The sequence below is a fragment of the Podarcis pityusensis genome, assembly GCF_964106645.2.
Source record: "Podarcis pityusensis genome assembly, chromosome: 2".
NCBI lineage: Eukaryota > Metazoa > Chordata > Lepidosauria > Squamata > Lacertidae > Podarcis > Podarcis pityusensis.
The window spans coordinates 17,834,167-17,906,255 of NC_138029.1; the positions used below are offsets into that span (position 1 = coordinate 17,834,167).

The following is a 72,089-nucleotide window of genomic DNA, read 5'->3' on the forward strand; positions in this document are numbered from 1 at the left end:
TTTGAATGAGAGAATTGGGCACATGTTGAAATGTCTCCCACTGAAACCAAGCCAACGAGACCTGGAGGACTTCATTTAGTGCAGGATTATGTCTATCCCATGCTGCTGCTTTGGGATGAGGGAGAACATGTTCCAGTGGCACTGGCAGATTTGCAGGGCACCAATTTTATGTGCTTGGAGCTTTTGTGAGCACAGAGACCTCACCGTATGCAGAATGTGGAATCCATATGACTTTGGTTTGGAATTTGACACCATTGCCAACAGGTGCCAACTTGAATAAAATATTGGGGGGGGGGCAGGTAAACCCTGCCTGCATAATCAATCACATTGTGTGATGCACACAATTTGAATGGCAATGCCCATCAACTTGGGGGGGGGGGCGACTCCCTCAAATATTTCATTGGGGGCCAATGGTATCTCAGCCCCTAGGAGTTGGCTCCTTTGATTGGTGAAAGCGCTGCTTCCACTTTGTAATAAAAGCTCTGGGTTTTCCCCCTTCTATATATTAAACTTAAACAATGTCAATAATTCCACATATTAATAATATATTTGCTATTCAATTCAGCGAGTCCTTTCCGGGAGAAGAGCCTCCGGCAAGTTGCTGTCTCCAAAGCTCTGTGAAGAAGGTAATTATATTTCCCCCCTACCCCAACTCCTCTTGTTCATAATGTTCTGAGATTTATGAATGAAAAATTATATGGGACAAATGCAAATGACAGGTTGCATCCTTTTCAGAACTGGCATCATGTTCTTCATGTCTGGGAATATTAGCTTAATGAGGAGACAAAAACGACACCGAGACAATTATCTCTCTTTGTTTTTTAAAAAAATAGGAAAGAGAAAGAGCTACTGAAAGCCTGTAATTGTGTGGGATAATCCAGAGTTGATACCAAACCTTATATTGAGCTTTTATAAACCTATAACAGTCCAATTGATTTGACTGAAGCAACAGGGATTGTCATTTTAGAGGCTGAAACTTAATTTTTGCTAATTTCTTCGGGGGGGGGGTCTTAAAAATAAGTTTTTGGATGTGATGAATTCAAATCTGCTATTATTATTGTGATTGGACAACATTTAGCTTGGTAGGTCTACATTTGATGAAGAAGCACATAAACTGCTTTCGGAAAACCAAATAATTTCAGTTTTACCTTATGAAAATGTCAGGTACTTCTAAATAAAAATAAATAATATTAATATATGATACATAATGTAACTGCAAGTACTTGGCAATCATTTTTAATGATTCCTATGCAATTTTACACACATTTTACTTACAAAGCAAAACTAAATCATATTAACTGAGCCAAAATATATTTTGCATTCCCAACTCATGTTCCAACTTTTTAGCATCCCTCATTTTTTTGGAATTTGAAAGCTCAGAAATTCACCATTCCACAATGAGGTAACAAATCTGCAAGGTATGCCTAAGCCTTGCTGATAGTTGCAGACTGAATAAGATCCTGCTTTGGGAAATTTGGATGCAGATGAGATAGATAAGATATACCGTATTTTTCGCTCTATAAGACGCACCAGACCACAAGACACACCTAGTTTATGGAGGAGGAAAACAGGAAAAAAAATATTCTGAATCTCAGAAGCCAGAACAGCAAGAGGGATCGCTGCGCAGTGAAAGCAGCAATCCCTCTTGCTGTTCTGGCTTCTGGGATAGCTGCACAGCCTGCATTCGCTCCATAACACACACACACATTTCCCCTTACTTTTTAGGAGGGAAAAAGTGAGTCTTATAGAGCAAAAAATATGGTATTTCTCTTTGGTTTGTTTCCTGGCTGTACGTTAGTATTAGGACTGTACTGAATAATAGCCACTTTTCATTTTGTAGTAGAAACGACCTCTTTTGGTAGGATGTAATTTCAAAATACACTTAGATTGAAAATAATAATAATATCTTGATCCTTTAGTGCCACTCCCCCCCCCCCCCAGCTTCTGTGCAATTCCTAATCCCAACTGCTGCTGCTGTCTCCTTCCTGGATAAAGCACTTAGGATTAGTTTTTCCCCATCAGAGATAATGCCATGAACACAAGATGGTGTCATAATATGGGAAAGCCAATGAGATTTGGCTGGGAGATATAAGGATGGTACTATACTTTGGTGTGCAGAAGATGGTGGACTACCTAGAACTACTATGGAAAAAGCCCTTAATTGGTTTCTATATTCGATTGTTTGGTTTTATTAAGTGTGCCTGTTAGGCCATGAGAAAGTGAGATGTCGCTGTGTTTTGAAAAGGCGGAGTAACTGACCGATAGCTTTCCTTTTGGGAATTATAGGGACAGAACTACCTAAATTGTATAGAAATTTATTTATGTATGCTACTACAGCAGCAAGAATGTTACTTGCCCCAAAGTGGAAAGAAGCAGAAGTCCCAGCAAAGGAAGAATGGATACAAAAACTTATGGAATATGCAGAAATGGTAAAACTTACTAGAAGAATCAGAAATCAAGGTAAATATAAATAAATTCTTTATATAAAAGAATGGAAATGGTTTATTGAATATATACAGATAAATTGCAAACAGATAAAACAATTAGCAGGATTATTGTAATAACCTACAGTTTCATAAGAGTATATATTTAAAGGAGATAATTAAATGAGCAAATTAAATGAATTTGGATATGCAGAATATATTAAAAAATAAATTTAAGGAACCGCAGGGAGAGAGGGAAGGAAGTCAAACTTTGAAATGTTAAATTGATTGTATAACTAATGAAATGTATAAACTTGAAAAGTATAAATGAAAACTTTAAAAAAAAGAAAACTGAAAAGGCGGAGTAATTCTGAATAAAAATAAATGAAACACATAAAACTATGTTTTAGTGATAGGCCACGAATGCACCTTTGAGGTGAGGTCTTAAAGGTGTGTTGAAAACTCAAAAGCTAGATACACATTTCAGGAAGAAATAACGAAATGAAGGCATTTTTCCTGGCTCCTGATTGGCTGTGTTCTATTTCACCATAGTAACGCTATATCGACGCAAGAAACTTTATGCCCAAAGCTGTTATCAATGCTGCAACCTGATTCTTTTTTAAAATGGAAATGTTTATTTAATTAGCATGACATAATTTCTCTTCTAAAAGGCATTTCATTTCTTTTTTCAATAATTTCAGCTAAGCAATTTCCAGAGTCTAAGAGAAGCTGGTCTATATTTATGATTCCATGTCGCTGTCTAGAAAAACCGTGACAGCTATAATTACTGGTGCAGGTCAGAGCTTGTAAGAGATCTCTGGGTAGGGGCTTGAAACTCATAATATCACATCACATTTCATGGCATGAACAGTTTTTTTGATGTAATAGCTCTGTCTGAACGTTTGGTCCCTGAGGGTACTGAACACATAAAGGGGCTTGCAGGAATGTGGGAGACTAGCTCTGTCCCCAGCTGTTAGTCTAAAGTGGATAGTTTGTATAGGCACTGGGATTTCTGATTGATCATGGCTCCCTTCCTCATATTGGAAACCCTACAGCAAGGGTGACCAATGCAGTGCCTTCCCGATCTTTTTGAACTACAACTCCTATCATCCGTAGCTATTGACTATGGTAGATGGGATTGTTGGGAGTTGTAGTCCACAATATTCAGAGGGTTCTACATCTTCAGGAGAAGAAAAGGCTAAGGAGTAAACCAGGCATAGGCAAACTCCGGCTCACCAGAATTCCCATCATCCCTGACCACTGGTCCTGTTAGCTAGGGATGATCGGAATTGTAGTCCCAAACATCTGGAGGGCTGGAGTTTGCCTATGCCTGGAGTAAACACCACACAAATCCTTGGTGGAGTCCCTAAGATAGTTGGATGACATCTTGTATGCCTCCTCCTGGCAAATTCTGCAGCCAAGCTGGTTCCAAATGTATTGCTCTGCTTTCCTTTGAACCACTCCAATGGGGCTTGTTGTCTGGACAGCTCAGGGCCTCCTGCCCAGGCTTGCACCTTGGAGAGGTAACTTCAGTGCTGCTAACACAGGAAAAACAATGCAGGAGGAAGCAGTTATGAGTTGTTGGTCTCTGCAGCCACAGCAGACACTGTGATTCTCCAGCAGTTTGACTTGGCCCTTGGAGGTGTACTCCACTGTCTCTTGAGACAGACACATGCCAACAACTACATTGGTTATGCTGCCCTTAAGTTCATAAACTAGCATTAATAGACCCTGGAACCTCATCAAAATGCTGGAGAGGGTGCACCTCCACAGGCACATACCTCCACATGTGGTGGGAATGTCCTAAAATCCAACTCTTCTGGACACCAATTATACAAGAAATATACAAACTAACTAAGCAAGTATTAGATGTCACCCCAGAACTGGCCGTACTAAACATATTGCAAGGTAATAATGCCCACTCACATCATAAAGAGCTCATAAACCACCTACTCTTAGCAGCCAGAAACGGGAGAGACCTGTCAGGAGTAAGCATGGAACAATATAATTAAATAGTATGGGAAACAGCCTTATTAGAAAAACCAACCAATAAATTGAAACTGACACAGGGACAAATAGAAGAAGGTGCCTTCACCCTGGTATGGTTCTCCTTTATCACAGACACAGCCCAACAAGACAACAACAAGAATCCGCCAACAACATACAAATCAATATGGCTAACCTGATCCAAAAACACACATACACCCCACTCTCACATAAAAACAAATCTCACGACAGCCAGCCAAAGATAACCAACCACACCCTAGGCCACCCCCAACCTCTCTCACCACCAAAAAAATACAACATGCCAATAGTAAGAGAACCCACACCGGTGATGCTCACACAAAACTCCACACATACACTAAGTAGAAGAATAGAAGCATTTCCACCCCACCCCACTCACATTCCCCCTCCCCCTCTTTTCTTCCTAACCTAATACTAATGTCTCAAAGCAAATGAAACTGATCTTTAGAAAACGCAACTTGAAAAAAGAGACAATGCACTTATTTTGTGTGTGTGTGTGTGTGTGTGTGAATCTCATAAAAGTAGCACCCTTGAGACTAGGTTTGCTCACACATTGGCTGGGGGTGAAGGTATCAGTTGGGTGTGACTAGGTCTACAGGTCCTTGATACATTCAATACCCAAGACACCGAGTGCCTGAATATGATTAGAGTGTGAGACCACCTTGTGGTTCTCAATCAGTAAGAATGGATTGCCTCAAGGAATGGTGGCTTCCAAATTCACCACAGCCACACCATGAAGGACCCCTGGAGGGTTAAGTCCAGTCAACGGTGATAGGGTTGCAACACTCATCACAATTTCAGGCCGAGGGAGTCGGTGTTTGTCCACAGACAGCTTTCCGGGTCATTTGGCAGCATGACTAAACCGCTTCTGAAGCAACGGAACACCATGATGGAAACCAGAGCGCACAGAAATGCTGTTTACCTTCTCGTCGCAGCAGTACCTAATTATCTACTTGCACTGGCGTGCTTTCGAATTGCTAGGTTGGCAGGAGCTGGGACAGAGCAACAAGAACTCACTCTATCGCAGGGATTTGAACCACTGACCTTCTGATCAGCAAGCCCAAGAGGCTCAGTGGTTCAGACCACAGTGCCACCCGAGTCCCCTACGCCATATGTATAAAGGACTATTTTAAACAATCACAGTTTCCCCCAAAAATAGTAATTCTGGGACCTGTAGTTTGTTAAGGGTGCTGATAGTTAGGCGGCCCCTGTTCCTCTCACAGAGCTACAACTTGCCTGCTAAACCACTCTTGTATTGGCTATTAAATCACTCTGGAAAGTGTATCTATGGGAGGGGAGCTGGCTCTCCTCAATCTTTTCATGGGAGATAATATTAACTTGCAGCTTAAATCTTTAATAGCCTTTAATAAGTTCTCTTCTACTAGCAGCCAGGCTCATAATAATGAGAGACCGGAAGGGCTTGGTGCTTCTCTAACAATCTGATACAACAAAGTATTGCAAATAGCACTTGTGGGAGAATAAAATAATAAAATAAAATTGATAGACTTGAATCAGACTTGAATCAGAAAGGATCTTTTGTTATGGAATGGCACAGCTTTATTATGTACAAGGCTGAAAATGGAAATAGAGGAAAACCCTCACATTAGAAAACTTCTTACCTAAACATTAGCTTCTTAGTTAGGGTAGGATATTTCATTATTTAGCTGCATGATATTGCTGTATGTTGAAAGAAAATATAATAGTAATAATAATAATAATAATAATAATAATAATAATAATAATAGCACTTTTAGTGTTAAGATGGAAGGTGGTATTCAATGAAATATTTGTGCTAATGCAAGGATTAGTGCTAGCACAATGGGTTTTCCCCTCCTAGCTCCCCCCCCCCCCCACTGCAAAATCTCCTCTGAAGGGATGGGGTAAAACTCATAAATATGTTTTAGGGTGCAGTTGGTAGAAAGGGAGAGAATACTCCATTCCACATGGGGGCACTCTTACACTTGTTAGCGCTATTTTGAATACAATTCTGAAATGCTAGAGAGACCAACTAGGATTGAATCCTCATATAATGAACCCCTCTCAAATCTCTCCAATATGGTCCTGCAAAGTATTTTGGGCTGCAAAGTACCATAGCTAAATCAACGTTTCCTGTTCCTTCTTTTCAATTTCACACCAATAAGCCGCACAAAACTGAAAGGCAAAGACATGGACAGCTTAAAGATAAAGGTAAAGGGACCCCTGACCATTAGGTCCAGTCGTGACCGACTCTGGGGTTGCGCCGCTCATCTCGCTTTATTGGCCGAGGGAGCCGGCGTACAGCTTCCGGGTCATGTGGCCAGCATGACTAAGCCGCTTCTGGCGAACCAGAGCAGCGCATGGAAACGCCGTTTACCTTCCCGCTGGAGCGGTACCTATTTATCTACTTGCACTTTGATGTACTTTCGAACTGCTAGGTTGGCAGGAGTAGGGATCGAGCAACGGGAGCTCTCCCCATCGTGTGGATTCGAACCGCCGATCTTCTGATCGGCATCATCATCATTTTTAATTTGTATACCGTCTTTCGATCTTACTCAAGACAGTTTACAAGCTGAAGAAACAAAAAATGTACATCTTATAACAATCTAATGCAATACAAAAATGTGATAATGAAATAAAATTTTAAAATAAGGAAAATAAGGCAAGAGTCTCAGTGGTTTAGACCACAGTGCCACCCACTCCTGTTTTCCTCTCCAGTATGCATAGAATGCCAGCCTAAATAAGCAAGCAGTTTTTTTGTGTTTTTTGTTTTAACAGAGATGCCACAAAGTTTCCACTTATTCCCCCTCCAGCAGAACCTAGCACTGCAAAATCTGCTTTGAATATCCTATCAGGAATATTGCATTATACAAATGGGCAAGAAATACTGACCAGTATCATGCTGTGATGGAGAAAGGCGAGAGGACTGACTACAAGTAGCCTGTCATGAAAATGTTTAAGGGTGGCTTCATATATTTATTACAGGAGACTTGTTATAAATCTCTCCAGACCAGACTATTGTTCCAAAAGCACCATTTGCATGCTCATGGGAATGTGAACTTTAAGACTATGAAGGGCAAAAACATACAGCACTCTGTGTGAGGCAATTAACAGTCTGTTTTTGTCCTGCTTAATTTAATGCTTTAGCTAAGCTTAGCATGCAAATATCCACTGGAACAAGGGGTTGCATCTATGACAAAATAATCAATCTTTTGGCAGTTAGCTCATGTAACAGAGTCATTTAGAATTATGACTCGAAGGAGGAAAAAACATTCGGATATACTCTTGTAATTACTGTGAACAATGTAGCGCTTTGAAGGCACTCTGTATGCTCTGTAAGAATTAGAGCTATTTTTTAAAAGCCCTTGCATAGCTTCTGATCACCTCTGAGTCACTGTTAACTTCAAGCTGTCTACTGATACTGACGCTGGTACTATGACAATATAATTCTTTACAGATAATGTCTGTCAAAGATGGTGTTAAGAATTAACAGGATTTACAGTTGCATTGGGGAGAGAACCTTGCAATTTAGAAGAGTTGCCAAGGGAATTGAACTCAGGAGCTGTCTTCCCCGATTGCAGACATACTCGGGATAATTCTGCTAATGAGTTTTGCTCATACTTAGGGTCTGTAAAGTTGTCTATACTACAGGCAGCATGACTGTGATAATACCCTGCTCTCCATACCTAAAATAGAAACTGGGTAAGGGTGCCAAGAACCATATCCAAGCTCAGACGTGGAGAAGAACTTTAGGAGCTCATAAAAACTCAAAGGAGAAACAAGAATTGCAAGTTACTGAATTTTTATCGGGCTCAGTCTAAAATCTGAGCCAGAGAAGAATTCCTGATGTCCCTCCTCACATCACCAGGATTCTCTTTCTGTCGTCACCAGCATCCCTGCTAGCCCCCATCCCTAAAACACACTGCTTCTTCCCGGGCAAGTGGCAGTAAAAGTGGGAGCAGCAGTGATGGGCGCACAGAACCGAGAGGGTGATTTCTCCCTTCATTCTTCATACCTTGCATACTGGGATAACATGTTGGAGTAACAGTGAATCAGGGAGCAAGTCTATCAAGCACCGCCTCTTTCCATATGAACCTACCCGGATCCTGAGATCATCTTCTGAGGTCCTTCCTCGTGTGCCCCCTCTTCAAGAGGTTCGGAGGGTGGCAACATGAGAACGGGCCTTCTGGTCTGTGGAATGCTCTCCGCAGGGAAGTTTGCCTGGCGCCTTCATTATACACCTTTAGGCGCCAGGCAAAAACATTCCTTTTTAACCAGGCCTTTGGTTGATCCGATTTACATCCTATGCCCTTTTAAAATGTGTTGTTTTTTTAATGGGGGGGGTATTTTTATTAGGTATTTTGTGGTTTTATATCTTGATTTTATTCTGTGAACTGCCCTGAGACCGCCGGGTATAGACCGGTATATAAATTCTAATAATAATAGTAATAATATCCATGCATCCATCCATCATCTCTGATATTGCTACACCACTCTTCACCCTGTAGGATCCGAGGGTGACATACAAAGATGGTCCAAACCTACCCAATGGCTACTGCAGTTTCCTATGGGATTCCCAGAAGTACCTGGCTGGTGACTGTGGAAAACAGAAGGCAAGGCAAAGGTAAAGGGACCCCTGACCATTAGGTCCAGTCGCGGACGACTCTGGGGTTACGGTGCTCATCTCACTTTACTGGCTGAGAGAGCCAGCATACAGATTCCGGTTCATGTAGCCAGCATGACTAAGCTGCTTCTGGCGAACCAGAGCAGCACACGGAAATGCCGTTTAACTTCCCACTGGTGTGGTACCTATTTATCTACTTGCACTTTGACATGCTTTTGAACTGCTAGGTTGGCAGGAGCTGGGAAAGAGCAATGGGAGCTCACCCTGTTGCGGGGATTTGAACTGCCGACCCTCCGATTGGCAAGCCCAAGAGGCTCACTGGTTTAGACCACAGCGCCACCCACATCCCTTAGAAGGCAAGGTAGATGAACCTTTACTTTGATACAGCAAAGCTGGTCTAACAGTGCAATCCTAACCATGTCAACTCAGAAGTAACTCCTTGTGCACTCAGTGGGGCTCACTCCCAGGTCAGTGGGTTTAGGATTACAGCACTTTGTTTTTATGTCTCTTGAGCCTATTGCCAAAATGTGGGATTGTGCAGTGGCAGATTTTGAAATCTCGAATTCCAGTGGCATCCTGTACGACGCCAAAATCTGGCATCCTCACCTCTCTCCTGTTGGACTCCATAGTTGAGGCACCTGCTGCGGCAACCCCAGAAGCTCTGCTCTGGGTGCGACCAAACCAGCTACACTCCCCAGATCCACCTTTGGATTATGACTTGGGACATAGGGTGGGTTTGGATTATCTGACAGTACCCCTTTTTGCTGTGTGATTCCATGAGCAGCAAGCCAGTGTTAACTGTGAAGTCCTATCTTGATCACTTGAAGGTCAAAGAAGTGTTCTTCAGTTTTCAGTTAGGGTTCACAGCCCAAATATACTGCCTTTCCCCCCTCCCCTCACAAAATCAACAATAGCAAAATCCTCCATCCCAGTCTCTTGGATGAAAGAGGTTAGGTCAGGAGAGTTTACAGCATCTCTTTTGCTTTCCTGTGTCTTGCATCTTCCTTGTATCTCTGCCATGTGCCTGGTGGAAAAACAGGGGTTGACACTGTCAGCAAATTGACGCATGTTCTTGTATTTATATCTCCTTGCTTTCCTGCATCTGTTGTCTGTTATCTCGGGTGGAAGGGTCTGAATGAAATAATAAATGGCATTGCACACATCCATGCTTTTGACAAAAGCATCTGATGTTCTTTTCTTCCCTTCCTTTTTTTAAAGATGACTTTCTTGCAGAAGCTGGAAAAGTGAAACAGAAATATTACCAAATTAAAAATGCTAAATAACATAGAAATAGATGCATGGTAAATATTTGAAACCAAATCAATACTGAAATGCATAAATGTATTGGATAGAATGCTATCTATTGGTCCTTTTGATTTTGCAAAAGGGTACAGGTATGGAAGAAATAGACAACTTTTAAACTGGACAGTTTTCTGAACCTGTTCTATGGCAGTGAGGGTCTATAGCAGGGGGGAGGAACATTTATCCTGCCTGACCACATTCCGTTCTGAGCAACCTTCCAGGGTCCATGTGCCATGGGTGGGGTGGAGGCAAAAGAGGGCAGAGTAATGAAAGCAAATAGGAACTTTGTGATAAAACTTTGTGATAAAGAGGGTTACAGATTCCTCTTTATCCTCCATCCAGGTAAGCTAGAAGTATTATCAGAAATCAAGGACACATTCCATGGAGGCAAAAATACTCAAGGAAGGTGTACTGGAAATACATGGAAAAGGACTGTTATCATGGGGAAATAGCTTAGGTTTCCAGGACACCCCAAAAGTTGTTGAGCTTTTTTTGCTTTTTTAAAAAAAGGAAAATTCCCCCCAAAACCCACCACAATTTTATTTTTCAATTTACTTGCCTAAGATCCAGGAGAAAAACTCCATACCCTCCAACATTTCTCTGATGGAAATAGGATGTCCTAAGGAAAGTGGGATATTCTGAGATCAAAACAGACACTGGGATTGCTTCTGTAAATCCGGGACTGTCCATGGAAAATAGGGATACTTGGAGGGTCTGTTAGCTGACTCCTGAGCCATTTGAAGACAACTGTGTATTTTTTATGTTTAATGTTTTATTATGTTTTTATTTATGTTGGAAGCTGCCCAGAGTGGCTGGGGCAACCCAATAAGATGTGTGGGATATAATTAATAAAGTTATCATTATGGAATGGAACATCCCTATTTTCATCAGAGAAATGAGCTGGCTGGGCTCTTGTGGGTTGGAGTTCACTGGCATATGGAAGGCCACCTTATTATTATTATTATTATTATTATTATTATTATTATTATTGAATAGGATGTCCTTAATTTGATCAGAGAAATGTTGAAGGGTATGAGATACGCGGAATTCAACAATTATCTCATAGAAGCCTTATTTAGGTCCAGTGTAGGGGCTTGAATATGCTTAATAGTAACGGCAACTTTCTTTGCCGCAACATTTAAGGGGTTAATTTTATATGAGAATATATTATGTCATACAATGGCTAGAGAAATGAAGCTGGGTTTTCTTTTGTGCTAGTCACCCTTAAAACTGATGCCGGGGGGGGGGGGAGGGGAGGACTTTGCTTTGCCTTCTGTGATTTTGCAGGAAATAATTTGTTTTTGTATGACCATGGCATTATGTACATGCCCCTAGGTAGTACTGTAAACACAGCGGCATGGAAAGTGCTTTGAAGAGATGTAGGGGTGGGCAAGGAATCTGTAGTATTTTATTCCAACAGAAACAGAAGTGCCAGGCTGGCATCTGATTGGCCATGGGGAAAACAGGATGCTGGACTTGATTGGCCATTGGCCTGACACAGCAAGCCTCTTGTGATTATCCTATGACCAACCCAGAGCAAATGAAAAGCATTTGCGTTCATGTTAAACAAAACATCCCTTTCGTTTTGCACAGTTACCAGGGCTCTGGATGAAATTGTAATCGCAGAAGAGAAGCAAGGGATTAAATTCCATTTTAGCTTTGCTGGCACTCAGTCATAGATCCTTTCTGTCCCACTTTTGGTGGATTGTCTGAAAGAATATACAGCAATTCTGCATTTAGATGGCAAGCATAAAATCTGTAATTTTCCATGCTTTACAATGTATTTCCCATAAATTACATAGTCATATTGATGTAAAGCATATATATTTGGTGTGCACTTCTTATGCACCAAAACCACATCACAAAATGAGAAGAAGTGTGTGAGTTGTCTTGGAGTTTGCATTTTGATCCACAAACAAGTTCAGGAGTGTCAGATTAAGTAAGACTGCTGTAAAAAGCAGACTGATCAAACCTCTTCACCATACTTAGTCTTCACTGAACAGCCCAGCCAGCATTGGCACTTAGTGATGCGACCACTGAACTGTGCATGTATGAACTAACAACACAACACAGAGATGCAGCCTTAATAAAGGCAAAGGAAAAGGCAAAAGATCCCTGGAAGGTTAAGTAAAGGACCCCATGATGGTTAAGTCCAGTCAAAGGTGACTATGGGGTTGTGGCGCTCATCACGCTTTTCAGGCTGAGGGAGCCGGCATTTGTCCACAGACAGCTTTCCGGGTCATGTGGTCAGCATGACTTAACCACTTTTGGTGCAACAGGACACCGTGACAGAAAGCAGAGCACACAGAAATGCTGTTTACCTTCTCGCTGTAGCAGTACCTATTTATCTACTTGCACTGGTGTTCTTTCAAACTGCTAGGTTGGCAGGAGCTGGGACAGAGCAATGGGAGCTCACTCCATCACAGGGATTCGAATTGCCAACCTTCTGATCGGCAAACCCAAGAGGGTCAGTGGTTTAGACCACAGCACCACCCAGGGTTATCACAGACCCCCTTATTACAGGGTTGGGCACCATGAAGTAACAGCAGAGAGACTTGAAGGTAGAGCTACAGCTGTGAAAGAGGAGCAGAGGTGGAAGCACACAGAGTGAGGAAGAGGCACCATGAAAATGAAGTTCTCCTCTTGGAGTATTGCTGCTCCCTTCAGTATTCAACAGAGTCCTTAACACATCTTATTTGCAGTGTTATGCACCCCCACCACAAACCCTTGGAGACTTCCTACTTGCCAAAACTCTTTCATTTCAGGGACATCATTTAAAGAGAAAAGAAGTGAAGAGAAAAGCTTTCTTCTGAAGACGAACCAGAGACTACAGTGGTACCTAGGGTTATATATGCTTCAGGTTACATACACTTCAGGTTACAGACTCCGCTAACCCAGAAATAGTACCTTGGGTTAAGAACTTTGCTTCAGGATGAGAACAGAAATTGTGCTCTGGCAGCAGGAGGCCCCATTAGCTAAGTGGTGCTTCAGGTTAAGAACAGTTTCAGGTTAAGAACAGACCTCCAGAATGAATTAAGTACTTAACCCGAGGTACCACTGTATTTAAAAGGGCTTTTTGCTATGTGCCCCAACAGTCCCTTTGATAGGACTGATTCCATCAGAACTTTTCCCCATGTTTGTGTATGTGTTTATGTGACTTTTTAGAAGTCTCTGCCGAGCACATGGCTTTTCCATGCCGATATGTGTCATAGGAGAGATAGAAAATGGCATTATTTTCTCCTTTAGAAGCAATCATGGTGTAATTTCTTACTATGACAAGCTATACCTTTCAGTGGTGGTTTAGAGATAGTTATTCCATATATCATATTTTCTTCTCCCAATACTGTTCATCTGCCATCTGGCGAAATATGGGAGGACAGAGATGTCTGAGACTCAAAGGGGCTGCATGAGTAGAAATCACTTGTTGTGAAAGGCAGGGCCCCCAATTTTGGGTAGCCCTCTACCCCCTGCAGTCTCCTCTGCCTCCCCGCTACTCCTGAAGGTTGCAATATCCTCAAAACAACCTGAGGTGTAGTGTTGTGTGAGCCTCCGGAGGGGGGAGAAATTCAGTGCCCTGCCTTAAAGAAGTGAAAGGGCTTTTATACAGTGGTACCCCGCAAGACGAACGCCTCGCGAGACGAAAAACTCACAAAACGAAAGGTTTTTTCGTTTTGGAGTTGCCTCGCAAGACGAATTTCCCTATGGGCTTGCTTCGCAAAACGAAGCTTGCCCCGGGGACAGCGGGTCTTCTCTTTTGAAGCAAGGGGCGGCGGGGAGAAGCGATCTTCTCCCCGCAGCCCCAGGTCCGGGGACAGCGGGAAGCGCTTCCCGCTGCCCCCGGACCTCTTTTGAAGCAAGGGGCTGCGGGGAGATCGCTTCTCCCGGTGCTCCGAAGCGGGGCGGGGGGCGGGAACACCTTCTGAAGGCGGGCGGGGGGCGAAAGTCTTTGTCCCCCCTGCCTGCCTTCCCAGGGGCTTTTAAATCGCCCCGGACAGCGGAGAAGTCCTCCGCTGTCCCGGGGCGATTTTAAAATGCCGCCCGGGAACACCTGCCCCAACCGCCCCACTTCGGAACGCTGTTCCGAAGCGGGGCGGGGGGCGGGAACACCTGCCCCAGCTGTTCCGAAGCGGGGCGGGGGGCGGGAACACCTTCTGAAGGCGGGCGGGGGGCGAAAGTCTTTGTCCCCCCTGCCTGCCTTCCCAGGGGCTTTTAAATCGCCCCAGACAGCGGAGAAGTCCTCCGCTGTCCCGGGGCGATTTTAAAATGCCGCCCGCCAGCATTTTAAGATCGCCCGGACAGCGGAGAAGTCCTCCGCTGTCCCGGGGTTTTTTAAAATGCTGGGGGTGGGAAGAAAAGCCCTTGTCCCCCCCCCCAGCCTTCAGAAGAGGTCCGGGGACAGACTGTCCCCGGACCTGGTCTGAAGGCGGTTTCCCTAGGAACGCATTAATTGATTTTCAATGCATTCCTATGGGAAACCGTGCATCGCAAGACGAAAAACTCGCAAGACGAAGAGACTTGCGGAACGAATTAATTTCGTCTTGCGAGGCACCACTGTATATCCAGTGCTATCATTGGATCCAAGAGACTGGCAGTATAATACAGTAGACCTGCAACTGATGTGTGATTTATTACGCAATTGCAGCTTTGCAAAGGCAATAGGAAAATCAGCAAGCAAGTGAACAAACAAGCAAATGGAGAGCAAGCAGTTGGAAGGAGCTGTCTGAGATCTTGTGATCTCACCCCACAAGATCTTGCATGACTTTTCCCGAGAATCAGGTTAGCAAAGCAGCACACTTTAAAAGCTCATGCTGTGATAGGCTTTTGCTGCAGTGGAAAGATTTTTTAAGCCCCACCCTCACCCACCTAGCTTTCCAGACTTTCAGAGGCGTGGTAAGGTAGGGATATTGGGGTGTGGGCGCTGTGGTCTAAACCATCCCATTGTTCTGCCTGGACACTGAGGTCCAGTGCTGAGGGCCTTCTGGTGGTTCCCTCACTGCGAGAATTGAAGTTACAGGGAACCAGGCAGAGGGCCTTCTTGGTAGTGGCGCCCACCCCGTGGAATGTCCTTCCACCATATGTCACAGAAATAAACAACTATCTGAAGTTTAGAAGACATCTGAAGGCAGCCCTGTTTAGGGAATCTTTTAATATTTGATGAATTACTGTATTTTAATATTTTGTTGAAAGCCACCCAGAATAGCTGGGGAAACCCAGACAGATGGGCGGGGTATAAAAAAATTACTACTACTACTACTACTACTATTATTATTATTATTATTATTATTAACCACTGAGCCTCTTGCTCTTGCCGATCAGAAGGTTGGCGGTTCAAATCCCTGTGACGGGGTGAGCTCCCATTGCTCTGTTCCAGCTTTTGCCAACTTAGCAGTTCAAAAGCATGCCAGTGCAAGTAGATAAATGGGTACCACTGTGGTGGGAAGGTAAACAGCATTTCTGTGCACCCTGGTTTCTGTGTTCCTTGCACCAGAAGTGGTTTAGCCATGCTGGCCACATGACCTAGAAAGCTGTCTGTGGACAAATTCTGGCTCCCTTGGCCTGAAAGCGAGATGAGCGCTGCAACCCCATAGTCGCCTTTGACTGGACTTAACCATCCAGGGGTCCTTTACCTTTTTTTTTTTTAAGGTAGGGATAGTATTGTGGGACGGTTTCAGTGTCCTAGAATCATAGAATCATAGAATCATAGAGTTGGAAGAGACCACAAGGGCCATCGAGTCCAACCCCCTGCCAAGCAGGAAACACCATCAGAGCACTCCTGACATATGGTTGTCAAGCCTCTGCTTAAAGACCTCCAAAGAAGGAGACTCCACCACACTCCTTGGCAGCAAATTCCACTGTCGAACAGCTCTTACTGTCAGGAAGTTCTTCCTAATGTTTAGGTGGAATCTTCTTTCTTGTAGTTTGGATCCATTGCTCCGTGTCCGCTTCTCTGGAGCAGCAGAAAACAACCTTTCTCCCTCCTCTATGTGACATCCTTTTATATATTTGAACATGGCTATCATATCACCCCTTAACCTCCTCTTCTCCAGGCTAAACATGCCCAGCTCCCTTAGCCGTTCCTCATAAGGCATCGTTTCCTGGCCTTTGACCTTTTTGGTTGCCCTCCTCTGGACATGTTCCAGTTTGTCGGTGTCCTTCTTGAACTGTGGTGCCCAGAACTGGACACAGTACTCCAGGTGAGGTCTGACCAGAGCAGAATACAGTGGCACTATTACTTCTCTTGATCTAGATGCTATACTCCTATTGATGCAGCCCAGAATTGCATTGGCTTTTTTAGCTGCCGCGTCACACTGTTGGCTCATGTCAAGTTTGTGGTCAACCAAGACTCCTAGATCCTTTTCACATGTACTGCTCTCTTTTTTAAAAAATAATAATAATAATAATATTTATTAATAATTTCAGAATTACAGAAAAAAAAAAAAATAAAAGACAACACTACAATACATAAAAAGAAGAAAAAACGCAAAACATAAAAACCAATACAACAATACAATAAAAAATATAAAAAAGGAAAAAAAGACACAAATCCCATATTGCATATCTTTAACTTCCATTTGCTTGTTTCGTTGACCTCCTCACACCTCCCTTTTTGTATTCTAGTTTAGTTAGTTATTTCAGCAAATTCTTTCCATCTTTCTCAATTTTTATTAAATAATTTATCTTAACAATTTAACCTATTAATTAACTCGACAGATCCTTTCCATCTTTCCCCATATTCTGTTATTCAAATTACCTTAATTTATTTAACCTTGTCTTACCATAAAATACCTTAAAGCTTGAAACTTAATACTCAGTTATACATAACCCCTGATATCATTTCTGCTAGAGTCATATAGTTTCATTCCAACATTTTCCCTAATCTTCATTAATTTTAGGCTAATTCCCTAAATAAAAAGTTTTCTTTATAAATTTTCTTCCAATCTTCATCCAACGTCTCTTCTTCCTGGTCTCGGGTCGTGTCAGTCCATTCCATCTAGTCCATCAACCTGGAAGCTTTATGTCCGAGGCCCTTAAGTCTCTTCCATGTCCCTTCTGCAGATCTTCTTCTTCTTGTTTATACTTGCACTTTTCCTTGTCTTTTGTTGGTCTCTTTCTTAATTTCTTTCCTTTCTCATTGAGGAGTAGGTCTCTGGGGGGTTCCAACCCAAAGTTATCTCCGTCTCCCTTCATCAAATCAGCCCATTCCCCACAGTCCCACTCCCCACAGTCATCAATATAATCCAAAAAATATTTACGAGCATATTTCGAAGTCTCTCCAAAGTTAAAAGCCTCCTTAGCTCCAGACTCCCCCTGGCCCACTCCAACTTCAATCTTCAAAAACAGCGGCTTATGCTCCTGTAGGGCCTTGGGCCTCTCCATTTGTATCATTTGAGGTGCAACCGCAGCCTCCTTCATTATCTTCTGCACTTGCCCAATCAGTACAGGTTCCTGAGTTGGACCCTGGATGGTTTCTGTATCACTATTCACTAATTGTCCACAGTTATTGGCCGCAACAGTCATCAAATCCATTTTCTCATTCATCAAATCCATCTTCTCATGCATCTGTTCCAACAAAGCACTTGTCTTGCATAAAGCAAGCACCAAACCTTCCTTCCAGCTCATATTTAGTCAAGGTCAAAAGGACTAATCCCACGATCTTAATCTCACAGCTGTGGAGTCCTCAAGTAGACTACAGCAACAATTTAGCAAGCTCCCTCTAGAGGAGACAATTTCTATTTGTATCCATCTTTTTAAGGCAAGTCCAACAAAGGAAAATTACTTTAATTTTTTCAGATATTTTGTTTCTTTAGAATGCAAAAGGCAACATTGGAATCAGTTTATTTCTCTTCTTTAGCTATCTGTCAAAGTATTTCATTCACAGTCAATGAACCTCTCCAACAATTTCTGTCTCTGACACCCCGTTCCCAGGTTAGAGACGGTGGAAACTTATCTTTCTTCACTCCCTCTCCTGCAGGCGTTGTCCCCCCCCCTTTTCTCCTGCTTCCAAGGGGGTTTCAGTAGTTATAAATGAAGGAAATTTAGACTTTTTTAACGATTTTCCAGGCTTTAGCTTACAAGGTTTTTGCTTCAGTCTATATACAAAAAGCGGAAGGCGGACTTCCTGTTTTGAACCTTCCCGCTTCGATGTCAAATTAATATATTTCTTGATCCAATTTTCCGTTTCTACTCACGGGTACTTGTTTTAGATCCAATTGTCCACAGGAAAAAGTCAGCGCTCTCCGGCGATGGCTGTGCGGCTTCACTCCGTGAAAGTAGCAGTCAGTTCGCAGCACCGCGCCGCTCACCCCACTTCACTCCGGAATCCCAAAAAGGGGTTCCCCGTGAGTAGGGGGGGTGCTCCTGGTGCCCTGCCGAACCCCACGTTCCCAGGCTTCCTCTGCCTGGGATTTCTAGCGGGTCCCCACCTTCGCCACGGCGGGAAGACCCAGTTTCCACGGAGCCAGTTCCTCCGGTCGGAGGAACTCCGCCATTCGCCGATAGCGCTAACCCGGAAGTCCCACATGTACTGCTCTCAAGCCAGGTGTCATCCCTCTCATTTTTTTTTGCCCAAGTGCAATACTTTACATTTCTCCCTGTTAAAATTCATCTTGTTTTGGCCCAGTTCTCTAATCTGTCAAGGTCGTTTTGAAGTGTGATCCTGTCCTCTGGGGTGTTAGCCACCCCTCCCAGTTTGGTGTCATCTGCAAATTTGATCAGGATGCCCTTGAGTCCATCATCCAAGTCGTTGATAAAGATGTTGAATAAGACCGGGCCCAAGACAGAACCCTGTGGCACCCCACTAGTCACTCTTCTCCAGGATGAAGAGGAACCATTGATGAGCACCCTTTGGGGACTTTGTGAGATTTTGAGGACTTTGTGAGATTTTGCCTTTGCATGTGAAGCCATGGAACATTACCCCCATGTAAGTTGTGCGTCTGCTGTATATGAAATGGCTGTTATAAAGGTAAGATAGATTTATTATTGAATCCTCACAACAACCCCGTGAGGAAGGTTTAGCTGAGACAGTGAGTTGTGACTGACAAGCGAGTTATTTGGACACCAGGAGACAGAAATTTCTACAGTCCTAACAAGCTGCTGTTTTCCCCATCCCTGCATTTTTCTTTCTCGTTTTCTTTTCTGTGGAATCTCTGCAATTTGAGGTCAGGTACTCTCTGTAATTTATTCTCTGCAAATTCTACTACACAGTAAGTGGTTGTTAAATAATAGCCTCCCACAAAAAAACCTGGCAAAGGTAAAATGTGGAAATTTTGCCAAGAAGCAGCCTAAGGTGCAGAAGGTACACATGAAGAACTCACATATAGTTAACTTACAGTACAATGATATCACCACTTCCGACATCAGGAGAAGGTTGGATTGCGGGCTCACACCCCCTACACACGCGCAGAGGCTGGTTTCCAGCCCCGCACAATCAGGGGAATCCTCGGGCCGCGTCATCCCCTGAGCCAGCCAATCAGCTGGCTCGGGGTGTGTGGCTTGCCTCATTTAAGGCAAGCGCAGCCCAGGGATCTCCCTCTTTGGATCACGCAGCTGTTGTGGTTTCCCGCACACCCACCCCTTAAAGGTTTCCCTTCTTCCTTTCTGACCTTGCTATGGACTTCGGTTGGTCGCCGTTAGGGGGCCTGGTAGGAATTTTTTCCACTGGCGAATTGGCACTGGCCATTGGGTTTTTCGCCTACCTCATAGCAAATCGTCACAACTCCTTGGTTTTGGCGGTTAGGCATTGGTAGGGGTATTGTTATGTAGATGTGTTGAGGGGGAGGAGCGCCATCAACTCCCCCAAATGTTGAAGGGTAGTCCGGTAAAGGATTCTGGGGGGCATTGTCTCGTCCGAAGCCTATGGAGGCCAGGGTCACCAATCGGTGACCCCGGGGGAGTACCTAGTTGATGTGCATCAGCAGGGCTCCCCTGCTGGTGTTAACCCTTCCCGGTTTTCATGCCAACAGGCTGAAGCCGGATAGTTTCATAGGACCAAGGCCTAAGCCAATACCACTCTTACCTGTAACCAATAAAGTTGTGGCCAATTTTAGCCCATTAACCTAAACAATGGTGTCCTGTGTCTTAATTCCTACTGGGGGGAGACGGGAACTCACCACGCAAACATGTCCGCTCAGAAGTAAGGATGGCTGTTATATGTCAAAGTTAATTTCTCAATTTTTGTTTTGTTTTTACAATCTTAAGTCCAGTTCTTCATGTTTTCAATTAAGTTTGTTATTTTGTTAATGAAAAAAGTCTTCATGAAAATTCATCAGCATTTTCGTGTGGATTGTTCCTCATGCACACATCTTTTATGAAACTTTGTCTAATATACCATTTTTGCAAATCAAAATGTAATGCATTTTGTTTTCACTAATATGCATTTATATGCACACTCTACTCTGGCCTGTACATTTTTCTACGCATTACTTGACTGGAGAACTGCACTGCAAAATTCAGATATGCAATTTGCAAAGGAATTGCAAATTTCAGTTCACTTATTGTTTTGGAAGGTGTGAATTAGGTAGGGTCAAGTTTAAAGGCTAACTGAATTGAATTTCCCCCCTATCCCCACTCTTTGTGTTCTGTGGGGCTTACTCCCAGGTAAGTGAAGACAGGATTGTAGTACTCTTGAAATAAATATTGCTATGGACTTTGAACTGAGAACTGCATTGAGACATTTGGGAAATATAAATATTAGTGACTAACAAAAATGTGACTCATAGATTTATAATCAAGGTGCAAATCAGGCTTAACTTTATAACAGGCTTTACAAAGACTGAACTCTTCAAGCAACTTAAACGATAACAGATGTGGACCACTCCTTTCAATGCGAAAAAACAGCCTGGTGACCCAGTCTTGAGACCTTTAGGACTCATAATAGAAGCCGCATCAACATATCAGATGGAGGTCACTAAATCTTTCCTCTGAAATATATTCTCTGCTGAAACCAGTTCATGAATGACACAAGACATCATGATAAAAACAAACTGAGAAATTATTTAAGACTCCTGACCAGAACTTAGTTTTCTTTGTCACTTTCTGCCCAGAAATCTATTTCTCCTACCCAAGAAAAATGAGCAATACAACGCTTTTCCTTCAGTGAGTGAATATTATGGTGATATATAATGACACTGGGCTGTATTGATAGAAGGGGAGTTATAATGGAGGAAAATGGTACTCTTTCAGCCTGGAGCAAGTTTAATATCACCATTATTATTAAATAATGTTGGATATTTTCTTTTATGCAGTGCCTCCATTTCTTCTGTCCCAAGTCTCTCAGCTCAGAAATGGCTGGGCTATTAAACTGTGCCTGTCATCTCAATACTTCCAGGAACCTCACAAGCAGGACATGAATGCAGTGCTCCTCTGCTGTTTGTCCCAACATATGATATTCAAAGATAGGCTGTTTCTAAACATGGATGCTCTAGTTACTCATCAAAGTGATATTTTTTACCTCCATTCTCTATGAACTTGTCTAGTTCCTTTTTCATCCAAGTCAGTGGCCATCCCTGTATCTGAAGGGATGAAGCCTGTCAAATTTCAGAACGATAGTTGCAATGGTTCTCCCACAAGGAAAGACTTTACTATTTTGGGATAAGCACAAGAGGAATTGTAGGGGCAGGGTGGTAGAAAAAAGAGAGAGTGGATTCTCAGGAAATGCCTACCCCCAGCAAAGACCAAGTTATGCCCAATGATCATTGGTAATAGTGAGGCTCCTGCCCTTCTCAGCTTTTTTAAAAAAAATATTATTCAATGTTTGGAATTGTTAGCATAAAGATTGGAAAGAAAACTGCCAATTTCATAATGCTATTATACAAATCTATGGTGAAACCACACTTGGAATACTGTGCACAGTTCTGGACAAATCATAAGAACATGAGATCAGGGTCAGGCCAATGGCTCATCTCGTCCAGGATCCTGTTCTCACAGTGGCCAACCAGATGAGGGAAGTTTTTTAGTGTGTGATGTTGTTTTACTATTTTTTTGTTGTTGTTGTTGGGAGCTGCCCAGAGTGTCTGGGGCAACCAGATGGGTATTATTATTATTATTATTAAATTTAATTTAATATTAAAAGTAGGAGATTCTAGCACAAGAGCCCTCTCCCCTCCTGTGGTTTCCAGCAATTAGTTTTCAGAAGCATTGCTGTGTCTCAATCTTCACCCTCAAAATGAATATACGCTTGATCAAAGAACAATGCTCCTTCAAGCTGGGATCTCCATCCTCAAGAGGGAAACAAGATGGAGCCATGTGGGCATGGGGAGATGAGGATCTGGCTGGCAGGGCTGCTAGGAAGTCACAAGGATATAGCCGATGAGGTCTCAAGGGTGTGACAAGTTCTGGTTTCCTCCCTTGCAAAGATGCTGTGAGCACTTTACAGCTCAGAAGAAGATGAAGGGGAAAGTTGGGAAATAATGGGAGAGGAAGGGAGGCAGAGCCAGAGCATTCCAGACCCACCATCTCCCAGAACCCGGAAAGCCTTAAAAGTAGAAGAGCAAAGAGCTCGGCAGTGGCGGAGGAAGGGTGTGTGTTGTCCTCCCTGGGTGTCATCAATGAGGAGGGGTGACAACATGACAAAAAATATGAGTTTAAAAAAATAATTTTAAAAAATTGGAGTCACAAAACTTTTTAGTTCAGTCAACAAATGTAACGAAACACGGCTGGCACTGGGCACCACACCATGGGGGACGGCACTCCCGCGGGGCCTGCAGCGTGCCTGAGCCACACATCTCTCCTGGGAGTGGTGGCTTGGTCACCTGAAGGCTCCGTGCTGCCTGAAACGGCAGCGTGGGACTTGTGTCTCCCACCAGCTCTCCCTCAGCTGCCCTATAGCTGAGGGGGAGGCGGAGAAGAGGCTCCACACAGCTTGCCCTGCCCCCGGCTGCAGGATGTGTGTGCCGTACCAGGCACCCGAAAGCTAGTTACACCGCTAGAGCTCAGAGACAGATGGCCTTAAGTGGCAACTGTAAGGGGGGGGGGTGTGCTGTTGATGAATAAGGAAGTGGGGGAAAAGGGAGGGTGAAGATTTACTCAGGACGATGCGATTACAGTGGTACCTCAGGTTACAGATGCTTCAGGTTACAGACACTTCAGGGTACAGACTCCGTTAACCCAGAAATATTACCTCAGGTTAAGAACTTTGCTTCAGGATGAGAACAGAAATCGTGCAGCGGCGGGAGGTCCCATTAGCTAAAGTGGTGCTTCAGGTTAAGAACAGTTTCAGGTTAAGAACGGACCTCCGGAACGAATTAAGTTCTTAACCCGAGGTACCACTGTATTCCAAGAAGCTGCATTCTCAAGCCTCTCTCTGTCAACATTGAATAAAAAGCAGATGGTAAGGACTTTTCCTTATCTGTACCTGGCAACCTGCCGTCTGATACCATGCCCTAAAAGGTAACATCAAAAGGCTGCCAAGCCTCCTTCACGCTACCCAAGAATACCCCTTTCATCATGGCTGGTCAATCCTGCTACTTTTTTTTTTTTTTAAGCTATTAATATATTTATGTGCCTTCTCACAATAAGAAACCAAGAAACCGATTTCCAGCTTTCTGAATAAAAATGACTTCCTAGCAACAATGGGACTCCTGGGAAATACAGTGCCCTCCTTCTGATTATGCTTGCGCTGAAAGAGCTCCAAACATATCCAGATTGTTATGATGATAAGATGATACGAAATGTACCAAAAATGCAAATATTTAAGTGGAATCGAGATCTTACCATGTCTGCTTAAATGCATCAGGCAGGGGATGAGGCAGTGACAGAGTGAATCAAAATATGCTGCAGCTTATGTTAGCACAAGACGTTAAATAGAACATGAAGTGCAGTTACATTTTTATTCCAAGAATTAGGAAGTCTTTATCACCACTTCTCTTATTTTATTGCTCTGATGCCTGATAGCAGAGGGGTGGAGGAACTGGGAACGGGTGGCGGTGCATAGCTAAATATAACTGTCTGTCTGTGGATTGCATCAATGGGATGTGTCAATTCATATGTAAATGGAGATAATAGAAGGCACAGGTGAGCGAGTGTGTGAAACAGGCTAACAACCAGCTTGTCACAAGTTCCTGAAACCTCTAGAAGCTGCTGTTTTCCCGCCCCATGGAATGAGAGTCATTTTGGCAACATACCTAGAGGAAAAGACTGTATCACAAAATTTATTTTCAAACATACAAAAGGAGGGGGGGGGAGACAATAGCACCAAGTGTCAACCACAGACATCTATTTAGTATTCTTACATTTTAGGAGTGCATCAATCCAGGTCAAATTGTTGGCGTTGTTGGCATGCTTGGTTCTCTGCGGTGGTTGAAGGCAAGGAGGGGGTCTCTGTACTACTTGCCCAATCTTAAATGAATGCACTTATTATAATGTACGCATAGACACATAGCTAGTCAACATGATCTCAAGTCTCTCTGCACTTTTCTGGAGGAGAGTCTTCCTGGGCCCGCCAGCAGCTGCTTGTTCTGATCTAATGATGTTGCTTCTGCAAATATTACAAGATTTGGAAACCCCCCAAATGCAGTGATAATATAATGAATGGGATTGTGGTGCCTTTTTGTGATCAGGTGAAAATCATGGAGGTGCTGCTGGGTCCAGCCTTGATATTTGAGGAGTGGGCTAGGATAGAAACCAGAAGTAACCCAGCCAACTAGAAACCCAAAGTGGTGAGAAGGTTCTCCAGAACCAAGACTGCAGTGGCTTTCGAATCTGTGCTCTGGGGGAACCATAGACTTCCCCAAAAACTACAAGGGTTTTGTCAGAAGCTTTATTGAGAGGTAGTTTGCTTCCTCTGGCATAAACAACTGTCCACAGGGCAGTTGTTCTAGGGTTCATTTTCAATTTACATGAAGCTATGGTGAGGCCAAATCAAGAGTTTACCTCAGAATGCTTCCATGAATGATAGAACATTGGAAGGAGTCTTGTGTTGAGTCAGCTGTTTGGTACAACTAGCTTGGCATTGTGACTTGCAGTGGCTTATCAGGGTTTCTGAGAGGGTTCTCTCTCAGACCTACCTAGAGATTCCAGGACCTCCTGTATGCAAAACCAGATGCTCTAACACTGAGCTATTGTAAAGGTAAAAAGTAAAGGACCCCATAATGGTTAAGTCCAGTCAAAGGCGACTGTGGGGTTGCGGCACTCATCTCACTTTCAGGCCGAGGGAGCCGGTGTTTGTTCACAGACAGCTTTCCTGGTCATGTGGCCAACATGACTAAACTGCTTCTGGTGCAATGGGACACCATGACAGAAACCAAAGCACACAGAAATGCCATTTACCTTCTCGCTGCAGCAGTACCTATTTATCTACTTGCACTAGCATGCTTTTGAACTGCTAGGTTGGCAGGAGCTGGGACAGAGCAACAGGATCTCACCCCATCACGGGGATTCGAACCACTGACCTTTTGATTGGCAAGAGCAAGAGGCTCAGTGGTTTAGACCACAGCGCCACCTGTGTCCCTCGTGGGGATTCCAACCTCCGACCCTTCATCTATAATGCACAGGACTGAATGCTCACTGCATTTTCAATTACAGCAGAAACCCAGGGTGAAATGGTATGAAAAGGGTCTCCTGGAGGCCAGAAGTCCTGGAGGCCAGTGGTTTAGCAAACCACTGCTAAAAAGACAAGCACCCTCTGCCTGGGGCCACAGAACTCCCTTATTCCAACTATCAGTAGACACAGGAACTGTGAGTCAGGCTAGGTGGCTGGGGCTTCAAGATCAGTGAGTGTCAGAACATATTTACCTTTTGCCAGTCACTGTAGTTTAAGGGAAAATGTTATGAAAGCCCTGTCAAAGGCTGGTGGGCCTGGGACTTAGTAATGCTTGTCATTCAGTCCTTTTAGTGTTTCTAACATGACAATCAGAGGAAGAAATGCCTGAAAGATTTTGGGATAGAACACAAATTGAAGGTGTTTCTTTCTTTACCTTTTAATCTGAGGGCAGGAGAGACACAAAAGGACTTCAATTCCAGTTGGGGTGCATTCAATCCAGGAATATTTTCATGAAATCTAATAGTGTTAAATGCAAAATGTGACAGCTCAATTAATTTATATTTGAATATAGTTGTGCCTTCACATTTACCTCGGGAAAGGGATACATGAATCAACTTAGGTTCTTCTCAGTTTCTCATTTTTTTCCAATCTTAAATTCAGTTCTCCACATTTCTGCATTTTATAAAAAAATCCCTCATGAAGACTTGTCAGCCATTTAGCAAATTTCTCCTAATAAACAAATGTTAGCATGCAATTTTGACTGATATATACATTTTTGCAAACAATTTCCCCCAGTATAATGCAATCTTTGTATGCCTTGCTCACTTAGATATATGTATTTATGCACACTTCCTCTTAATAAGTGCGTGTAGTTGGAAAACTACATTGCAAAAAAAAAAAAAAAAAAATGCCAAAGGATAGCTGTCTTTAGGCTTCACGTATTCTGTGATAATCTTTACAGCTTTTGTCCGATTTTGGAGCCTTGATGTTTCTTGAAGTCTTAGTCATGCCTTTGGTGATCTGTCCCTTTAGTCTGACCTGAATTGTGGTAAGCTATGAATAAAGCTTTCTTTCTTATGTATACCTAAGAGTCTGTCATTGCATTGGGAGGCAAGACAAGACTCTTTAAGTCCTACTGGACTTTCATTGGCAGTGAGGAAGTAAAGACAGAAGACACTTTTGAGCTCCAATTTGCATTTTAAAAGCCCCCACCATTTCCCTGCCATTGTTTCCAATGAGATGGAAATATTTTCATCAGCTTCTCCCTGATTCTGAGAATCTCGTTGCCTTTCTGCATCATTTATTGCATTTTATCCAAGATGTCTACTGGTTTTTGATGCCTTTTTTCTTTATATTTTGCCCCCAAGTCCTCTTCACTCCCCCTCTGAGTTCCATTTCCATTTTTTACATTTTTCTTACTTCCATCTCCACTTTGTTTCTCTTGTCTGCTTGCCATAATTGCTTCTGTTGATTAAGCTCTGGTTAATCACTGGACACTTCAATCTGATAGGTGCTCCCCTTCCCTTACCCAATTTATTTTGGTTTGGTTTGCCTCATGGGACTTGTCTATTGGCATCTAGCCAACTCAATTGTGACACTGAATCGCTATGTCCTGTGCCTTAAAGTCGCACTAATTCCCTTACAGTTTAATGCAAATATCTCTTGGCTTGACCACTCCTGTTTGCTTTGTAGTATTTATTGTTGTTTTTTGCTTTCAAGTTCTTTTGCTTCAATTAAATCTAGTCTCCTATCTGGTATCAGGTTTCAGGTCCGGAGACCAGAAGTACAGTAAGAGCAATTAATTATATTCAGTTATTTACTCCATGATTTCCAAATATTTTACTGTCCTGGATATTGATCCATTCATTTTCCTTCTACTGTTTGAATGAAAGATGTCCAATCATTTCTAGTTGTCCATTTTTGTCTTCACAAGTCCTTTGCTTTGAGTTCTTTTCCAGCCGATAAGTTTGGTGTCTGGCCCAGGGCTGGCGTCTAGCCCAGAAATTAAGTAGTAGTGTTGATTATTTCACTACTCCAGATTACATTCCTGCTTGAAAAGTTCTTAAGGACTGATCTGTATTCTTTGCTTCATAATACTTGTTCTTCAGAGTGAGAAATCTGTCTTTTAAAATATTTTCTCTGGGAGCTCTGAGTTTCTGCTGTTTACTGCATGGCCAGCAGGACCTGCCCCCTCCCCCTTGTTAGTAGCTGTGTGTGATGCCTGATTATCATCTTCCAAAGCAACTCCTCTATTCCAAACTTAAAAATGGACAGCATAATGCTGGTGGTCAACAAAAGAGGTTTAAAGGCTCTCAAGGCAAATCTTAAAAAAAGTAGTATAAACACTAACAATTGGGAAATACTTGCCTGTGAGCGCTCCAATTGGAGAACAGCCTTTACGAAAGGTGTCATGGGCTTTGAAGACACTTGAACTCAGGACACAAGGGAGAAACATGCTAAGAGGAAGGCATGCTTGGCAAACCCTCATCGTGATCAACTCCCGCCTAGAAACCTATGTCCCCACTGTGGAAGGATGTGTAGATCCAGAATTGGCCTCTACAGTCACTTACAGACTCACTGTTAAAACCGTGTTTATGGAAGACCATCTTACTTGGCTATGAGTGATTGCCAAAGGAGGAGGAGGAGGAGGAGGAGGAGGAGGAGGAGGAGGAGGAGGAGGAGAAGAAGAAGAAGAAGAAGAAGAAGAAGAAGAAGAAGAAGAAGAAGAAGAAGAAGAAATGCCTAATAAAGGTTTGGCCTAATAAAGTAAGTTCCTAGATGTGGTGTTCTGGGAGAGGGGCGTGCATTGAATAGTACAAATCTGAATGGCATTATACCAAGTTAATACGCACACATGCTCATCATCAGCACATACAAACCAACATTATGAACCAGAAGACCACTCTCAGAAAAGCAAAGTTGTTTTCTGAGAGATCTCTGGGAAAGCTCATGAGCATCAAGAAAATTCTTAACTGAGTCAAGGAGAGATCACACAGCTATATCCTGGAGCAGTGCCAGCAAATCCCCATTCCCTGTGTGGGGATGGAGCAGAGATTTGATTGGCCCACTATTCACAGCAGACCAATCTGACCTGACACTCTCAAACTTTCTTGTGGATTGGAACCCAACACCTAGTTGGATTATCCACTTCTCAGTATTATGCACTTTTGGTGTGCAAAAAGTGTGCAAAGAATATACATTTTTACAGATAAGATGCATACTTTACTAGTGATTGCATCGAAAAGGCTGTATTTTACATAAAGGTCCGGGGGGGGGGGGAGAAGCACACAAAATTTGTATATACAATGGGATGCAATGGACTCATGACTGAGTGCCAGTCGTACCAAAGCAGTGCAAAATTTGCTGGTCAGCCTATTCCTATGTCCATGTCATTCCTGATTTAGCCATTTCCTCCTTTCTCTTTCTTTCTTGACTATTTTTTCATGATAGTCCAAACAGTGTTTTCGAACGTAGGATCTATTGATAGAGGTCAGACATCTCATTTTCTGGTTGGAAAACAAGGTCAGCTCCTTTGTCAAACTTGGCTCAAATGTATATACAAATCTAAGGCAGAGCAAGAGAAGATTTGCCTTTATTTATGGCAATACCCATGTCCTATAATGTTCTTCAGGTCTGATTTAATGCAAGTGCCATTTCCAACTTTGACTTCCCAGTTATTGGCCATCAATCAAGAAAATGGATGTGTACTGATCTGTTGTTTTCTCTGGTGAGGCCAGAGATTATATCGCTTTGCTTTGCAATAAATGAATAAATAGCTTGAGGCCTACAGAGAAAATGTTGTTCCAATTTTTTTCTAGAACTTTTCTGCAACTCCATGGATCCATTGGTTATCATATTGGCCCACATACTGGTCCTTATTTCTTCCTGTATACATAAAAATGTAAGCTGTCACCATACAGCCCCCACTGGTGGATTTGTCATGCCATTTCACAATCCAGGATTTGCATGTTGTCAGAGCACAGCTCCCACTGGAGGACTGATAACACATCAGAATCATGGATTTGCATGAAGCCATGACAGGAGAGGGGAACAAAAGAGAAGGCAGGTTGTAAAATGGTGGTTTTAAATGACAGGGGAGTTTTGAATAAAGCAGTAATGGAGGAACGCAGAGGAGCTGTGAGTACGTGGGCAATGTTGGAGGGTGGTGAAGGAGATGTTAGATGGTTGGGGATCAACCCAAGCAAGGGCAGGAGACCCTGCTAATTATTATAGATATGGAAAAAATAATTTTTTGCTTTATGATTCTGGGGTCTGTACAGTGAAGAGTGAGTGTTAGAGCAAATAGCTATATAATAGGAAGGGTGTTGCAAGCTGAAACAGAATGGTTACAAGTTGTCATTCTGTCCCTTTATCATGGGAATTTTTTTTCACCAGAACTGCACCAGTTTAGCGTTTACTCACTCTGAAACTCACCTACAGGTGGTATCTAACACCAAGAAAACTAGCGCTAATATGCCCAGGAACCTCACCAAAATGCTGGAGAGGGTGCACCTCCACAGGAACATACCTTCACATGTGGTGGGAGTGCCCCAAATCCAACTATTCTGGACAACAGCTATACGAGAAATATGTAAAATAACTAAGAAAGTATTAGGAATCACCCCAGAAATGGCCCCACTAAACATCTTCCAAAACAACAATGCCCACTTACACCACAAAGAACTCATAACCCACCTACTCTCAGTAGCCAGAAGCATCATAGCCAGACACTGGAGAGACTTGTCAGGTGTAAGCAGGGACCAATGGTACCAAACAGTATGGGAAACAGCCTTACTAGAAAAATTAACCAATAAACTGAAACTGACATGGGGATAAATAGAAGAAGACGCCTTTACTCCGGTATGGCTCCCCTTCATCACATACACAGCCCAACACGACAATAACAAAAATCCACCAACAGCATACAAATCAATATGACTAACCTGACCCAAAACACCCACCCACCCCACTCACACATGAAAACTATGATCACCACAGCCAATCACAAATGAACAACCACACCCTAGGCCAACCCCAACCTCTCTCACCACCAAAGGAACACAAGTGAATAGCAAAGAACCTGTACAAGTGATGCTGACACAAAACCCCACATATATTAAGTAAAATAGAAACATCGCCTCCCGACCCCACCTCCTCTCACCTCTCTCCCCTCCACCTCTCTCCCCCTTTTCTTCCTAATGTCTCAACAAACAAAACTGATCTGTAAAAAATGTTACTTGAAAAAAGAGAGAGAGACATTGCACATACTTTTGTAGACCAAGAAAATCTTTAATAAAAAAATACCACAAATATTTTCATTGCTCAAAAAATTCCTCCCCACTTTTCATCTCTCCGTTCTCTCCTGCATATATTGTTTGCAGCACTGTTCCCATTCTGCCGCTGCTCATCTTCCACCAAAATCTACATTATTCATCTCACTGCCTGCTGTGACAAAATGACACGACGTACAAAGTTTGTCTATTTAATTACATGTAATGATATAAATTAGATTTGGTGGTTCTCATTCATTCTGCCTGCACAAGCATTCCTGCTTGCCAGATGCTCCCCCCCTGCCCGCCATGTGCTGTTGAAGGAGGGGAGGGGAGTCAATTCTGGGGAGCATGGGGCATGCAGTGGAGGAGAAGGGAGAACCCCATTTTGTGCAAGCAAAAGTCCTTGCACAGGGTTTCTTCTGACAGGGCTGGTTAGATGAATCTGGCCTATTGTAATTCCATTATTCCGCTATGTTCATGTCAGTGCAAAGGAAATGCAATGCATATAGGCGGTGGGAGGTGGGAGGAGCATAATCAATTACATATCATTTGTGGACTGAAATCAACAGCAGCAATGAATACCAGTCATATTCACTGGATTGATTTCTGTTTCAGACACCAGACGAATAAACAAATACTGGCAATTCCTGCTCCCATTTCCATTTCCATCCCCCCCCCCTTTTTTTTGCTGAATTAACTTGCATCCCTATGATCAACTCGATTCTTAAGACAGCTTTCTCTGCAGAATTGTCTGATGATCCCAGCCATATTTGGACCAGGTTTTGATTAACCCATTTTCTCAAGTTGTCTAGGAAACAAGCAAATGAAAGGAAATTTGGGAGGGGAGGCATCAATATCTGCTTGGTGGACTCAGTCTGGCTTTGTAGGTCAAAGAGAAGCTGTGCAGAGTGGTGTTATGAAGATAAGATACCATGTCTCAATTATTGATGAAATACAGGTATGAAACCTCAAGGTTGCTTCTTCTGAGCTGCAATGCATTTTTAGCATCAGCACCCTTTAAAATATACATACTGAATGCATATAGGAAACCTCTTTTTTCTTCCCATGGCAGATGCCTGCTGAGATTCTGCAATTTAAAAGTTCCCAAGAAGCAAGTTGGATTCGGGAGGCAGATTTATAGCTCTCATCTCCCCCTGCCAATCCCTTGCCATATCTTCTTTATTATTCAATTAAAGCACTTTATACAAGGGCATTTGTGTGGTGAAAGGGGGAAGATGCAATCAGAGACATTTAACCACCACCTGATCTGCTTATGAATAAAGGATGACAAACTTTTGTTTACAAGCCTCATTAATTAAAGCGTACAACAAGCTGATATTTAAAAAAAGCTGCAATATTAAAAGAGATAGATACATAATACATATACAAATCCTTATGATTAAAAATGCAATAATGCCAAGACACTTTAGGGTTTGGGGTTTTTTTGTCTTGAAGTGACAAACGTATGCAAATATTGGAATAGATGTCCTCGCGTGCGTCTGTGTGCACGCACACACATACAATGATGGCAATTGTGGGTCAAAGTTATATTTTAGGAGGAACTGCCTGCTTCCATCAGAGCCTGAAAGAAGGTCCTTCTGCCTGGAACATTTAGACCTTTGTCTGAATTCCAGGCCAAAATGCTGAATTTGCTGATTCGCTAATGACCAATGAAGGTAAGTGAACTGCATGACAGCACACCGGGATTTTCAATGCCCTTCACGACACAGCACTCTCTAGGGGCTTCCAGCACATGCAAAGATCAGGATGTGATCTGAGGTTGCACAGCCACCTTTCTCTTGTGATGCCCTCCAGAAAATCCAGTGCTGATCACATACCCAAACACTACTCATCACAAAGGACATATCGGTTTGGATGTGTCTTCTTTTCTCCTCAACCTGGATGTTTCAGTGTGATGCAAATCTATTAAAATGTGCAAAAACTCAAGAGGGAGACAGTGCATTTTGCTTTGTTCTAGGTTTGCAAAACATCTGACGCCAGTTTTAATCTCTTGTTTTCCTTGGCATCAGGTGAAATCTTTTGCTTTGTCTCTCATGCTGTAAGGGACTGTGCTGAGGAGGGCTACAATGGGAAGGCATGGAGGGAGCTGCCTCCTCCCCCTGACCCTGAATCTCCCCAGGAGCAGGAGGACAGTATAGATTTAGAACAGTGGTTTGCAGAGGGGCATAGTTCAGAAGGGAAAAGCTGGGAAAGACTGGATGAAGAGCAGCTAGGGGAAGAAACACTGGAAGAGAGAGGGTTAACAGATTCACAGTTGTTGAATAGCATCCCCCTTCCCCCCTCCCCACAATGTAGGAGAGGTGGGGGGGGTAGCCTTAATTGGAAGCATTTTTAGAGGGAGACATTTGTTATCCCTCACTGTGATAAAGAATTCTAACTGGTAAGAAGACTCTGTTCACTTTGTTCTGCTTATCTATTGCCCAGGGGCGGAGGAAGCCAATTCCCTAAAGCCTGACACATGCTAACTTTCCCACTGGAAGGGGGGCAAGTAGGTATTGTGTGTGTATGCTCAAGGTAAATGACCCCTGGATGGTTAGGTCCAGTCAAAGGCGACTATGGGGTGCGGTGCTCATCTCCGCTTTCAGGCCGAGGGAACCAGTGTTTGTCCAGAAACAGCATTTCCGGGTCATGTGGCCAGCATGACTAAACTGCTAATCAAGAATCTGAAAACAAAGCCAGATGAGGAATGGTTAAAGGAGCTGGGTATGTTTAGCCTGGAGAAGAGACTGAGAGAAGTTGTGTGGTGAGTTCCCGCCCCCTCCCAGGAAGAAATAAAGACACAGGACACCATTATTTAAGGTTAATGGGCAAAATAGGCCACAACTTTATTGATTACAGGAATGAAGGGTATTGGCTTAGGCATTGGCCCTATTGACTAGCCGGCTTCAGCCCGATTGCATGAAGGCCGGCAAGGGTTAACCACCAGAAGAGGGAGTCCTGCTGAGGCACGTCAACTAGGAACTCCCCCGGAGTCACCACTTGGGGGCATGCCTTGGGCCCACACCTCCATAGGCTTCGGACAGGGCCACGCCCCCCGGAGTCCTTTATTGGACTACCCTTTTCTGTGGGGGAGGCGATGGCGCTTTCCTCCCCCCACTCATCCACTTAACCCTCCCTTGCCAATGCCTAACCGCCAATGCCGTGGAGTTGTGACGAGTTGCTACGAGGTAGGCAAAAAACCAATTGGCTGTATATGCCAATTACCAATTGGAAAAAATTCCTACCAGGCCCCGAGGTGGCCAACCGAAGTCCATATCAAGTCAGGGAGCCTACCTAAAGGGAGGGTGGGTGGGAAACCGGATCAGCTGGCTGGCGCGGCTGCCAAGAGGGGGAGCCTCGGCCACGCCAGCCCTAAATAGTGCAAGCAACACCACCTCTCCCAGCCAGCCTATTGGCTGGCTGAGAGTGTGACACGGCCGAGGATTCCCTGGCTTTCACGGGGGCTGGAGCAGCCCCCACGCACGTGGGGTGGGCGTGAAGCCCGCAACCCCACCTCCTCCCAAGCTCGGAAGTGGCTATATGGTAAAGGTAAAGGTACCGCTGACCGTTGGGTCCAGTCACAAATGACTCTGGGGTTTCACGCTCATCTTGCTCTATAGGCCGAAGGAGCCGACGTTTGTCCGCAGACAGCTTCCAGGTCACGTGACCAGCATGACTAAGCCACTTCTGGCGAACCAGAACAGTGCACGGAAATGCCGTTTACCTTCCTGCCGGAGTGGTACCTATTTATCTACTTGCACTTTGACATGCTTTTGAACTGCTAGGTTGGCAAGAGCAGGGACAGAGCAACTGGAGCTCACTCCATCACAGGGATTTGAACTGCTGACCTTCTGATTGACAAGCCCTAGGCTCTGTGGTTTACACCACAGCGCCACCTACATCCCTTCCAGAGATATGGTAGCCATCTTCAAATATCTCAAGGGCTGTCACATGGAAGTTGGAGCAAGCTTGTTATCTCCTGCTCCAGAGGGTAGAACTTGAACTAAGTTACAAGAAAGGTGATTTTGACTAAACCTATGGAAAAACTTTTTGTAAGAGCTGTTCAACAGTGGAATGGTCTCCTTTGGGAGGCAGTGGACTCTCCTTCATTGGAGGGTTTTAAGCAGAGGTTGGCTGGCCATCTGTCATGGATACTTTAGCTGAGATTCCTGCATTGAGGGACCTCGGGGTCCCTTCCAATTCTACAATTCAAAGATTCTATGACTGGCAGCAATTTTCCAGGGTTTCAGACAGGATTATCTCTCAGCAGGGGATGGAACCTGGGACCTTTTGCATTCAAAGCAGGAGAGGAGAGATTGTTCTATTTGGCAAGCAGAAAGCTTACAACTGATGGAACCATCATAACAGCACAATGTTGAACTCCCTGGTCCTGAATGGGGTAACTGTGCCCCTGAAGGACAAGGTGTGCAGCCTGGGAGTCATTTTGGACTCGCAGCTGTCCATGGAAGCGCAGGTCAATTCTGTGTCCAGGGCAGCTGTCTACCAGCTCCATCTGGTACGCAGGCTGAGACCCTACCTGCCTGCGGATTGTCTCGCCAGAGTGGTGCATGCTCTGGTTATCTCCCGCTTGGACTACTGCAATGCGCTCTATGTGGGGCTACCTTTGAAGGTGACCCAGAAACTACAACTAATCCAGAATGCAGCAGCTAGACTGGTGACTGGGAGCAGCCGCCGAGACCACATAACACCAGTCTTGAAAGACCTACATTGGCTCCTAGTACGTTTCCGAGCACAATTCAAAGTGTTGGTGCTGACCTTTAAAGCACTAAACAGCCTCGGTCCAGTATACCTGAAGGAGTGTCTCCATCCCCATCGTTCTACCCAGACACTGAGGTCCAGCGCCGAGGGCCTTCTGGCGGTTCCCTCACTGCAAGAAGCCAAGTTACAAGGAACCAGGCAGAGGGCCTTCTTGGTAGCAGCACCTGCCCTGTGGAACACCCTCCCACCAGATGTCAAAGAGAACAACAACTACCAGACTTTTAGAAGACACCTGAAGGCAGCCCTGTTTAGGGAAGCTTTTAATGTTTGATGCATTACTGCATTTTAATATTTTGTTGGAAGACACCCAGAGTGGCTGGGGAAGCCCAGCCAGATGGGCGGGGTATGAATAATAAATTATTATTATTAATCCTCCCTATACTTTGGGGATCTGGCTGCTGACAAGAGTAAATCCAGCAAGAAACTTCTAAGGATTCATAGCATGTGAATCCTGCAGAATGAGGGTTAGAGAAATTTCATTGTTCACCTCCTTTCCCCTCAAATACAATGCAATAAATTATTTGGATTTACAGTAGGGAATGGGCAATAAAAAGATCATCTAAGATATATAATGATTTTTTAAAAACTGCCAATAAAAATTAATTATATTGAAGGCAAAGTATTTAAAAGCCAGATTAAAAAAAAAAGGAGCACTTTCATAAATTTAACGAGTCAGCCATTGATGTGATTAACACATTCCACCTCCAAGGCCTGAGGTTATTAAATGTATGTGCACAAGCAAGAAATGAGTTAATCATTGGGAATTATCTGGAAATCCTTCGAACGGTAGGTGTCACCAAGTGTCACAACTCTGAACACCCCGTGCTGCTGTATATAGAAAGGGTAAATTGAACCTCTTAATTTACAGGTGTGCTGGGTGGTTTTCCGTGAAGGAAGATGGTTTAAGGCCCATTTTCTACAAGCAGCCATACCAAGTGGTAAATTTGGGATGTTAGCATCTAAAATGCATATGTCAGAGCCATAGAACTGTGTGATGTCATATGCCTGTGGCAGTTATGGCAGTTGATACAGTTATGGCAGTTAGTCGAACAGGCTTAACAGTTTGAGCAGCAGGTATAGTTCTGTTGTGCTGTTGTCTGCCTCAGAGTCAGTCTGTAAATGTTAGTCTGTCTTAGAAGCAAAGCTATGTAAGATGTTTTAGCAACTTAAGTATCACCTACCTGCATTGTATATTTAATCTGCAACTGCAAGTGCACTAAATAAAAGTTCTTTGTTACAGTGGTACCTTGGTTCTCAAACTTAATCAGTTCCGGAAGTCCGTTCCAAAACCAAAGCGTTCCAAAAACAAGGCGTGCTTTCCCATAGAAAGTAATGCAAAATGGATTAATCCATTCCAGACTTTTAAAAACAACCCTTAAAACAGCAATTTAACATGAATTTTACTATCTAATGAGACCATTGATCCATAAAATCAAAGCAATAAACAATGTACTGCAGTCACGCACGCAATCAGTCAATCAATCAGTAGCTGAACTGGGTTCCACAGTCATAAAAAAGAGCCACAAAAACAAAAACGCTAATTAAATAGCAAAAACAGACAGACCTCAGTGTAACACTCAAATCAGAAGTGTGGCACTCAAATCTGAAGTGTAACACTCAAAAGGGAGCACGTTTGGCTTCTGAAAGAAGTTCACAAACCGGAACACTTATTTCCGGGTTTGCTGTGTTTGGGTTCCAAGTTGTTTGAGAACCAAGGTACCACTGTATTTAAACTTCAAAAGAGAATGTCTGATGTAGTTTTTATGGGATGGAAAGAAGAACTAATTAAAGGGTCAAACGACCCAGGACTGACTTCTGTATACTCTGCAAATGGGAACTAGAGTCTGGCTAAATCTACACAAATATTAAAAATGCTGTGAAAACGCTTTTTTAAAAAAAGTTTTTTTAAAAAATAAAATATATGGAATTTGCCATTAGCTCATCTAGTGTCACATTTGTATAGTGCACTTGAAACGCCCTTAAAACATATTTGCAGCTGTATAGCTGAGTCCCCTAATTCCCACAATAAAATCTTGACTGTATCTCTTAAAACTGCAGGTACTTTCATTTTCACTTTTTACTTAATGTTGAACACTTTTTTATGCTGACGTGCATATGCAGTTGTCTAAAATGTCATCTTAATAATCACTTTCTGTTACTTTTACATGCTTTTGTCTTATTGTACACCACCCTGATGTTTTGCAAGTATGTTTGTCTGTGTGTGCAAAAATATGTGTGTGCAGAACATAACATAAAAAGCATACCCTCCAACATTTCTCCCATGAAAATAGGGATGTCCAGTGCTTTTTTCTGGGGGGCGGGACACAGGGGATGCATACCGCTAAACATTTTGTGAATCTTTGTTTGGCCTCATTGAGGGGCAGTATTTCAATATGAGTAGGAAAATGAGAGTACCCCTAAACATTTTTTTTAGAAAAAAAAGCACTGGGGAGTCTTATTCCATAATAATAATAATAATAATAATAATAATAATAATAATAATTTTATTATTTATACCCTGCCCGTCTGACTGGGTTGCCCCAGCCACTCTAGGTGGTTTCCAACAGGTATAAAAACATAATAAAACATTAAACATTTTTTTAAAAAACTTCTCTATATAGGGCTGCCTTCAGATGTCTTCTAAAGGTTGTATAGTTCCTTATCTCCTTAGCTCAGGGGCCACATAACTCCATACCCTCCAGCATTCCTCTGATGAAAAGAGGGACGTCCTAAGGAAAAGCGGGACATTCTGGGATCAAATCAGAAACTGAGACATCTGCTGCGAAACCAGGACTCTTCCTGGAAAATAGGGACACTTGGAGGGCCTGCTAAATCCAGGCACATAGATATATTGAATGCTACCCTGTCCATGCAGGCTTACAAGGTGAGATCTGCTACACCTGAGGAGAAGAAACCTGTTTTGTAAGCCTCTGACCATTTTACAATATTCATTGGGCTTTCTGGCAGAGGCTATGGGTCTCTGGCAAGCCTGAGAGAAGCCTCTTGGCCACGACATCCCACCATCCGACAGCCCTGCTCTTTTTATGCCGACATGTGATTGTCAGTGTTTGTAAAAAAAAAGGGGGGGGGTTCTGACCTCCCTTTGTTGCCTCAGCCTGGTCCTCGGACCCTTGTTGGCATAAAAGAGTCCACAAGAAGAGTATCCTTGCCGAGTACTTTCTGCTTTTATTCTTAAAATTCTTTCTGCAAAAGCAACTGACCAACTATACACATCAACACTACCAGCTTTCACTAACTAACCAACCCAACCCAAACTAACATTTCTCACTCTATATATACAACCCGGTGCAGACTCATGTTGACCCAGCTTTTTAAGCATTAAAGAAACAGCGGCCAATTTTTAGCCGTGACAGTGATAACCCTGTGGCCTTAAACTGTTTGATTGGTGGGTTGTTACTTTTAATAGGTTAATGACATTACGGGCATTTGTGTATTCTAAACATCTGCGCACTTCATTACACCTCTGACATCATGTCGGTGTGGCCTAAAATACATCCGTCTGCAAATTACCGCTACCAGAGTTTCCAGATACATTTTCTTTCCAAGGATTTAAGCAGGCAGTGGCACAAATGCAATCAGACAATGTGGCGTCCAAGCGGGAACGCCAAACGCATGATGTGGCCTGTGTTTAAAGCATATCTGAAAGCTGGAGGTCAGACAGTTCCAGGTGAATTCTCAAAGAGCCTTGAAATGAATTGGTAGAAAAAACAATGTCATCTTAATGAGTGGCTGAAATGGTGAAAATCAGCTCAATCATTGGCTAATGAATCAGCAGCAAGGCATTGATATGTCTTTTGCTGAGAAATGTGTCTGGTGGGAAAACAAGCCTTTGTAAGTAAAAATGGAAGAAGCAGAAAAATAGCCCCGATTGGAATGTTATGATTTATTAGGCTGCTGCTCACAAACGTACATCTTTTTTTAAAAAATATGTTTTTATTAAAGATTTCTTAGTTTACAAAAATACGTGCATTGTCTCTTTTTTCAAGTTGCGTTTTCTACAGATCAGTTTCATTTGAATTCATTTCTTCTACATACTCTGATTTAAGGGCTGTTTAACATGACAACTTTCATTTTGCCCCTTAATGTAAGGTGTGTCTGTTTCTTGGGATGTAAATATGATGAGGGTGGGGTTTGGTGTAATGGCTGCTGAAGTCACAAAGAAACTAACGTCCATCGGTTCCTATTGCCACCTCTGTTTTCTTCTCAGATTTTTTTTCTGATGTTTCTGTCCACCCACTCTGGAAAATGCTGGTGGGCAGGCTGATTTATAGGACATTGCCTGTTGTGGTAGTGCGTAGGAATCAGAGGCACTGTACAAGATGCCTGTGGCATGAAGAAACCATGATTTTGGTCCCCCTGTACATGTTTGCAGCTTCAGAGAACTGCTAAATCTACATTTAACATAATTATGGTGCTGGAGGAGACTCTTGAGAGTCCCATGGACTGCAAGAAGATCAAACCTATCCATTCTGAAGGAAATCAGCCCTCAGTGCTCACTGGAAGGACAGATCCTGAAGCTGAGGCTCCAATACTTTGGCCACCTCATGAGAAGAGAAGACTCCCTGGAAAAGACCCTGATGTTGGGAAAGATGGAGGGCACAAGGAGAAGGGGACGACAGAGGACGAGATGGTTGGATAGTGTCTTCGAAGCTACCAGCATGAGTTTGACCAAACTGTGGGAGGCAGTGGAAGACAGGAGTGCCTGGCGTGCTCTGGTCCATGGGGTCACAAAGAGTCAGACATGACTAAACGACTAAACAAATGGCAATCAGGCAATCATATCCGTTTGCCAGACAGAACATTCTCCCCTGCGCACTGTTCTGGTTGCTTGCCCAATTCTCCAGACCCAAAGTAGGGGGCATGTAGGAGAGGAGAGGGTGAAAAAGGCCCATTGCACTAGTGGAAGTCTTGGGTGAGTTTCTGCAGTGTGGCTCATTTGAATCAGGCTCTATAGATTTATAATATTTGTACCTCACCCTCCTCTAAGGAGCTTAGTGCGTTTAGGGTGGGTGGGTGTCCCATATTACAGATGAGGTGGTGAAAAGACAGTTCTCAATTGAAGCTTTTGTTTAACTTTATAACCTTTTTTTATGCGTAGGAAATGCCGTGCAGCTGCTTTCTTCCAAAAAAACACCACCACCAACAGCAGCTGTAGCATTCAGAGACTTCTCAATATGCAACATTACTGGCTATGCAGATTTCCTCTTAGAGCCTCACAACTGCAGTTAATCTAATTTGTATTAAAGTGTATGATTCATTTTTTCCCTAATAAATATCACCTGCATTAATATGATCCTTGGCATTTTATAATCTTACTCACCTTTTGCAAAGTGTGGTTTAATTAATAAGGGCTCCATATTTCTTCTCATTCATCCTGCCCTATTTGTCACCCCTTTGGTTTAGAGTATAATTGTCATAATTATTTACACCTTTAATTAGCTGCGAATCAGAAGCCCACATGGCTTCTCCTTTCCTTCTTCCTTTGCTAGATGGATTAACGTTCTGTACATGGATTTGATAGAGCAGAACAGCTGAGATCTATTGCATTTCTTCCTGACACCTCTGGCCATTATCATTTGTAACATTAACACTTCACAGCTGATGGCAGGATTGATGGAAGTAGGCAGCTGTGGTAGCTTGCTATCTGGTTCCTAAGTGCTGGCGTGGAGGGCATAGACTGTTGGGAACTGGATCTGTTCAATCTCACCTTGTTGCAGAGTGCAAACTCGCCAGAGGCTGCTTGAGATTCCTTTCTTATCAATCCAATCCAGCCTCCATGTGGCCATTTTAAAAGGAAGCAGGAAGAGGCTGCCCCTAGGCTTCTCAGCAGCTGATGTCCAATGTTACGCCAACTTCATGGAACCTGACTGGTCCCCACCCCCCTTTTCTGGGTCCTGCTGGGTCCCCAGATCTGTCATCAGCATGCAACACCCACAGGCAACTGATGGAGCCTGTTATTCTTCATTGTATTGCAGTTGAGAGGAGGCGACTGAGATTGTGAGTTGCCTGACATCACCTAATGAGTTCGGGGCAGACGCAAAATTATAGCAGGGGCTTTCCTGATCCAGATGTGGGGAACCATTGGCCTTCCAGATGCTGCTAAGTTAAAGTGAGGGTATATTGGCAGACCTATAGTTCCTGTATTTTCCCAACAAAGAGCGCTTCATAGCGAGGCATTCCTGACCGAACCAGGGTTTAGATTTGTTGGAGTATAATGATCGCCACGTTGCCTTTTTGGGGGTCAAATAGGGTTGAAGAAGTGAAATCAAATCCAAGCTACAGTTTCCATCAGCCCCAGCAAGCCATGGTTGGGAACAATGGGAGTTGTAGTTTAGCAGTATCTGGAGGGCTGTAGTTTCCCCACACAGGTATCTGGTATGTCACAAATAGTGAGAAGGCCAACTTTTCAACAGAGCACTCATTATGGCATGCACTTCCCCTTGACATACTACTTTGGTACCAGCTGAAAACCCACCTATTTCAACAGGCCTGCCTACTTTGGCTAAAGACTGAACAGCTTGCTGTTCCAACCTGAATTATTATTATTATTTTGCTCCTAACACCTGTTGATTCTTCCTTATGCAGTGCAATGGATCAATGCCATTGTATTACACTGAATAAGGAAAAAAATTAAAAGCTGCAGCCTTAATCTAGGTTAGCACTGCCAAATTCTTTTTACTGGTTTTATCGCCTTTGTCGGGGGTGGGGAGAACAACACAATTAGGATAATTCATATTTCTGCCCAATCTTGATTCCCTGACGTTAAATGAAAACAACAAAACTTGAGAAGCCTACCTTCTTTCCCCCAAAGACGACCTCTCTATTAAGATGCTGTGTTCACCTCAAAGCAATCTCACATTCTGCTGTCTGCCACTACGGACATTAACCAAAAACCCATCACACAAGGAACCTTTCCAAACTTTATGCAGGAACCTGTGTTTAATGTTTTGCATTTGTGTCCGTGCGCGTGCACACACACAATATTTCCAATACCTCTTGAAAAAGTGGGGGGGGATTAAATTGCTGTGCCTGTTTGAGGTTCTTCCAGTTAATTGAATTTGTTGACAGCTCTTGAATGACACACAGTGTTAATAAATGGTGGTGAGACTCCATTGGAGGAGGAAGCTTAATAAAGGTGATCTATCTTAAGAGACATAGTAAGGAACAGTTTAAAAGATAAAAGGCTTCCAACAACGTGCACAGAGAATGGTGCTCCGTAGATACCGGGCAATGAGTGCTTGGAGGGGAACGGCTGTGGAAGCTTAATAGGGCAGTGTTCTGCCAGGAGGGTTTCATACCACATCTGTAATTTCTGTATTGAATTGGTGCTGCAGGAATCAGATGGCTGAAATGCAGCCTTCTTCTGGTCTCTTACCTTTTGGCCACATCGATCATTTCTCTATGTATTGCATTATATGGGTGCTGGGTTGAAATAAGCGACAGACGAATGGCAAGGTGTCATACGGGAGGCATCTCTCAAGCAAGTCTCGAGAAGTCCCTTTTATTGAATATTACAGCAATTGCCACGTGTGTGCTTGTTGCTGATTGGTTAACACAAGTACAAAGTAAAGGTGCGCTTGTTGCTGATTGGTTAACACAAGTACAAAGCAAAGGTTACATATAGGCATTAATCACCAATAGATTAAAGGCTGGGAAAGGGAGCACAGAACTAGACAGGCATGAAACCTCCTAATTAAATTATAACTAGTGATTGATATAGCAAGGCTAAAACAATTACTAATGATTGATCATAACATGAAAGAACATAACAATCGCGTTCCATAGATGTGGTCAACTATGCATTAAGAACAGGTCAGAGTATAATGTTTTCATGAACTCAATATGAACTGAACATTCTAGGGTGATGAGGGAATGTCTTAGTATTGGAACGGTTTGTGCACCATGTGCAGAAGAAAAGCTTAGAAGCAAGACTTCCCATCATGCCACAGTCACGTGCAGAGGCAAAGCTTCCCTTCATATGGGAGTTACACACATAAAACCAGGACACTGGGAAAGTATATCTGGGCATTATTGAAAGGTCTGTGAATTAGATTGAACCAATCTACTAGCCTAGTATGGTCCACCAGGACCACTCCAGAGTCCCAAAGCAGCACTGTGGCGTTTGCCCTCCTAGGTGTGTGACATCATACTGGGTTCATAAGGAAAGGGTTAACTAATTGTAAAATCACCAACCTATAGGAACCCAAGGGGAGGAGTTAGAGTTGTTAAGAAGTCAGTCTGGAGTTAGAGAAGAGAGAGGGAGGATAAGTCTGTGGTTTGGGCTAGTCTGATGTGAGAGAGTGAGAGAATCTGTTAAGAGGAGTCAGTCAAACAGTTGAGAGAATCAGACAGAAGGTATTAGGAAGGTATAGGCCGGTAAAGAAACTAAGGTTAAGAAACTGACAAGAAAATTATCTGAGAAATCATAAACTTGTTAATGCTTATAAAATAAACTAGTTTATTTGGTTTAATGTTAACAACTGTCTAGACTCAGTGTGTACCCGAGAGTAACGGGTTGGTGGCAGCGGGGAAACGAGCACAGTGGTGGCACAGGGATCAATAGACCATCAAACGTCCATGGACCCTGTGTGATCGCCACAAGCACTCTTGCCAGACTTGCCACCTTCTAACTCAGGGGTGGCTAATCTGCAGCCCTCCAGATGTTAGGCTGCATCTCTCATCAACCCTGGGCATGGACCATGCTGGCTGGGGCTGACAGGAGTTGGAGTCCAAGAACATCTGGAGGACCACAGGAGAGCTACCCCAGTTCTTACTAAAGATACTGGGGCACGATCCTATGATGACATACAGGTTTTTGTGGCTGGGTCCCAGCTTTGAGAGTCGTCTTCTCTGCAACCCACATGAACTAACAAGTTGTAAACAGCCTTCTGATTGAAAGCGTACTTGGATATTTGGTTTCCCTTGGGGCTTGAGGGAACATGGTAGAGTTGCTCGTGTACTAATGAATAATACAAGCACGGAGGAAAGTGCCTTAACCCGCAGCACACCTAACTCTTAATTCTTTTATTTGCATTTGATTGATCTGTGGGGAGGAACCCCCCCCCCCACGTACACAGCATTTCTGGGAAAGGAGCTATAGATGATTCCAATACCATCCCTATTCCTGAGATGCTTTTAGAACATGGCTAAATAAATAAGCAAATTCTGCCTTCCACAACTGTTGTCTGATGTCTTGTTACTTTACTTCGGTTCTTTCATCTTCTGTGTGCTAATCCTCATGCTCCTCCACCTTTCACTACCCTGCAGTCCTGGGAATACTCATTGTTCATTCTTCCGAGGATTAGGGTGTGCTAGGAATCCTTAATGGATTATATTTGCTGAACAGAACACGATCATCTGCTTGTCAAGCTTGCATTGTCTTTCAAAGAGCTTTTTGATTGTAAAATCTCTATATGTTAGGAGAGCTGGTGTGGTCCTCTGTGCAAAATCCTGGGGTTGGATCTCGGTTGCAGTTCCTCCACTTTCCTTGACGCACTGGGTGACTTTGAACAAATGAAACTGTTTCCCAATATCATTTTTCTATCTGTAAAATGAGAGTGTCGGGTCCAATGCATACTAATGTAGTGTGGTTGCTATAGCATAGCCAGCCACATATTTCTCCAGCTCCCATGTTGCATTCAGAGAGACTGACACTGGGGATGGGGGACATATGGCCCTTCAGATGGGCAATAGGTCAAGGATCATGGGAGTTGTAGCCCAACAACATACAGAGGGCCACAGGTTCCACAGGCTTCATTTATATGACATGGATAGGCCAATTTACAAGGTTATCTTCTTTTTCAGAGCCTTTTATACTAATGTGGAGGGACCCATGTGATTAGTCCTGCTCTGGGCAGGCTATGAGGTTGCAGAGTGCTAGGTCCTAAATCAGGGATGGGAAAATCTGAAGCCAACTATCATCATTCCTGACACATTGCCTGTGTTGGCTGGGGTTGATGGGAGCTGGAATGCCACAAATTTCCCATCCCTGTGCTAATAGACTTGAAGGACTCTTTTCTGCCATACAAGCCAACCTGTAATAAAAATTAAAAACCAGGATCTCACTGATACAGTAGTAACAAAAGCACAACCACAAGTACTATAAAAATGAATGTTGGGCTTATATTTGCATACCACCCCAAGCCCAGTGCAATATTTATAATCACATCATGCTGTCACCATGTTGTGTGTGTGTGTGCAAGTCAATCTTCTGTTTTACAATTTAAAGTACACATTTTTATATCCTTAAGAAACCAGCTTTCTTTCCACGTTTCATTTTGCATATCATAAATCCCTGCATATTTTACAAAAACTATACCATTCAGTATTCCATTATTACATACATCAAAACTTATTTACACTGCTGAATTTATCTTAATGCTGCCAGCGTTTTCAGCTGTACACAGTTATTTCCCATATATTCAATAAACATTTTCCAATCTTCTCTAAACGTATGTTCTTCTTGTTCTCTTATTCTATATGTTAAGTCTGCAAGCTGTGCATATTCTGTCAATTTACGTTGTCATTCTTCTTTGCTCATTTTTCATTTTGGGGCTAACGGGTCACAGTAATGGCATACATAAATAATCTTTTTTGACACCTGAGATTTTCAGCCTGAATTATCCCCAACAGAAAGGACTCTTTTTGGGGGGGAAGCACTTTTGAACATTTTTTTCACTTCATTATGTATCATTTCCCAATACTCTTTTACCCTTTTACAAGTCCACCGCATATGAAAGAACATTCCCTCAACCTCTTCGCATCTCCAGCACTTATCTGATTCAGTCTTATGCATCTTAGCAAGCCTAAAAGGTAAAGATAAAGGATCCCTGACAGTTAAGTCCAGTCACGAACGACTCTGGGGTTGTGGCGCTCATCTCGCTTTACTGGCCGAGGGAGCTGACGTTTGTCCGCAGACAGTTTCTGGGTCATGTGGCCAGCATGACTAAACCACTTCTGGCAAAACCAGAGCAGCGCACGGAAACGCCGTTTACCTTCCTGCCACAGTGGTATCTATTTATCTACTAGCACTGCATGCTTTTGAACTGTTAGGTTGGCAGGAGCAGGGACAGAGCAATGGGAGCTCACCCCATCACAGGGATTCAAACCTCTAACTTTTATATTGGCAAGCCCAAGAGGGCCAGTGGTTTAGACCACAGCACACCCCCTAACTACTTGCAGGTCACTCCAGAAGTAGGAAAAACAATGGGTTGTTTCTGAACATGGATGTGGAGACATGATCCCAACACTGAGCAGCAAGTGAAATGAAAAGAGCCCTGGGAAAGAAAGTTATTGAGGGATGGACTGAAGAAACTTCTAATCAAAGGCCATAAGGGGGTGAATGCTGTTCGATTATGACTATATCTTCCAACTGCGGGAGTCCTTTGTTAACAATCTTCCAAACTGCCTTGTTGATGGAGTTATGAGCTCTGTCCTTGAAGTCAAACAGGAGACAATCTGATTGCTTTTCAAATGGAATACCTCACCTGCTGTTTATAGACGTGTTCTGCTCTCATTTGCCCTGTTACAGAACAAACAACCATTGATTTCTCCTGCATTGCTTCCTTATAGCAGCAGCATCCAAAGGATGTTGGTTGCAGACAGGGAGTCTGCCTGGTTAGCAGAGGATCTATCTTTCTTTAAAATACAACAGCAGCATACGCACATGGAACGTGGAACTCTGTAGTTTATCTTTGTAATAGTTATTGATTTCTGACAATGAGCAAAAAAAATCCTCTTGACTTGAAGAGATTGCACAGCTGTGACTATGGAACTGCTAAGTGTGTGTGTGTGTGTGTGTGTGTGTGATTTAAGGATTATGATTAGTTTACATGTATTGAACCCTGAATACTAGGACAAGACAGGAGGAAAAAAACCCAAAAGGGAAAAGAAGAGCAGAGTTTGGAAAATACCGTATTTTTCGCTCTATAGTACGCACTTTTTCCCCTTCAAAAATGAAGAGGAAATGTGTGTGCGTCCTATGGAGCGAAGACGCCATAGCCCCGCGACCCTCTCCTGGCTGGAGAGCTGACGTGCAGCTATGGAAGGAGCCTCTTTAACCGCGCGCCACCTCTCCAGCCGGGAGAGCGCGCGCGGGGCAGAAGAAGCCCCCCGCGACCCTCTCCCAGCTGGAGAGGTGACGTGCGACTATGGCAGCAGCCTCTCCGCTGCGCCTTTCCGCTGCTCCCTGACCTGCTCTTTGGGGCTGGCAGTGGGCTTCCCCCCGCCAGCCCCAAAGAGCAGATCGAAAGGAACCTGAAGCCTGGAGAGCGAGAGGGGTTGATGTGCACCGACCCCTCTCGCTCTCCAGGCTTCCAAGGTAGCCGCCTGAACGCACCTTAAACGGCACCTTGTTTTAGAGCAGAAAAACAAGAGGGGGAAAATTCTCCCCCTCTCTGCGCAGCACCTCCTGCCGCTTCACTGAAGGGGCGCTGGGCAGAGAGGGGGAGAATTTTTTTTTCTTGTTCTCCCCCCTCTAAAACAAGGTGCGTCCTATTGTCCAGTGCGTCCTATGGTGCGAAAAATACGGTAGGTAAAATGGGTGTTAAGCTCACACAGACACAGGAAGAATGAGACTCTACATAAGAATGTAAGGTAAGCCTTCTGGATCAGGCAAAGAATGTCCACAGTGAGGAATTAACTCTTTTTGGGGGGGGGGGTCAAAAGTGCACTTGCAAGTTAGGAAAAGGCATGTCCAACAGCCCTAAGTCTCTCAGCTACTTCTAGGTGTGCACCCAGTGAGGTAGTTGAAGTAAGAGAGAGGTCCCACCTGCAACCTCAGCTTATGTATCCCCCCACCAGAGCTGCACACAAGCAGGTGAAGACTCCACTTGTGTATAACCTGTTTCTGCTCCTCCCTTTTCAATCCTCTTCTGATCCCGGAAGACAGTGGAGCAGGAAACATGGAGACAGGAGGAGGAAGTGTGGAAGCTCTTGATTCTACGCCAGCCTGACCTTTCTCTGCCTCTTCCTGCACCTGTTCTTCACCTTGCAGCTTCTCCTGTCTCTGACTCTCATCTCCTGCCTGTTACAGGCTTCCGCAGATCACCGATTCCTTCTTTCAAGCCAGTCTCCAGCCCCCTTCTCCTGATGCCCACTCCGCAGTGTCCTGCCAGTCTCTGTCACCAGGATCCTTTCCCCACCGTGGTCAACCAGTAAAGCCTGCAAGCAGGACATGAGCACATAAGCACTCTGCCCACCTGCAGTTCCCGGTAACAGGCATGATGTTCTGAATTGTCAGCTTGTGAACTGTCAGTCGGACCTGTTATGTGTAGCCCTGCTATGTGGAAAGTAAGTTAAAAAGAGTGTCTCACTAAGTACCTGCCAGGAAAAGGACGCAGGTCTTTGTTTATGTGCATACTGTGAAATGCACCAGCTGAAGTCTTCTGTTCTAGCTGTCTTGCCCCCTACCAAAGAGTGGGAACTTATAGGGCCAGAGGAGAGTTCAGGAGGGGAGGAGAGCCAGCAGCTAACAAGTGGCAGCCAGACTGGAGCAGCAGCACGTTGGACAGCTCCAAACTGACCATTTGCTCCAACAATAACCTTGTCAAGGAATTCTACTCAATATTGATCCTGAGTGGATTCCAATGTATAGTTAGCAGAGTAAAAACTTAAACATGTTGCAGGATCCCCCCAAAACAGATCAGAGGCAATTAAGATTTCATCCAGTAGAGCTTTACTGCTACTGAAGGCAAATGAACATAATGATCACAAATCCAATACATTCAGGACTGGCACTGTGCATAAGAAATCCAGTTGCAGCAGACTTAACTTAAACTTACAATAACTTATAATAAGTCTAAACCTTAACACTATATACAGAATACCACACCAGAAGGAGATGTAAAGTGAAATCCAGGCTCCTTCTGGCCTTACTTTTATAGTCAGCCTGACCTTGACTAAAAGAGATAATGGAATCAGTTTAAGCCAGCTGTACTCAGCTTCTCTGAAGGAATAACCCAAACATTATGAACCTTCTGCTTGTTTCTTTCACACAGAGAAGCTTCCAGAACCCTCTTGAATTAAGTAGAATAGGAAAGATCTCTACACATCAGTACACTTTCTCTACTAAGAAATGCAGACTGACAGGCCTAACTCTTGTAGCACCTCCTGGCTTGGCTATCTATCCCAGGTCCTGCCCCACCATTTGAGAAGTGTGAAAGGGACAGCGCTGGATGACTGGCCTGGCTGTTTTTGCTTCCAAGTGGAAGTATCAATGTTAAAGAACACTTCTTTAAAAAAAAGCCATGAGCAACATGGCATATAGTTCAGCCCTCAGGATATATAGATGCAGCCCAAGATTGAGCAGTATGTACAGCTCTAGCTTCTGGGCTGAGGAGGAGATTCAGCATGTACAGCAGCCATTTGAGCCCATGATACCCATATCCAGCTGGAGACACATGCTCACCCCTGTAACTAGAATGAGCACATATCTCCCTCAAGGTCCAGGAAGTTGGCCCTAAAAGAGGACTTGAAGGTGTCAGGCTTCTGGGTCTGTGTATAGCTCTCCCATATGATGGACTGTGAAACTGCCATTGACAATGAAGGCCCTGGACTACCCCACCCCAAATGGGAAGGAGTTGTTCTACCTTTGATTGTTCCTGGGAAATGCCTCAAAAACAAATGCTACACAGAATCATTTTTCAGAAAAAGAAAATCACCATAACACGTGGGAAGTGAATATATCACCCAAATGTAAGAATGAAAGCAAACAGCAACAAAAGCTCGTACAAGAAATAACAGCACATGAAAGCAGTTGTAGACTTTTGTTTCCAAAGTTCTGTTGCTCTTTGCCAGAATAATTGATTTGCGCGTCTACTTAGGAGTATAGCAACCTTCCAGATGTGCCTCGAGAGATCCTTACATTAACTTCACTCGGCATCTTAAAGAATAAAGAATATTACAGCATTTTCAATTACTTGCCTGGGGCTGTAAGCCAAATTCATTTCTTCCACAATAGAGCTACAGAGTGCAGCTGATGAAATAATGCATAATGAAGACTTATAGAGCTACAAGTTGTTTTACCAAAAAGGATACAGAACAGCACTGTGTAATTTTAGTTGAAGATTAATTGAATTTTCCCTCAGACAAATAACATGGTGAGACTAGCTGATTAATCAACTGAAGCTTAGGGGAAGGCTTTGCACACATGCTTGGCAGGGTCTGTTGGTAATCTCAATAAGGGCCAAACTTCACTTTAGGTGGGAGATCTGTGACTGGATTTCTTGACATTTTGATTTTTTGTTTGTTTGTTACTTAAAGGCAGCTGTGTGGGTTGGGATAGCTACCCTGGGTAGCAGCAGTTATGCTGAGAAAATTCCTCCCTCTCTCCCTCCCTTCCTCCCATCTAAATTTGAATCACTTTTCCTTCTGTGTTGTTTCCTGTACCTATATTCTTCACACCCCAAGTGCAGGGGCCACCCCCCTGCCCAAACATACCCATTATAACTTTCAAGAACATTTTATGATAAGACAGTTCTCATATTATCCTCACAACAAACTTGTGAGATAGGCTGTACTTGAGAGATGGGGTTTTGTTTGAGATTGCAAAGTTTCCTTCATAACAGAATGGGGATTTAAGATCACATCTGCCTAGGCCATCATACCAACATTTCTCTTTTCCACTTGCACATATTGTGATCCGCACACCCCAGGAATGGGGAACCTTACCCCCTCCTGATGCTTTAGACCACAGCTAACATCGGACCCAGCCAGCATGGCCAAGGGTCAGAGATTATGGGTGTCTCGTGCATCAATACCTGGAAGCGGAGCTGGCTCTACTATTAGGTGAAGTGAGGCAGGTGCCTATGTCAGCAAATGCTGAGGGGCCACCAGCAGTCTTCAAAAAATGTTGGAGAACAGTGTGGTGTGTATGCCATGAGTCCTGCCCCGTACTCTTAAAATATGTATTATTATGCAATACAGTCTCCACAGGGAAAAGAACATAACATTAAGTTTGTGGTATCATTTTACATGGTCTTAAAATATTGGCAGTCCATATGGGTTCTCCCAGACAGGTTTGTGCGGCTGGTAGGAGAGCTTTACTTTCTTTTCCCCTTACGTATGAAAAGAAGGGAGACCAGGTTTCATCAAATGTATTGCCCTTCTTCAACTCTTCTAAGCCCAGTTAGTTGTTCTGAACTAGCTATATCCCAAATATTATTGAACCATATCTCAAGAGGTAGCTCCACCTGGGATTTCCAGTGCCATCACTAAATGTGCCAGATTCCATATCTATCATCTATCTATATCTATCTATCTATCTATCTATCTATCTATCTATCTATCTATCTAATATCTATCTGTTTTACAATTTTGAATACTCATTTAAACACCCTTAAAACATCAATGACTTCTTCTCTTTCCGTGGTTCATTTTGCATACCATAAATCCCTGCATATTTTACATAAACTAAACCATTCCGTATTCCCTTATTACATCCATCAAAACTTATGTACACTGTTGAATTTATCTTAATGCTGCCAGCGTTTTCAAGTGTACACAATCTCCCCCCATATATTCAGTAAAGACTTCCAATCTTCTCTAAACATATGTTCTTCTTGTTCTCTTATTCTATATGTTAAGTCTGCAAGATGAGCATATTCCATCAGCTTAAGTTGCCATTCTTCTTTAGTTGGGACCTTGCTCATTTTCAATTTTTGAGCTAACAAAACACAGGCCGCAGTAGTAGCTTACATAAATAACCTTCTTTGACACTTGGGAAGCACTAAACCCAGATTCTAATCCTACTATCCAGCATAGAGATTTAATTCTTTTTCTCCTGCCCTGTGCTCTTTAATTGTACTCCCTATACTCTACTGTTCTGCAGTCACAGGTTGGAGGCAAAACCATAGAAACATAAGAAACTGCTTTATACTGAGTAAGACCACTGGTCTAACTAGCCCTCCAGGCCTTCAGGGATGAGTTTCTGCTAGCCTCACATCAGAGGTTGAATCTGAGACCTTCTGCACACAAAAGAAATACTCGGCCACTGAGCTACGGCTGTTACTTGCCAGAAGGCTTATCTTGACCGATGATCTGCTTTCACAAAGGATGCCGCTCCTGATCTACCTAACGTATCATCTGGATAGTTAGGTTTTGTGATATCCGTTTGCAGACATCCTTCTTCTCTTTTGGTGTTTTCCCTACTTATATTCATTCCTTCTGATGCTAATGTCAGAGGTACCACTTGTTTCTGTGAAAGTCAATAGGGGGGCTCCAGGAAGGGATGGGGCCTGCTGATGAGATCTCTTGGTGATGCATGCTCCTGGTCTCTTGAGCCAGCCATTTAATTGAATTCAAAATCAATTTTCAATTAGTGGTGGCTGGGCAACTCATATTAGCCAGTAAAGCAGTGGAGAAAGGAATTTTAATAATAAAAAAAGAAAGGGGGAAGCATGCAAATCTGTAATTGCTTTCACCCAAATCAAATAAACAATAGCATCTTAATAACAGAGGCATGTGCTGAGTTAACGTAAAAAGAAGGGGAGCTGCTGGAGTAGCCTTTTGAATAGATATTAGCAAGCATGGTGGATGTGAATGTATTTCTATACACTTCCACAATTAGTTTTGTGCTTATTAAATGAGAGACACAGGCAGTTTGCTTTTAGTCCTTACCAAGTGCTACATGCAATCATGTATGCTTCGCATATAGTCTACCAGTAGTGACCTTACACACTAGAATTTAAAGGACAAAGAAGCTTCCCATTAATTGATGCCTAGGGCATTGTCACTGTCATTCTCCATCAGCAGGTAGCAGTTGATCCTGGCCATCCCCCAGCAAATGTGCCAGAGCTGTGCTGCATGAGCCGGACCCTGTCTCTTCTACCAACAACAGTCACTTGTTGATAAGGGCATGGGCTCTCTCTTCCTTCTCCGTCAGTGCACTGCAGTTGTAGCTTTTCACTGCTTTCTTCCAGCCAACCTCACAGGCTCCCATTGGGCACCTGAATATGTGCTTCTGACCCATAGCCCTGTTATATTTCATCATAAAAAATGCCTTGCATCGGCATTTCCGAGGAATCTCAAGGTTGGAGGCTTTCGCCGCTCGCCTTCTCTCTCCAGGATAACCCTTGATCTCCTTTGTTCCTCGATGCCTTCTTATTCCTTAAGAATGCCTGGAGCATGATATCCACACTCTGCTGTAAAGTTGCAGCTCGGTTTGAAGAGTTACATTTTTACATTCAAAGCCCGGGTGCCTGGCACTAATCCTATGTGGTTTCTTTCTTCCCCTGAAGCCCAGAGCATGGCCTATCCACTAGATCTTAACAGTTTGCCACCCCACAGACACAAGCATTGGGAAGCTTTCTTGCAGGTTGTGTTAATGTCTGTGGAGTCGGGTCATCTGCAAGGCCTCTGCAGCCTGGCACTCTCTCAGATCTATTGCTGTCATCCATCTTTGTGCAGTCCTTTGAGACAGATGGCTGTCACAAAAATACAAGCGACTGATCTTCTTCAAAATCTATGTCCCCTTGGCCTGCTTGATCTGGGCAGTGGTCAAAATTTACAGCAAGGTTTCCATTTCCATAATGAACTCTTTTTTTAAAAAAGAGAGCTAAAGTAATAGTCCGACTTCGACCGGGGAGGGTGGGATATAAATATAAGTTTATTATTATTATTAAGTAATACAGTGGTTAAGGGACGTGGGTGGCGCTGTGGGTTAAACCACAGAGCCTAGGACTTGCTGATCAGAAGGTCGGCGGTTCGAATCCCCACGACGGGGTGAGCTCCCGTTGCTCGGTCCCTGCTCCTGCCAACCTAGCAGTTCAAAAGCACGTCAAAGTGCAAGTAGATAAATAGGTACCACTCCTGTGGGAAGGTAAACGGCGTTTCCGTGCACTGCTCTGGTTTGCCAGAAGCAGCTTAGTCATGCTGGCCACATGACCTGGAAGCTGTACGCCGGCTCCCTCAGCCAATAAAGCAAGATGAGCGCCGCAACCCCAGAGTCGGTCACGACTGGACCTAATGGTCAGGGGTCCTTAATACAGTGGTACATTGGGTTAAGACGCTTCAGGTTACAGACACTTTAGGTTACAGACTCCGCTAACCCAGAAGTAGTACCTCGGGTTAAGAACTTTGCTTCAGGATGAGAACAGAAATCGCGTGGCGGCAGCAGGAGGCCCCATTAGCTAAAGTGGTGCCTCAGGTTAAGAACGGATCTCCAGAACGAATGAAGTTCTTAACCCGAGGTACCACTGTAGAGGGATGACCAGAGAAAAGGGACAGGGATGGGGAGAAGCAAGCAATCAGAATCACACATTTTACCATGCCAGTGAGAAGTGCTTAGTGCAACTTTGTCTCCATACCCCTCACATGTCTAAAAACTTTACAGTGAATTAATAAAAGCATTTCCCTTCCAGGGCAGCTGTCAGTCTCTTGCAGAGTTTGACATGTTCGCTCACAATTCAGCTAAAAATAATGCAAGATGGCAACATGTCAACAGGGATCCGGGTTTAGAACAACATCCCACTCAAATAGCTGACTTATCTGCCATCACCTACAGCCATAGGTAAGGATTAAAAGGACTAAAATCTTACAGCCCTAGATAAGACCTAAAGGACTAAAATATTGCACCACCTTCCTACAGATAGCAGGGTATAAAGAAGATCCCACAGACCTCCTCAGCAACCCTCCCTTCCTCACCTCTGATAATCCATTGAATTTCTTGTATTATGTGCTGGTTAGCAACAGGTATGGCTTCAGAGTCCTATAGATTGTTTTTGTTGTTATTTCAAGATATTTTTTTTTTAAAAAAAGAAAACTGTAAGTGATAGTTTTGAGAATTAAGTGCTATTTTAGTTTTTCTAAAAAATATATATTAAAAAGTTTTATTTTTAAATAAAACTATAAAGTCACAAGAGAAAGCCAACCATTAACTGCAGAAAAGATAGAAGCAGGGCTGTCTTAAGCATATGCGGCGCCAGTGTGCAAAGATCCACCTGGCGCCCCCCCCCCTGGTTGCCCAGTCCCTGGCATGCAGGAGGGAGAAGCCGGCTGGCCGCCTCAGTGTCTCGCTGGCTCAGTCACCCCTGAACTAGTGGCACAGAGCCGTCTGCACCAGAAGAGCCTGCCGTGGCGCTCCGACCGATGGACGGGCTCTTCCCCTGACTTGACTCTCAGCCTGGTGCCCCTGAGAGCCCAGTGCCCGGGTGCCCCGCACCCCTAGCACCTATGGGTAAGACGGCCCTGGAAAGAAGGGTAGCATCAGAGGAGTGTGCTGCTGAGTAATCACACAGTTCAAAGATGGAGTTAACTCTTTATTAGCAAAAACACAATCTCCACAGATTTGGTCGAGTGCCAGGCCTAACAAGCAGAGGAGCTCATTCCCAGTGGTCTTCCTCCATGAAAATCAGTTGCCGAGACAGAAAGTCCCTGAATCCTCACAGCAGTCCAAGTCCCCTCCTCTCCAGGGTTTTCCCCCAAGCAATCAGAGTCCATACCTGCCTGAAGCCAACATCTCTTCCTCCCCTTTCATGCCTTTTCTGGTTCTGGGAGACAAGAGGGGAGGGGAGCTTGTCATAGTGGGGAGGGGGGGAGAAGCCTGTGACTCTTTACCAGCCTGACTCATCTCTGCCTCTTGTCCTCCCTCCTCCAACTCTCCTGATTCAGCCTCTGATCCTGGACTGCTCTCTGTCACAGACTCTCCCAGCTCACTACCCCCTGTTACTTCTTCAGCTTCCACCTCCCATCTTTCCTGGCTATTGTTAGCCATGGTTGTTGGGAGCTGGAGTCCAACAGTATCTGAAAGGTCATGGTTCCCACATTCATTTGGTTCTGTATATAGCAGGAGGGCTTCAACCTGCTCAATGGGAGTTCCACTTCCTCACCCCAAACCTTTTCCAGGTGGGGAATCTCCAGAACGGACTCTGGGAGGGGGCCATCACTCAGGGCCCTTCCAGACTCTTTCTACCACTTTCATGTGAGTGCATTCCCTGTGATCTCTCCCCTCAAGGTGGCTCCTAGTGGCACTGGTCCATCTCTGGGCAGCCCACTGCCTGCAACCTGCCCTGCTTCTCTCCCCATCCTGAAACAGACCCTCAGGTTGGGCTGATTCCAGTTTAGCTGCTCCTATACAACACCAGCCAGTTAACACTGCCTTGTGCACAGGGCCAGATTTAGGTTTGATGAGGCCCTAAGCTACTGAAGGTAATGGGGCCCTCTATATGTCCAGCTGTCCTTTGTCAACAACAAATTGATGCTGTTTTTTGTGTTGAATAAATGCTATATGGTAATTTATGGACCTAATAGGTATCTAAAGCCATTTGCACATAACAAAATATGTATTTTATCAAAGTAATTGATATGGAAATGAGAAAACCAGTGATATTTTAGGGAGCAGGTGAGCAGGCGGGGCCCATTACTTACATCATAGGAGCCTACACAACACAAAACACTGTTGCTGCATGTAGGTTTTATTTTATTTGTTTTTTATAATATATTTTGGAAATGTACATCCAGTTCCACTCCACCTTTAATTTTTTTTGGGGGCCCCCAAGAGAATAAGGCCCTAAGCTATAGCTTGTTTAGCTTATAAATAAATCCAGCACTGCTTGTGCACCAGATTGCTCCATTTTGTCTCCTTAATAATAATAATAATAAGAAGAAGAAGAGTTTGGATTTGATATCCCGCCTTTCACTCCCTTTAAGGAGTCTCAAAGCAGCTAACATTTTCCTTTCCCTTCCTCCGCCCCAACAAACACTCTGTAAGGTGAGTGAGGCTGAGAGACTTCAAAGAAGTGTGACTAGCCCAAGGTAACCCAGCAGCTGCATGTGGAGGTACGGGGACGCGAACCTGGTTCCCCAGATTACGAGACTACCGCTCTTAACCACTACACCACACTGGCTCTCAGCACCTGGCTGTCAGCACCTCTATCATGGCTGCTGATATGTTACTGCTGAATGGTCTGCTGAATGTTTCATCAGAGACCACTGAGACGTCCCTAGGAGCGTCTCAGGTGTCTGAAAACAGACCTTAGAGATACTGCTGTTTGTTTGTAGAGGAGGAATTTGCTCTTCACAGTTTAGGGGCAATGGGGGGTTGCTTGGCTGATGGCTGATCCACTGGCTGAAAGCTGTGAACAAGAACCCTTCGGCTCTCACCGATTGGCTGGCATGTCTGAATGGTCACTCCAAGCCAACACAATCTCAGAATGCAGGCTAAAGTCTGTAATCTGTGTGTGTTGTTAAAAAATAAATAAAAAATACACACCCTAGGGTATCGTTTACAGAAAAAGGCATACATTTGTAAAATTAGCATAACAAAATGTACCATGTCTGGGAAATTTCTTTGCAAAAATATGGGTATTGGGCAAAATGGCACACAAATATGCATGTTAGAAGAAATTTGCACTAAAAATGTTGTTTTTTATGTGTAGAATTGAATGAGATCTGAAAATCTGGGATAAATTGAAGTTGACAGATTCACAAAGCCTTACCCCCCCCCCCCCAAATATATACATATGAGAAATCGGCTGCTGATTATCTGTGGCTAGATCTATGCGTGTAGCAGAATGGATGGTATGAATTCTAAATGGGGGTGGGGTTTGAATTCTTAATGCTGTTTCTCATGAAAGAAACTGGCTGCACTAGATAACAGCCAATACCGTATTCAGAAAGATTCTAGCACACTCCTTTGCTAGCTGCATTGGTTTTTCATTTGTGTTGAGCTGTTAAGGTAGGGAGCCTTCAAATGTATGACTCCCCCACACACACCACAGAGTCTGAAGTGGCGCAAGCCATTCTATCATGTTAGCATTCTCCTTCCTCCTTCTGCTGCCTGTGTAGACCTGCCCTAGATCATCGCCCTTTTCAGGAAGTTTACGGAGACTATCAATTATTTGTGCTTTGACAAAGTGGCATAGATTTCCAATTTTGCTCCGCTCGTGGTCTGGAAAGATTGCTATTGTATTTTGTAGATATTAAATGAGTAGAAAAGAGTTCCTTCCTTTATGCAAGTTGCAAAGACAGTGATACTAAAAAACAACAACATAACAACAGAAGGAGCTTGGATCCAGTTACAGAGATTTAAAAGAAACTATTGAGTTACGAAGCTGTATGGATCTGATTTGCCCCTTGCATTATCTTTATTCTTTGCTGTTGCTCTGAGGATGTTGAACTTGTTTGCCTTGACGCTGTAAATCTTCAATAGTACGGAGGAATACCAGTCAATAAATACTTAACAACAGTATAAATTATGTATACTAGAATAAGTAAGTGTTACAGGGGAAAATGCAGAGACTAATGGGTTTTCCGGCAAAGAATGCATAAAACCCCACAAATACTCCGAATCTTTACAAGTGGAACAGCATTAGTGGTGATAAAATGGATGTTTGCGATTGTTCTTACAAATTTCTGGATGTTTATTGAAATGTTAAATAGCCTTATGTGTGAACAGCCACCGGCAACTGTAATTAAAATTTTCCCAAACATATATAATTTATGGCACACTTATTCTCTTTAATAAGTAAGAATTTAAAGGCTTAAGGAGCATTAGATGAATTGCACCAGAAGCCCTTAATGAGCTTCTACATCTTACTCAGTACTTGAACTATCTTTAATGACTTTTTACTGTTGAGATGTCCTTAAAGTTTATTTACCAGCCATTTTTATGCTTAGGGGAAAGCCCACACGGAGACTGCGTCCTTTTCTTTCCGACGCATTCGCTCTGTTTGTTTTTGCTTCACAGTTTAAATGCAAAGGCACACATGTAAGTTGGGTTTTGTGCTGAGGAGGATTTCATGGGCGCCAGCACAAACATGCCCACACAATATTTATATTCTAAACTCTTTATTTCTAAACAACTTAAATTACAAATTTTAAAAAATGCAAAAAAGGGAAAGAAAAGAAGTAACTGTATTAAGCTTAACCTAGTATAAGGCTAGAAAAAATAATAATACTACAAATATAATAAATGCTAGAGATATTAGAAATACTAAAAATATTAAAAACTACAACATATACTAAAAATACTGAGGATGGACTCTTAAAGTGGAGGAAATAAGACATAAGATTTTGTGTTACCCTCCATTTTACTGTTCCAGTAATTTATGAACAGAACCCATTTTTCAATCCATTTTTTTTATCCTATGCATTTTGTTTGACTCCATGGTAGTATGCTAAGTTAGTGAGGTAAACAGTATTTCATATTGTGTTGCTGTCATTGTCATCGTCATATTTACTACTATGTCTTCAGCAGCAAGTCTCAGGGCAAGTTACAACAATTAAAAATTAAAAGCAGTTACAGTGGTACCTTGGGTTACATACATTTCAGGTTACGTACACTTCAGGTTACAGACTCCGCTAACCCAGAAATAGTGCTTCAGGTTAAGAACTTTGCTTCAGGATGAGAACAGAAATCGTGCTCCGGTGGCGCGGCAGCAGCGGGAGGCCCCATTAGCTAAAGTGGTGCTTCAGGTTAAGAACAGTTTCAGGTTAAGTACGGACCTCCAGAACGAATTAAGTACTTAACCTGAGGTACCACTGTATAACATATTACAATCACAGGAATAGAGTGATGGGATACTGCCAGGGAGAAAAAGCCCATCATGGCCCCCAAGCCGGCTGCTGGACGATCCATCAATCTCCCGTAGTCACGCAGTATCAGCAATTAGTGACATGAGTTTCTAGAAATAGCTTGCCACATTCCAGAGCTCATGCACACTCTATCAGCAGATAATGCACAGCCAAAGTCGCACTCAGGAGAGCATTATTTACAAGTTTATTCAGCGTTGATCAGAACAAAGAAAAACATGACTGCCTGCATCAGTGTCTCCAGACACACAGAGAGAGAAACGAAAGCAACAGAAAACATAAACATCCTGTGAACAGGAAATACGCAGACTCTGTGACTCACAGCCTGCTCCCTTTTAAGGTGGAACAGAAATATCCTAACATAGAGTAATTCATTCTGTGACAGAAGGAGACATTTAGGATTTCCAGTATTGCCCAATACAACCTTTTGCAATTATTAAGAGTCTTTTTCTATGCCTGTCTTTAAGTGACAAAACAGGTTTTAAACCATAAAACAGCATTTAACCTTGCCTTCCTGCCCAGCAGCTGGGGAAAATGACCTGGTGGCCTAAACTGGGCCCTCTAGCAGGCCAGGAGGTCACAAGCCAATGGTTTCACCCTAATTTAGTGCTTTCAGTAAGTTGATATCAAAAATGTTACAAACTTCTTCCCAGTAAGTCTGTATGCTTTGACACAACAAAAAAAGGATAAAATCTGATTTTGTTCTTATACCTCCAACATCTAGTCTGATGTGTTTTTCTTAATGCATGGTGTTATGTACTGAAGTTCTCACCCTGGGCCAGCAGGGGGATACTGTAGATAGTTATGCAAATGAAGGATCGAAAGTGACATTCAGTGATTGGATAGTTTGTATGCAAATGAAGGATCAAAAGTGACGTTCAGTGATTGGATAGTTTTCAGAAAATGGCAACAGTTACATTGTTCTGGAGCTCTATATAAGCAGGCTGACTGAGCTCCTCAGTTCAGTTCTGTTTCAGTTTTCAAATAAAGAGCTGCTTTGGGAAGAATTGCTGTGTCATCTGATATGTTCGCCCACAACTTAATACATGGAGTCAAATTATTTATTCAGTTATGAAAGTATATACCTCCTTGTCTCATAAAATATCAGTTTGGTGTACAATAACATGCAAAGAATAAAACATGAAAAATGATTTGAAATAGTTTGAAAGAATCATTAAAGTGCCTCGCTAATCAAGAATATTTTAAGCAGCTGCATAGGCCTGTTCATATTTTTTTTAAAAAAAGGCTTCAAGGGACATCTAAAGGTCAAAAGCAAGCATGCCTTCTGAATCTTTCTTGGAAGAATGTTTCCACAGCATCGGCCCAGTATACCTGAAGGAGATCTCCACCCCCATCGTTCAGCCCAGACACTGAGGTCCAGCTCTGAGGGCCTTCTGGTGGTTCCCTCTCTGCGAGAAGCAAGGTTGCAGGGAACAAGGCAAAGGGCCTTCTCGGTAGTGGTGCCCTCCTATCAGATGTCAAGGAAACAAACAACTGCAGTGGAACCTCTACCTGCAACCATAATCCATTCCGGAGGCCCGTCCAGACGTCAAAATGGATCGCTGGGAGAGGCACCATTATGCGCAGGCGCGGCCGGCAATTGCCCGCTTCTGCACATGTGCGAACAGCAAATGGCGTTCAAACCCACCGGTTACTTCTGGGTTTGCTGCAGACATTGGTCAAAATGGCCGCAAGTGGAGGCGGACGTAAGAAGAGGTTGGAGTGTATGTGACTTTTAGAAGACATCTGAAGGCAGCCCTGTTTAGGGAAGTTTTTAATGTCTGATGTTTTGTTGTGTTTTTAATATTCTGTTGGGAGCTGCCCAGAGTGGCTGGAGAATTATTATTATTATTATTATTATTATTATTATTATATTAAATCATGCCCACCTGGTTGAAGCCTCTGTAATATTGTGGGCAGGGAGCAACTGTCAGTGTTCCTCTGTATGATATCAGTGGTATCAAATACCATTGGTAAATAATAATAATAATAATAATAATAATAATAATAATTTATATCCCACCCTCCCCAGCCGAAGCCGGGCTCAGAGAGGCTAACAACAATAAAAGTAACATAGCATTCTGAAATCAATTCATTCTAAAATCAATTCAAAATCAAATTAATGGCAACCATTGGGCTAGAGTTCTATAAGGATTACCAAAGGAGGGGGTCAGACTGTGCCTTGGCCAAAGGCCTGGTGGAACAGCTCTGTCTTGCAGGCCCTGCGGAAAGATGTCAAGCCCCACAGGGCCCTAGTCTCTTGTGACAGAGCGTTCCACCAGATCGGAGCCACAGCCGAAAAAGCCCTGGCTCTGGTTGAGGCCAGCCTAACCTCCCTGTGGCCCGGGACCTCCAAGATATTTTTATTTGAAGACTGTAAGGTCCTCCATGGGACATACCAGGAAACAAAAAACTTTCAAGTTTGTGCTTATTAAGGTGGAAGGTCTATTATTACACAACTTACGTAGTTGGCTGGCACTGAAGCTGCATTCCTTTCACCTGGCTCTGCAGAGAGCCGATTGGCTGGTCATTATAGTGAAGAGGAGCAAAGGTATGGGGATGCCACAGCAGAAATAGCATCACCTGCTCCTGGAAGGACATTATATCTGTCTTGACCCTTTAATTATTTGGAGGGATTGATGGAGGACGTGAATTTGGAAACGATCATATACTGCTGCTAAGGTTTGCCAATATTGCCCATTATTGAGAAAAGACATTGATAGAAAAGGAAGTGTGGAAAATAATTTGTTCAGAAAATGTCTCCCTTTATTGTGTTCTGAAATGACCAATTTTGCAACAGCATAAGGCCAGATGCATTATTTACTGCCTATGTGGCAATCGGCACATATTCTCCCACATCTGTGCTTCAATAACTTTTCAAAATCAACAGTAATGAAACATAAATGTGCAGCAATAAATGGCCATTGGATATAGGGAGCATTTTTATCCCCATCCCCCTGCTCACAATGAGAGGGGTTTTTTTTTGTTCTGAACTAAGAAGCGTTTCCTAATTCTCCAATCAAATTCTCCAATTACTTCCCGTCAAAGTTAGTGTGCAAAAGGATGGCAGCCTATCAATGTGCCAGGGAAATGCTGTGAGCTCTCATAGTTGTAAAGAGACTTATACTTCAAGGCTGAAAGGATAATCCCCCCCATCTGCCACTCAGTGATTGAAAGATCTCACTGTTTTCTGTATTTGAATGGGTATCTTCGAATTGTCAATCTCACTTCAATATCTGTTAATGAACACATGAACTGCTTAGATTAATGTATATGTTTAAGTCGGGATTGATGGGTTATTTTTATCAGTTAAGTTGACTCTTTCTTTCTTTCTTTCTTCTTCCCTTCTTCTTCTTCTTCTTTGTTAAATTTATATGCCACTCTTCATCATAAGATTTCAGGGTGGTTCACAAAATCAAAAATTGTGGTTATATTTGCAAAATAAAAATATTACAACAATTTATAAAAATGCACCAGTGTAGATACTGTACTTTTCCATCTATAAGACGCCCCCATCTATAAGATGATCCCTATTTTGGGGGACTGAAATTTCAGAAAATGGAGGGAAATGGCAAAACGTTCTTGAGCTTTTTGGGGAGGATTACCGAGGGTTGTTGAGCTTATTTTAGGGGGGATGCCGAAAATTGCTCACCCACACGAGTCAAAAAAGCTGCCTCCCATCTGTCCCCTCACTGGCAGAAGGTGCCAATCACCTGCTCAATTGCCACAGCATCAGCCAATCAACACCACCCATTGACGCAGCAACCAATAACATGCACAGTAGCTGCTGACAGCCGTGGCAGCAGCCAATCAAACGTCTACCCTATGCACTACCCATGTATAAGACAACCCCCACTTTTTAGCATGATTTAAAAGGGAAAAAACCTAGTCTTATACACAGAAAAGTATGGTACTTTGTGTTTTGTAGTTTTAGCAATAGAAATTCGTGCCACACCAAGAGACTATTTGCTGCTGTGTGAGAAGCAGTGCCGGATCAAGCCCATTAGAGGGTCTAAGCACTGAAAGGATTATGGTGCTCCTCCATATGTAAGAAGGTAAGAAGTTAAGCAGTCAAAGGGGTAGTGTGCAGATTTATTGCTGCTAGTATTGCAGAATGATTTTACGGGATAGATGAGGATTGTATTCAGCAGCAAGTACAAGTTCGGGACCCATCATCATTCTATTTATTTTGAAAGTGAGTTCATAAAATTCACTCCTCTACTCAGACGGGTAAGGTTCATGTATAGCCATTTCATTTTAGTACAACAGGAATTTTAAATTAAAATCCAATGAAGAAATGCTTAACCTGGGACAAGTTCCCTTTAAGTACAAGATTACTTAATCAACTTCCCAAGCTGATGAGACACGGTGTTATCAAGCACAAGAGCGAGATAACAAACAGTACATATAAGATAAGCTTGACATTAAGGTGTTTTGGGAAATTCCATCCCCACGTATAGTAGAGAAATTCCATCCCTACCATTCAGTATAAAGGAATTTTTTAAAAAAAGAAATGAGGAAGGGCAGATCTTCTTCTTCCCCACCCTGCAACCTTCCTAAAAGCCTCAGATTAGGGCAGGAATAGTGAGCTTATGGTCCTCCAGACGTGTTTGGACCCCCATCAGCCTCAGCCACCATGCCAGATGACCAGGAATTATGGGATTTGGAGTCCAGCAACATCTGGAGGACCACAGGTCCACCATTTTTGGATTAGGGGCTTGCTGCCAAGCATAACTGGACGTAGGAATGGGAAACTTAGTCAGTTCCAGTTCTTCCAGATTCTAATTTTTACAACCTTAATTTCAGTTCCTCACATTTCCACATCAGTTTGCAGTTGTTGTTGTTGTTTAAAAAAAGTCCTCCTGAAATTTCATCAGCATTTCAGTGCAAATTTCTCTGAATATACACATTTTTGTATGCAATTTTGCCTAAAATACATATTTTTGCAAGGCTTTTCCCTTTTGTGTATGTTGCTTTCATCAATGTAGGCATTTTCATGCATGCTTATGTTTGGTAAACATAACTCGGCTTTCTTAGTTGGAGAACTACATTTCAAAATTTGGAGACGTTGGTTTTGAAGGATGGGGGTTTATCAGTTTGGAAAATGTGATTAAGTTGGTTCGCCTTTAAATGCCAATTGAATTTCGTCTCCATCCCTCATTGAACTAGATCAGGGATGTCTAACAGGTCGATTTGCTTTAGCCTAAGAGCAGCCGGCCCTGGCCCTAGCCCCTCTCCCTGCCCTCCATTTTCGCATGATTGCTGGAACGGAAGATGGAGATTTCGCTGTGATGCAGATTTTTCCCATAGCGATCTTTTCCTCCCTTTACCCTAGTCTGACATTTCCCCCTTAATAATGGGGCTTTCCTTCCTAAGAAAAGCTCAACTACTTTGGCCTGAACCCCCCCAAAAGCGTTAGATCACTGCCAGTTTTTCCCCCCTGTGAGTAGATCGCAGTCTCTTCGGAGTTGGACATCCCTGAACTAGATGAACCAATGGTCTGAGCCTGTTCAAAGTAGCTTCTCTCTCTCTCTCTCTCTCTCTCTCTCTCTCTCTCTTCTTTTCCGTTTTTTTTCTGGGGAAATATGTATCCAATTCAGCGCTTGAAGCTAACCAGAATAATTATATGGCAAATAATTAATTTGGGAGTGTTGCATGCACGTTATTACCTGAGACAAATTACAAAGCTCGGTTCAGTTTGCATTTTATTCTAATGGGAGGTGAATAATGACTGTTAAAGTTCCCAAAGGTGTGAATTCACAAACTCGCAAGGTAGCACTCTGCCCTGCCTCTTGCTTGCATGCTTCAGGATCAGTAATAACAATGATGGATATGCTTCTGAAGCAGTCATACAGCTTCACAGAAGTGCAGCAAATGTTGAATCACTGCAGAGAAAGAATACGAGTTTCCTTGGAAATGTCCATGCTTTCAAATGGATGTTCGCCAGGGAACAGATTGATCTAGCGTTGTCTAATTCTACATTTGAACCTGTCATTCCTTTTCTATCAGGTACCACTCAGCAGTGAATATTAAATGGCGAAAATATGGAAGAGTTCTTTCAAAGGGCAGAATACATTGATAATGTCATGTGTTAGAACCTATAAACCGTGCCAGTATAAATACTTGAAAGGCTGTCAGCTTCTGTGGATAAAATTTGATGTTTCCAGTCAATACATCTCTCTCTAAAAGTCGACCCTCCTGTTTCAGAAGAATTATGATAGCTCAGCATCTCCCATCAAGCTTCTCTTTTCAGTCAAAGTGGATTTTGTGTGTGTCAAAGGTGGGTTTTCCTTTGCTTCTTTGAAGTCACGCTTGTGAACATGTATTGCTAAAATCGCTCCCAGGTTTCAGCGTTACAGCCTTAAAATATTATGCAGCAATATTCTCTGGATATGCAAATTTCTGAGCTGAACATTGGAAGCTGCCTTAGACTGAATCTCCCCATTGGTCCATCTAGATCAGTGTTTTCTGCACTGACTGACAACACCTGTCCAGGATTTCAGATAGGCGGTATTCTCAGCCCAATCTGGAGATGCCAGGAATCAAATCTGGGACCTTCTGCAGGCAAAGTAGATACTCTACCACTGACCTACACTCCTTCCCCAAAGATACTTGCTTAAAGATATGTGCTTAATTAGAATTATAGAATTAAAGAGTTGGAAAGGACCACAAGGGTCATCTAGTCCAATCCTCTGCAATGCAGGAATCTTTTGCCCAATGTGGGGCTGGAACCCACAACCTTGAGATTAAGTGTCTAATGCTCTACCAACTGAGCTATCTTGGCTGCTGGCTGTTTGGTACTTCCCATACCATGGAACGTGGTCTAAACCACTGAGCCTCTTGGGCATGCCGATCAGAAGGTCAGTGTTTCAAATCCCTGTGACGGAGTGAGCTCCCGTTGTTCTGTCCCAGCTTCTGCCAACCTAGCAGTCCGAAAGCACACCAGTGCAAGTAGATAAATAGGCACCACTACAGCAGGAAGGTAAATGGCATTTCCGTGCGCTCTGGTTTCTGTCACGGGTTCCATTGCGCCTGAAGCGGTTGAGTCATCCTTGTCACATGACTCGGAAAGCTGTCTGTGGACAAACGCTGGCTCCCTTGGCCTGAAAGTGAGATGAGCGCCGCAAACCCATAGTCACCTTTGACTGGACTTACCTGTCCAGGGGTCCTTTACTTCCCATACCCCTCTTTCTTGAGTAGGGGCTGGCGGACAAGGTGCCATCCGCGATCCCTAACTTCCCCAAAAAAAAGTTGTTAGAGTTTATTCAGAATTATATTTTAACAACATTCTTTGGAAATCATGGCAATGAGCCGGGGTGGGAGGGTGGGGAGAAGGTATATTCTGTTTAGTAACATATTCTATTTCACTATAAAAGAAAGCGAGTTGTTCCAAGCAACCTGGAGGTAGAACTACTTGCTAGAGATAAAAGCCAAGTTGATGTAAAAGTCTGACTAGCTTTCTGGTGCCAAGCAAAGTTGTTCCAGGCACTCTAGATTGTTGGTGCTTTTGGGAATCAACTTACTCTGTGTTAAGATTTTGTTGTTGTTTTTTAAAAATGTATTTTGTTATCCTTATATACTCTAGCAAATGTGGAGGTGGGATTTCAAAGTTTGGGGAGGGGGGCAGTATGAAATTCCTCAAATGGTTTGGGATGGGGACTAGGAATGAGGAAGAAGAAGTCTGATTCAGTGGGCATTTAAAATTGGCATTTGTACTTTCCAAAACAATACAAAACCAAAACGCACCCATTCTTCGAAATTTGCACAGCTCTGAATTTTGCAATGCACTTCTCCAGCAAAGTAGTGTGTACAAAAATGCATACACTAGGGTAAAGTATTTGTGAAGTGCATATACTGGTGGCAACAGCATACAAAACCATTGGTAGAAGTATAGCACCTAACACCTTCCTGATACACAGTAAAAGATTAACTTTGGCGCTAGCTATTTCTCTCCAGGAGACCATGTACCATTTCCCGACAGTAATGCTTATTTATTGGGGAAAGGTAGATTGAGGATGAGGAGTGAAAACTAATCAGATGCATTTCATGATGGTTTTCTGAGCTGCCTGAGCAGATTACTGTTGCAATTTTCAGCCCTGGCAACTCAACAATTCAGATGATAAGATTCATAGCAAAAATTATAACGAACTTGTTGTTGTTGTTTAGTCGTTTAGTCGTGTCCGACTCTTCTTGACCCCATGGACCAGAGCACGCCAGGCACTCCTGTCTTCCACTGCCTCCCGCAGTTTGGTCAGACTCATGTTTGTGGCTTCGAGAACACTGTCCAACCATCTCGTCCTCTGTCGTCCCCTTCTCCTTGTGCCCTCCATCTTTCCCAACATCAGGGTCTTTTCCAGGGAGTCTTCTCTTCTCATGAGGTGGCCAAAGTATTGGAGCCTCAGCTTCACGATCTCTCCTTCCAGTGAGCACTCAGGGCTGATTTCCTTAAGAATGGAGAGGCTTGATCTTCTTGCAGTCCATGGGACTCTCAAGAGTCTCCTCCAGCACCATAATTCAAAAGCATCAATTCTTCGGCTATCAGCCTTCTTTATGGTCCAGCTCTCACTTCCATACATCACTACTGGGAAAACCATGGCTTTAACTATACGGACCTTTGTTGGCAAGGTGATGTCTCTGCTTATAACGAACTACATTTAGCTAAACACTCGTCTTAATTGGTTTAAACTTTGAGAGCTCTGCTTTGCGGCCGAGTCATGAAGATTGGAGCCTGTCTAACATAGTTGATTGTTCCTCTGACATAGTTGGTCTTAATATCACCTTAGCACTTCAGGATTCTTGACCATTTGTGATGTGCAGCAAGATGCTTCTCAGTAGCTGCATCTCTTGTTTATTCAGAGCTCCAATATGAAGGGACAAGCTCCATGGTGGCTCCTATGGCAAAAACCCCCACTATAGTTTCAATACTCCAGGTAAGACTGGAAGAAACCACTGTTTGAAACCCTCAAGAGATGCTGCCAGTCAATTCTGAATTCAATAGATGAATGGTCTGACTCAGTATAAGGCAGTTTTCTATGTTCATCTGTTCCCTTTGGGGATAGAAACTGTAGAAACAGCCAAAGAGTATGGATTCCAAGGTTGGCAGGATCCAGCACCCCTTTGGTTTTTTTTATTGTTTTGTAGAAAGATAAATCTGTATGGTCCACTGAACTAGAAGTACGGGCAAGGTGTTGAATACACACCTTCCCCAGCAACCATCTTTTATGTGACTTCTACCCCATGTCCCACATAAAGTGAGATTGTTAAAGACACTGTCTGGAAGCCTGGGAGTGGGCTTGCCTCTGGATTCTGAGATGACCTCCATATTTCTGTATCCTAAAATGGAGAAGATGGACACAAATTTATAGACATCCAGGGCAATGGGAGAAGAAATTGGCTAGTTGCACCTTTAAGGAAATGAATGCGAAGGAGACACTCAACCTACTGATTCCCATGTCAGATTTCACAGTGGGGAAGTATTTGACTCCTAAACCTATTCACAGTTGCATTTTATTTGATTCACCCGCATGTCACACTTTCCTGATGTCCTTGAGAGTCCTTGAGTCTAATCCTTCAGGGATGATTGCACAGTGGCAACCCAATACATAAGGCACCCATCTTTATTATTGATTCACACACCCATACTTTCAATTTATAAATTGGGTTCTTCAGGAGCAGTGGATTCAATGTACAAGCTAAAGCAGTGACAACATTCTAGGCCCTACCGTTCAGAATGTGTTTTGATGAATCACAGGAACATTCTTTTCATTACGAAGCAGTGTTTGTTGATGGTTTTATTGATGCTACTGCAATGGTGTTGTGGTCTAAACCACTGAGCCTCTTGGGCTTGGTGATTGGAAGGTCGGCGATTCGAAGCCCTATGATGGGGTGAGCTCCTGTTGCTCTGTCCCAGCTCCTGCCAACCTAGCAGTTCAAAAGCACACCAGTGCAAGTAGATAAATAAGTACTGCTGCAGCGGGAAGGTAAATGGTGTTTCCGTGCGCTCTGGTTTCTGTCACGATGTTCCATTGCACCAGAAGTGGTTTAGTCATGCTGGCCACATGACCCGGAAAGCTGTTTGAGGACAAACGCCGGCTCCCTCGGCCTGAAAGCGAGATGAGCACTGCAAACCCATAGCTGCCTTTGACTGGACTTAACCGTCCAGGGGTCCTTTACCTTTACCTTTTACTATTTTTTAAGGATAGTTGTAAGTTTCTTGTTCTAGCCAAAAGACATGGCACACTTTTATTATGCAATATAGTATTAATAAAAACAATGCAAAACATGCATCCACAATATAAAAAAATCCATAATATTAAAAAAAGACTTTACCAAGTTCCTGAGCATTAAAACACAGTTTCCCTTGTGCATCTCTGGAAGCTCCAAGTCTAATATTATTTTGCCTTTTAAAAATCCATTTCCATGATGTTTAACCAGAGACACCATCCCTCTTGATTTCAGATTAAACCTCCAAATCACCACGATAATTTTTAGTGATTTTATCTAATTAAATTTTCCTGCTTTTTCGCAGCCAGTTCATAAAGGGTCACTCTGCATGTTACAAAGTTATAATTGTCACTCAAAAGCTAATGAGTGATGTCTTCCAGCTGAGGGTGACCACAAATACCAAGTGTCTAAATATGGACCTTGCTGTAAAGGCCATCCTCATTGTGGGCCTCACTAAGGATGCAAGTCTGGTGGTCTCTAATGAAATATCATTCTTTTTTGCATTTCAAACATTTCTTTTCTTTTCTTTTTGCATGCCTGTTTCCCAAGCAAAGCTGCAAATACCCAATCAGGCACCTGCTGAAATTATTGATTCCCCTCCTCCCTTTTCTCTTTGAAATCTGCCTTGCTAGGATGCCTTCCTTGGCGATGGAGTGCAGAGGAATTATTATTAAGTGGAAGCATGGCATTCTTATTTTACAAGCTTAGCAATATCTTGTAAAATTCTGGCTTCATTTCTTTGGCAGTAAATCAGTGATGAGGCCAGTTTAATATGATTCCCAACAATCCCCCTTCAAACATCGGCAAGTGGGATTTTATGATTTTTGGTGGAGTTGCGGGGGGGGGGGGGTTGATCTAATGAGACTTGTAATAACCAGCCCCTATAAATAAGGATTTGAAAAATTTTAGCAGTACCAGTGGGAAGATGCTGTTTGGTATTCACAACTGAAAGGGTGTGTGTGTGAAAATAGAGAGAAATGTCTACTACCTACCCCTATATCACTGTAATTAGGTGTCATGCAGAACTACTGGAATTTCATAACTTGATCTTCACACACTGATTCCAAGGTTATCGCTAATGGGAAGTCTATTCTAAACACAGTAATATGCCTTCTGCTCAAACCAAAGGAATACCAAACCCCATCCTTTCTGGCCTTAATTTATCGACTGGATGGGCACCAGGAACAAGTTTTTTTACCTGCGCATTTACCACAGGCTCTTAGCAAGATTTGAACTTCAGCACACTTCCAGGATTAAGTGACACACTAGATTCATCAGGTACTTGATGCTTACAATGTGCCCATTCTCTTTGGAGATGTTCTTATACTGAAGAAAATCTGGTTATAGTTCCTTATAGATTGAAGCTACTTGAAGATATTGGGCTGTTCTCCAGCTATGTCACACTCAAATTAAGAGTAGATCTTTGGAATCAGTAG

The 72,089-nt window shown here is 43.2% G+C and overlaps 1 long non-coding RNA gene across 1 annotated transcript; it reads right to left on the bottom strand.

Annotated features, from left to right (window-relative positions):
• Nucleotides 1-9,552: 9,552 nt before the first annotated feature.
• Nucleotides 9,553-24,670, bottom strand: LOC308471236. Its single transcript, XR_013982826.1, has 3 exons — nt 24,579-24,670; nt 11,948-12,059; nt 9,553-10,274 (listed from the first exon to the last, which is right to left on the bottom strand). It is a non-coding gene; the product is annotated as an uncharacterized lncRNA (long non-coding RNA).
• Nucleotides 24,671-72,089: the final 47,419 nt, after the last annotated feature.